This window comes from Tachysurus vachellii, chromosome 9 (genome assembly GCF_030014155.1).
Source record: "Tachysurus vachellii isolate PV-2020 chromosome 9, HZAU_Pvac_v1, whole genome shotgun sequence".
Classification (NCBI taxonomy): domain Eukaryota; kingdom Metazoa; phylum Chordata; class Actinopteri; order Siluriformes; family Bagridae; genus Tachysurus; species Tachysurus vachellii.
In genome coordinates, this window is record NC_083468.1 from 25054092 (window position 1) to 25125672 (window position 71581).

At 40.2% G+C, this 71581-nt stretch overlaps 6 protein-coding genes and 1 pseudogene across 6 annotated transcripts in view; all 7 read left to right on the forward strand.

Annotated features, from left to right (window-relative positions):
- Window positions 1-754, forward strand: part of LOC132851127 (extracellular calcium-sensing receptor-like) — a 6840-nt gene extending 6086 nt beyond the window's left edge. The window contains exon 7 of the mRNA XM_060877762.1: window positions 1-754. This exon is cut by the window's left edge and continues 160 nt beyond it. Within this exon, the coding sequence (XP_060733745.1) occupies window positions 1-754 (754 nt within the window).
- Window positions 755-8244: 7490 nt separating this feature from the next.
- LOC132851128 (extracellular calcium-sensing receptor-like) lies at window positions 8245-16944 on the forward strand. The gene is made up of 9 exons (XM_060877764.1): window positions 8245-8248; window positions 9329-9518; window positions 9836-9887; window positions 13246-13397; window positions 13515-13803; window positions 14470-15219; window positions 15307-15534; window positions 15745-15865; window positions 16031-16944. The coding sequence occupies exons 1-9, from the start codon at window positions 8245-8247 to the stop codon at window positions 16942-16944; spliced, it is 2700 nt and encodes an 899-aa protein (XP_060733747.1).
- A 3558-nt stretch (window positions 16945-20502) lies between these two features.
- On the forward strand, window positions 20503-24287 carry LOC132851129 (extracellular calcium-sensing receptor-like; annotated as a pseudogene).
- A 3390-nt stretch (window positions 24288-27677) lies between these two features.
- LOC132851130 (extracellular calcium-sensing receptor-like) lies at window positions 27678-31838 on the forward strand. The gene is made up of 7 exons (XM_060877765.1): window positions 27678-27698; window positions 28057-28208; window positions 28329-28617; window positions 29363-30112; window positions 30199-30426; window positions 30636-30759; window positions 30925-31838. The coding sequence occupies exons 1-7, from the start codon at window positions 27678-27680 to the stop codon at window positions 31836-31838; spliced, it is 2478 nt and encodes an 825-aa protein (XP_060733748.1).
- A 6467-nt stretch (window positions 31839-38305) lies between these two features.
- LOC132851131 (extracellular calcium-sensing receptor-like) lies at window positions 38306-42095 on the forward strand. The gene is made up of 6 exons (XM_060877766.1): window positions 38306-38493; window positions 38630-38918; window positions 39610-40359; window positions 40461-40688; window positions 40893-41016; window positions 41182-42095. The coding sequence occupies exons 1-6, from the start codon at window positions 38306-38308 to the stop codon at window positions 42093-42095; spliced, it is 2493 nt and encodes an 830-aa protein (XP_060733749.1).
- A 3052-nt stretch (window positions 42096-45147) lies between these two features.
- On the forward strand, window positions 45148-54521 carry LOC132851132 (extracellular calcium-sensing receptor-like). The gene is made up of 7 exons (XM_060877767.1): window positions 45148-45335; window positions 50932-51093; window positions 51248-51536; window positions 52036-52785; window positions 52879-53106; window positions 53328-53451; window positions 53617-54521. Exons 1-7 carry the CDS (start codon window positions 45148-45150, stop codon window positions 54519-54521), a joined length of 2646 nt encoding a protein of 881 aa, XP_060733750.1.
- A 4290-nt stretch (window positions 54522-58811) lies between these two features.
- Window positions 58812-67782, forward strand: LOC132851133 (extracellular calcium-sensing receptor-like). The gene is made up of 7 exons (XM_060877768.1): window positions 58812-58912; window positions 64128-64289; window positions 64421-64709; window positions 65274-66023; window positions 66111-66338; window positions 66580-66703; window positions 66869-67782. The coding sequence occupies exons 1-7, from the start codon at window positions 58812-58814 to the stop codon at window positions 67780-67782; spliced, it is 2568 nt and encodes an 855-aa protein (XP_060733751.1).
- Window positions 67783-71581: the final 3799 nt, after the last annotated feature.

The following is a 71581-nucleotide window of genomic DNA, read 5'->3' on the forward strand; positions in this document are numbered from 1 at the left end:
TATTTTATTTCTTATAGAAAAAGACACTCCCATTGTTAAAGCAAACAACTCTGAGCTGAGCTTCCTGCTGCTCTTCTCTCTGACTCTGTGCTTTCTCTGTTCACTTACTTTCATTGGTCAGCCCTCTGAGTGGTCCTGTATGCTGCGCCACACAGCATTTGGGATCACCTTTGTCCTCTGTATCTCCTGTGTTCTGGGGAAAACTGTAGTGGTGTTAATGGCCTTCAGGGCTACACTTCCAGGCAGTAATGTAATGAAATGGTTTGGGCCTCTACAGCAGAGACTCAGTGTACTTGCCTTCACTCTTGTACAGGTTCTTATCTGTGTGCTTTGGTTAACAGTTTCCCCTCCTTTCCCATACAAAAACATGAACTACTACAAGGAAAAGATTATATTAGAATGTAGTTTGGGCTCAGCTATAGGTTTCTGGGCTGTGTTGGGTTATATAGGAGTTCTTGCTTTCTTGTGCTTTGTTTTAGCTTTTCTAGCTAGGAAGCTGCCTGATAATTTTAATGAAGCTAAATTCATTACATTCAGCATACTGATATTCTGTGCAGTTTGGTTCACATTTATTCCAGCTTATGTGAGTTCACCTGGAAAATTCACTGTAGCTGTGGAGATATTTGCTATTCTGGCCTCCAGTTTTGCTCTACTATTCTGTATATTTACACCTAAATGTTATATTATTCTGTTTAAACCTGAACTGAACACAAAGAAAAATATGATGGGGAAACCGGCATCTAAATCACTATGAGAAACAAACTGTTCAGCTATATTCATTGTCATTTTGCAGAAGAATTTTGAACTTGAATACATAATTAACTAAATAATATTTAGACAATGTCTAAATGTCTTTAAAAAAATCTAATATATATATGCTTGGGACCTGATTAAACTAATCATGCAAAAATTTGAAATGTGTTTTATTTCTGTCATAGAATATTTTCTGTGTTCAGCAATATGCATTTTTGTAATCATAGGTCTAGTACAATTATCTCATTGGCACAAACAATTTGTGATGTGTCAATGTCCATGAAAAAGGAGAAGATTGGTTAGTAGCATACATCAACAATCCTGCAAATAAATGCAGATATAATGACAGAACTGAAAATAAACTTCACCAAACAAAATATGATTGTTCTGGGTGATGAATGGGAGAAGTAAATGGTAATCATTTACTTTTATAATGCATCCTCTGTGGTCTCTATCAGTACTAACATTTAGGTGGGCACTGTAGACTGGTAGTTAACACCAGAAGCTAAAGACTAGTCAAAAATCCTCATGCAATTTAGCCAATATGCTTATTTAGTCTGACTCAGATATTGGAGGCAGAACATGTGGAATGGTGGCTGAGGTGGTTTTGTGTTTGGAGGTTCAGTGAAGACTGACCCTACAGATTGAGGAAAGTCCAAAAAAGAAAGGATTCAGAGAAATCATATCTGGGTTTGCCAAAGTTGTCACATTAATACATGAAAAGCCTGGAAACTACCAGACCTGTCTGGGTCCAATTCATACATGACATGCAAATACATCCTTCATGATTTAGATCAAAAATGGATAGCCAACATATTGCTGTTCACACTTGTTATTAAAATCCACCTCCTATGCCCATTTGCATTCAGGTTTTATGTACCATTTCTACAGGGGAATGTAAGTCACACATATTTACTACATTAGCTTTCTGCTGCATTTATTTCCTATACGTATATGAAATGTTTTAATTGTTTTGCTTGCATAACTGCTAACAAAACTTATAAGTCGATGGGGGTTTGGACATATTTTGAGTGATTGAGAATGCAGGCATGAGCATATATTTACCCCACAAACCTGTTATTGCCCCCTGTAATCGCTGCCAATCCTTTCCTAGACTGCCTCTTCATCATATCCAATGGCCTCTTTGTGAAACCTAGCAGCATGTACCATGTCAAGGCCTACCTGAAGACCTTTGAGTGAGTTGCTTCTGCAGGGAGAACTGGGCCTGTGTATTTGATCCCTTCCAGTCTGGGTAGTACATATTCATAGGCTCCTAATTTGCATTCTTGCCAGTAGAGGCTACCATCTATGTTGTGCTCAAAAGAGAGATCCTAGTGCATTGTGGCCAGATTCCCAACACCCTGACAGACTCAGATGGTCACCTTGCCACATAGTGCTAAGAGGTGGCTTCAGTCTGAACAGGATACGGCTAAGGAAGTTGTTATGGAACTGGTGATTGACCACTTCATGACCAGAAGTCCATTGAGATATGAGGTCCCAACACCCCCAGAAAGAAGCTGGAGTCCATCAAGTATGCAATGGCCACCCTGGAGATGGCAAGAAAGCATGAAACGAGCCGGGAATTCTCACAAAACACCCAACTTTAGGTAAAGCAGGTACAACAATGGCCCAATGCAGAAAAAGCCCATTTTGACTGAGCCAGAGCCTCTAGGCCCACAATAAGCTGATAAGCCCTGGTAAACTGGCTGTGCCCCCAGACTTTGACCTCACCTAATTCCTAGAGCAAATTCTGATGCTTGAACCTGAACAGAGAGTGCAAACCCAGAACTCCCTGATTGATATACAAACCTGATTCCAAAAAAATTGGGACACTGTACAAATTGTGAATAAAAAAGGAACGCAATAATTTTTAAATCTTATAAACTTATTTTATTCACAATAGAATATTGTGATTGGTTTGTCTGGCAACCAGGATCGATCGCCGAATCCAGGAACAAAGAGAGGAGGGACACTCAACTTGTTCCTTCCCTCCCAGAACCCCATATGCCAAGCCTCGTTCAGAACCTGGCAGATCATACTTCCCTCCCAGAAACCCGTATGTCAAACCCTGCTCGAAACCTAGCAGGATATACTCTCCCCAGCCCATGGAGATAGGATGGCGTCTCCTGTCCTCAGCAGAGAAGGAGCAGCACCGGGCCCACAACCTCTGTCTTTACTGTGGTAAGGCAGGACACTTTGCCTTCACATCTCCAGCAAAAGACAGGGCTCGCCGTTGAAGGAGGATTTTGGATTGCCTTGGCTTCAGAAGCATAACGTTCATCTGGATTGGTCCAGCAGCTGGGTCCTTGGTTGGGGGATCTACTGCCAGGCTCACTGCCTGACCACCATGACACTCTGCCCATTATTAGTCAAGAAGGACCTGCCATCCGACCTCTCTCTGGTGCCTGCTGAATACCATGATATGGGCCAAGTGTGCCTGGTACTGCCCCCCCCAGGGCCGCCTGTACCACTTATCCAAGCCTGAAAGGGAGGCCATGACCCAGTGTATACAAGAGTCCGTGGGGTCAGGTATTATCCGCCCGTCGTCATCCCCAGCCGGTGCTGGATTTTTCTTTGTGGCGAAGAAGGTTGGTACACTACGGCCCTGTATTGACTATCAGGGTCTTAATGCCATCACCATTAAGAATTGCTACCCTCTGCCACTCATGGACTCCGCTTTTGAGCTTCTCCATGGGGCCACCATATTCACCAAGCTGGATCTTCGGAACGCCTATCACCTAGTCCATATCCGGAAGGGTGACAAATGGAAGATCACATTCAGCACTCCCACTGGTCATTATGAGTACCTGGTGATGCCATTCGGCCCCAGTAATGCTCCAGCAGTGTTCCAGGTGCTGGTAAATGACATTTTACGGGATGTGTTAAATCTGTTCGTGTTTGTTTACCTGGACAACATCCTTATCTTCTCCCGCACGCCCGAGGAACATGCCCGTCACGTCTGTGCAGTGCTCCAGATGGTTTTACAGAACCAATTATATGTGAAGGCTGAAAAATGTGAGTTCCATGTCACGAAGACCACCTTCTTGGGCATCATTCTGGCAGCAGAGAGTGTACAGATGGATCCTGACAGAATCAAGGCTGTTAGGGATTGGCCCCGCCCTGGGACACATAAGCAGCTCCAGCAGTTCTTGGGATTTGCCAATTTTTAATCGGTGATTCATCCGGGGCTACAGCTCTGTAGCTGCACCCTTGCACAAGCTAACTTCCCCCCTTCAACCCTACTCAAGTCAAGAAGTCAAGAGTCAAGAAGCTTTTTATTGTCATTTCAACCATATATAGCTGTTGCAGTACATAGTGAAATGAGACAACGTTTCTCCAGGATCAAGGTGCTACATAAAACAAAGACAGGGCTAAAGACTTGTAAGTAGTCTTAGCCACATAAAGTGCAACTGTGCAACCTGGTGCAAACAGTGCAGGACAAGACAAACAAGACAGACAAGACAGTGCAGGACAAAAGACAGTGCAGGACAAGACAGTGCAGGACAAGAGACAGTGCAGACACAAAGTTACAAGACAATACAAAAAGTACAAAAAATGCAGTACACAAAAGACAATAAATAGTAAACAGTAACAGAAACAGCGCCGACCGACCAGTGTTAATACTGTATGTGAATACTGAATGTTCAAACAATATTTCGTGCAGTAACATTAGAATGAACACAGTTTCTTAGCAGCAGGTCCTTGGGATAATATATAGAATTGTGCAAAAAAAACAGCAAATGTCTGAAATATTATATAGTATGTGCGAAATGGCTGAGATATTGTACAATATGTGCAAAAACGGCTGAAATGTTGGGACAGTTTGTGCAAAAACAGCAGAAAAGGTGTGCAAAACAGCATGTAAACAGTTTGCTGGATTGTAAGCAGCATGTAAACAGTATGTTGTGTCAGTGTGTGTGTTTTGTGAGGGTCTATGCAGTCCATACAGATGATGTGTGTGTATGTTGTGCTCAGTGCAGTACAGTTCAGTTGTTGAGAAGTCTGATGGCTTGTGGGAAGAAACTGTTACACAGTCTGGTTGTGAGGGCCCGAATGCTTCGGTACCTTTTTCCAGATGGCAGGAGGGTGAAGAGTGTGTGTGAGGGGTGTGTGGGGTCATCCACAATGCTGTTGGCTTTGCGGATGCAGCGTGTGGTGTAAGTGTCTGTGATAGAGGGAAGAGAGACCCCAATGATCTTCTCCGCTGTCCTCACAATCTGCTGCAGGGTCTTGCGATCTGAGATGGTGCAGTTCCCGAACCAGACAGTGATGCAGCTGCTCAGGATGCTCTCAATGGTCCCTCTGTAGAACATGGTCAGGATGGGGGGAGGGAGATGTGCCTTTCTCAGCCTTCGTAGGAAGTAGAGACGCTGCTGGGCTTTCCTGGTGATGGCGCTGGTGTTGAGTGACCAGGTGAGGTTCTCCGCTAGATGAACACCAAGAAATTTGGTGCTCTTGATGATCTCTACAGATGATCCGTCGATGTTCAGCGGAGAGTAGTCACTCTGTGCTCTCCTGAAGTCCACAACCATCTCTTTAGTTTTATCCACATTCAGAGAAAGGTTGTTGGCTCTACACCAGGCAGTTAGTTGTTGCACCTCCTCCCTGTATGCTGACTCGTCGTTCTTGTTGATGAGACCCACCACGGTCGTGTCATCGGCGAACTTGATAATATGATTCGATCTGTGCGTTGCTGCAGCAGAGTCAGCAGAGTGAACAGCAGTGAACTGAGCATGCAGCCTTGAGGAGCTCCAGTGTTCAGTGTGGTGGTGCTGGAGATGCTGTTCCCGATCCGGACTGACTGAGGTCTCCCAGTCAGGAAGTCCAGGATCCAGTTGCAGAGGGAGGTGTTTAGTCCCAGCAGGCTCAGCTTCCCAATCAGGTGCTGAGGGATGATTGTATTGAATGCTGAACTAAAGTCTATGAACAGCATTCGTACATAAGTGTCTTTATTGTCCAGGTGGGTGAGGGCTAAGTGGAGAGCTGTGGTAATGGCATCGTCTGTGGAGCGGTTTGGACGATACGCGAACTGTAGGGGGTCCAGTGAGGGTGGTAGCTGGGTCTTGATGTGCCTCATGACGAGCTTCTCGAAGCACTTCATAACTATGGGTGTGAGTGCAACGGGACGATAGTCATTGAGGCAGGACACTGTAGACTTCTTTGGGACAGGAACGATGGTGGTAGTTTTGAGGCACGTAGGAACAACGGCGCTGCTCAGGGAAATGTTGAAGATGTCCGTAAAGACATCCGCTAGCTGTTCTGCACATTCTCTGAGCACCCTGCCAGGAATGTTGTCTGGTCCAGCAGCCTTCCGTGGGTTAACTCTGCATAGAGATCTCCTCACGTCGGCCGTGGATAGACAGAGTACCTGGTCGTCGGGGGGAGGGATGGACTTCCTCGGCGTTACGTTGTTCTGTACCTCAAACCGAGCGTAGAAATCGTTCAACGCGTCTGGGAGGGAGGCGTCCCTATCACAAGCAGGTGAAGCTGTCTTGTAGTTTGTGATCGCCTGTATGCCCTGCCACATGCGCCGGGTGTCTCCGCTGTCCTGGAAGTGGCTGTGGATTGTCTGGGCGTGTGCGCGCTTTGCCTCTCTGATGGCTCGGGACAGTTTGGCCCTTGCTGTTCTTAGGGCCGCCCTGTCCCCTGTTCTGAAGGCTAGGTCTCTAGTCCTCAGCAGAGCACGCACATTAGCAGTCATCCACGGCTTCTGGCTGGAGCGTGTAGTGATGTTCTTGGAGATGTTCACGTCATCAATGCACTCGCCGATGTAACTGGTCACTGATGACGCGTACTCCTCCAAGTTGACAGACTCACCATTGGTTGCAGCCTCCCTGAAGATATTCCAGTCAGTGCACTCAAAGCAGTCCTGAAGAGCAGAGGTGGCTCCTACTGGCCAGGTTTTCACCTGCTTCATAACCGGTTTTGAGCGTCTGACGAGTGGTCTGTATGCTGGAATTAGCATAACAGTGATGTGGTCTGAGTAGCCGAGGTGGGGGCGGGGCTCCGCATGCGCCGGGAATGTTTGTGTAAACAAGATCCAGCGTGTTTTCACCTCTCGTAGCAAAGTCCACATGTACTCTTGGGTACCTCAAGCCAAACAAGCCTTCAAGAAGCTGAAGCAGCTTTTTACCTCTGCCCCCATCCTCACCTTGCCGGATTCCACTCGACAATTTGTGGTGGAGGTTGATGCGTCAGAAACCGGTGTTGGGGCAGTTTTGTCTCAAAGGGACACCAAGGACCATAAACTTCACCCGTGTAACTTCTTTTTCAGTCGTCTCTCCTCGTCTGAACGGAACTACACTTTTGGTGAACGAGTTACTGGCAGTCAAACTTGCTGGTTGGAGGGTGCGGAACAACCATTTGTGGTCTGGACGGACCATAAGAACCAAGAGGCTGAAACCCCGACAGGCTTGTTGGGCACTCTTCTTTGGAAGGTTCAACTTTGCGCTGTCCTATCGGCCGAGAACAAAGAATGGGAAGCCAGATGCTCTCTCTCGTTAGTTCTCCCCTGAGTCTACCGCTGAACACATTCTTCCTCACTTTGCTATTCGGGCACTTCGACTAGGGATCGAGAGAAGAGTTCAGCAAGCCATGTCTAACCTGCCGGTTCCTACTGACTGTCCGGATGGCAAACTCTATGTTCCTGATCACATCCGGTCCCAAGTTCTCCAGTGGTGTCACAATTCCTGGCTTTTCTGTTACCCAGGTTTCCCTCGGACCCTATTGGTTCTCCAGCGACGGTTCTGGTTGCCCTTGCTCAGACACGACGCTCGGGAATTTGTCGCGGCCTGTCCAGTATGTGCGCAACACAAGAGTTCCCGATCTCCTCCATCCGGCCTCCTTTGGCCTCTGCCGATCCCTTGCAGACCTTGGTCACATATTTCGTTAGATTTCGTCACCGGTCTCCCTCTTTCCGATGGCTACTCCACTATCCTCTCTGTGGTCGATCGCTTCTCTAAGCTCGTCCATATTGTCCCCCTGACCAAACTTCCTTCGGCCAAAGAAATGGCGTTGCTCCTCCTTCAACACGTTTTCCGGCTCCATGGCATTCCCCGGAACATAGTCTCCGACAGAGGACCCCAGTTTACCTCCAACTTTTGGAAGGAATTTTGCCAGCCCTGAGGTGTCTCCATTAGCCTCTCCTCGGGGTTTCACCCCCAGTCCAATGGGCAGACGGAACGACTCAACCAGGAGCTGGAAATGGGTCTCCGCCTCCCTGTGCCGAGGATCATTCGTCCTGGGACTCCAACTTGGTATGGGTCGAGTATGCCCATAACTCTCTGCCCTCCGCTGCCATGGGTATGATATGGCTATCAACCCCCATTGTTCTCTACTCAGGAGCTAGAAGCCTCGGTTCCTTTGGCCTTGGCCCTCGTGAGATGCTGTCGTCAAGTCTGGAGGAGAGCTTGCCTCGCCTTTCAGAAATCTTCCCAGAGCTACGCTCACTGGGCCAACCGCAGACGCTGCAGATTCCTCATTAACGTGATAATGGGTGTGGCTTTCCACCAAAGACCTCCCTTTGAAGCTGTCACACAAAAAGCTTGCTCCCCGTTTTGTTGGCTTTCCCCATATCTAAGGTGATAAACCCGGTTGCGGTCCGGCTCAAGCTCCCCAGAGTGTTGCGCATCCACCCGACTTTTCACGTTTCCGGGCTGAAACCTGTCAAGGCCTCTGCACTGGCTTTGAGTGAGTTACTCTCTCCTGTTACACTGGATTGTTTATTTTTTCCCTGTTTGGATTCTATTTTTTCCGTTTAAGGATTACTATTATTTTTTTCCCTGTGAGTGGATTACCATTGTTTCCTGTGTGTGGATTACTTTGGTTCCGTGTATGGATTTTTCCCGGTCAGAAACTGTAACACCAGCGAATTAATACCTGCTCCTGTTTATATGTGTCACCTTCTTTACAGTTGTTTCTGCATGAGGTTTGAGCGAACACTTTTTCCTGCTTATGTTACCTACATATATACTTTACTTATTAAAGCTCTCCTTTTGAACATTGGCCTGCGTTCGGGTTCCCCCCGAGTTTCTCTCTCATCGCTGATAATAATGAACAGCTGGAGGACCAAGCTGCAACTTATTAGGTCAATTGGCAACATGAATGGGTATAAAAAGAGTGGCAGTGTCTCTCAGAAGTCAAAATCGGCAGAGGATCATCAATTCCCCCAATGCTGTGGTGGAAAATAGTGGAGCAATATCAGAAAGGAGTTTCTCAGAGAAAAATTGCAAAGAGTTTGGTTATCATCATCTACAGTGCATAATATCATCCAAAGATTCAGAGAATCTTGAACAAACTCTGTGCATAAGGGTCAAGGCCGGAAAACCATACTGGATGCCCATGATCTTCGGGCCCATAGGCGGCACTGCATCACATACAAGAATGCTACTGTAATGAAAATCACAACATGGGCTCAGAAATACTTCCAGAAAACATTGTCATTGAACACAATCCACTGTGCTATTCGCCGTTGCTGGCTAAAACTTTATTTGTCAAAAAAGAAGCCATATCTAAACATGATCCAAAGCTCATTTAAAATGGACTGTGACAAAGTGGAAAACTCTTCTGTGGTCAGACGAATCAAAATTTGAAGTTCTTTTTGGCAAACTGGGACGCCATGTAATCCAGACTAAAGAGGACAAGGACAACCCAAGTTGTTATCAGCTCTCAGTTCAGAAGCCTGCATCTCTGATGGTATGGGATTGCATGAGTGCGTGTGGCATGGGCAGCGTACACATCTGGAAAGGCACCATCAATGCTGAAAGGTATATCTAAGTTCTAGAACAACATATGCTCCCATCCAGACGTCGTCTCTTTCAGGGAAGATCTTACATTTTACAACATGACAATGCCAGACCAAATATTGCATCAATTACAACATCATGGCTGCGTAGAAGAAGGATGCGGGTACTGAAATGGCCAGCCTGCAGTCCAGATCTTTCACCCATAGAAAACATTTGGTGCATCATAAAGAGGAAGATGTGACAAAGAAGACCTAAGACAGTTGAGCAACTAGAAGCCTGTATTAGACAAGACTGGGACAACATTCCTATTCCTAAACTTGAACAACTTGTCTCCACAGTCCCCAGACCTTTGCAGACTGTTATAAAAAGAAGAGGGGATGCCACACAGTTGTAAACATGGCCTTGTCCTAACTTTTTTGAGATGTGTTGATGCTATGAATTTTAAAATCAACTTATTTTTTTCCTTAAAATGATATATTTTCTCACTTTAAACATTTGATATGTCATCTATGTTGTATTCTGAATAAAATAATGAAATTTGAAACTTCCACATCATTGAATTCTGTTTTTATTCACAATTTGTACAGTGCCCCAACGTTTTTGAAATCGGGTTTGTAGGAAAATACAGTAGTACTGTCCGTGCACACTAACACATGGTAGTCCCTGAGGTGTGGGAGAAAGTGTTGCAATACTAGAAACATGGTCCTCTTTTCCAGGCAATTTATGTGCCATGTGAAAAAAATTCTGTCCCAGAGACCCTGGGCAGGGAGGCCATCCATGACCACTCACCAGCCAGAATAGAAGCCAAGCTATGTGCACAGTGAGAGATGTTCTTCAAAAACCACTAAAGCTGCACAGAATTGATGGCCTGTCTGCTGCTATGACTGCCATGTGCAGAAGGAAAGATCAGTAACCGGACCAGGTAATTTTAGCATGACCATGTTTCAAACCAAAGTTGATTTTATGTTATACATACTTATTTTATTATTTAGGATACAGTTTCTGGACATATAATTCATAAATCTAATTCTATATTAGTTTTTGTCTTATTATCTAACTATATTAGGCAAGAATAAAAATATTAAAGTAATCTTTACAATATTTAACATATACATTTAATGCCGAAAAACACTATATTCACTTTGTTAACAGTGTACATATATAAAGAAACAAGTGCAGAGTTTGTGCTTTGGGTGAGAACTTGAGGTGAGGTGGTGGATGAGCTTAGCTGAAGCAATTCAGATGGGACAAAGCAATAGGACCCAAAGATTGAACAAATAGTGAGGGTGTGAAGGGTGTGGCCCTTAAATGGCTTACAAACGTATTGACAACAAAGACAAGTGACCTTGATTTGTGCAACCAATCCTTCATGCACTCCACCCAGTTAATATCCATATAACGTCTCTGTCAAGGCAGTGCGTCAGCTTCAGTCATGAAGGTTGCAGGTTAAGTTATTGGAAAATGAATGAGAGATGGGTGAGCCCTTTTCTCGTCCCTTCCGCTGACTCTGATATCTTTACTTCGACCCTGGGAGCTCACATTGATTGGCTGTTCTCCAATGAATGATTGGTTTTTGCAATCTCTGCTCTCGCTGGCTGCATCCTGGCCGGAGTTCCACATCTAGTTGATTTCTCCTGAAACAAGTGTAGAATTATTATTATTATTTCTACATCGGACTCTGAGAAGCTTTATGTCAGCAATGAGGAGCAAGCAGCAGTCAGATTGCCACCGCATTCTCTGGTGTTTGACTAGCTCTTGGAGGTGATCACATGTGCTGTTAATAAGCTTAGCTTAGACTAGTCCTTTGAAAGGTTAGTGTTGGCCTTCTTATTCTCCGGAAGGCCTATAATCCTGTAGGGTAAGCTGGTGTGTTGCTGCACACAATCGCAGATTTGCAGGCATTCCATGCTGACCTGCTCGGGTTTCCAATGACGCCCTTTTAGGGCCATCTCTACTGCTGTCTACCCCGCCACCTCATGTGAGTCGGGTTTTAGCTATGAAAACCCATTCTTCTTATGTGGGACCATATCAGGACTCCGGTTTTTACAACCGGAATTAGGTGGCAGAACCATCAGGCAAGAGGAGACCTAAGGGACGTCATCTTCAGACACCACTTCCTCAAAGAAGAATTCCTATAGCATCAGCCCTGACACTTCTCAGGGAACTGGGTTACATAAGTAACCTGGTGTAGTATTTTCATAGCAAAGTTTAAATGCATAAATAATAAAGAAGCAAAATTCAGTTGAGGGCTTGTTCCAGTCTGGAAAGGATATGTTGTGCTGGATGTTATGCTATCCTTGTAAGGAAACTTTGTCTCCACCAAGATATAAAAACGTACCACCTGTTTTAGTATTAAAATGTGTATATTTTACAGGTACCGGCTGGCACCACATAAACAGCGTATATGCTCTCTCTGGAAACAGGAGAAATAAATAAGACAGGGCAAACCGTCTGCATCTGTTTTCTCATCTCGCTCAGCAGAAAGAGGAAGAGAGAGGATTTATTAAACATTCACAATTTAAATCCTCCTCTGTTACAAACACTCAATGTTCACTTTGACATAAACACAGCTTCAAAATAAAATACCATTTGTCCTTTTTTCTTCATCTTTCAGCAAATACTGAGTTATAAGTTTGGTGTGATTAAATAAATCAAAATGACAATAACCAGTGTTACTCTGTAAGTTGTATCTTTTTAACTCAAAATAAAACATAGCTTATGTTATCACTTAGATATGGTTCCTAAATGCATGTTGCATTTCCAGATAAAGTTATTTTACTCTTCCTAAAATGCATGAGCTGACAGATTTTTAACTTTTAACTCAACCATGACATAAACATTAACATTAACATTAGCTTTTAACATTTTACACAATATCAAATGTTACAAAAGTATTAAGACTTTACAAAAATTTTTGAGGAGCTAAAAATAAATCTGTCTGACGTGAACATTAAAACATTCAGAGACATTTTAACATATTACACTTCGGGTACTTAGCTTACTATACTATTCTACCAACCTGGAAACAGGAGAAATAAATAAGACAGGGCAAACTCTTCATCCGTTTTCTCACCTCGCTCAGCAGAAAGAGGAAAACCGCAAAGCGGACTGAACTGACGCAAAGCCCCCTGGAGCACAATAAGCACCATATTACCCTCCGCTGGCGAACTCCACAATTACTCCTGACATTTATATAAAATGTTTTGGTGCAAAGATGGTGGGACCAGGTTCATTACCCCTGAACAACTATTCACAAACATTAACTCCAATGAACAAATATTCACAAACATTCATTATAAAATTATAGAAACTACCACAAATGTGATAAAATCAGATTTTTCTGAAAGCAAATACTTATAGGCTTCTACTTAGGAGCAATATGACATGAATTCACCTAAAGGTTAGTGATCACCCAAATGATTAAATGAACACACAGAGTGGCCATAATGTTTGACAGCTCATGCAGCCCCAGCATATACAAAGCAACAATAGTGGCTAAAATATTTTTGAGGTCTTTGTTGAATTAATTGATTAATAAAAGAAATAACTGAGAGTGGCAGGCTGCATCCTGTATTTCAGTGACATCACAAATCTCACCACCTCTCTGATTTGTCCAACCCAAATTGTCATACCCAGAAGACCCAGAGCATGTCAATAAATATATCATGAAGATGTCATTTAAAGAGTGATGCAGCAAAAGCTTGTGATGTTATTCCTAATACTACTCTTTTCTCTTACCCTGACAAAGGGAGAATATTGCCATATTCTGGAAAACCCATCTATTCCTCTGCTATCTAAAGATGGAGATGTGATAATTGGAGCAATATTTACAATACATCGTGGTACAGAGATGCAGTCATTGACATACACTGAAAAACCTCAACCTTTAATCTGCAACAGGTTTGTTATATTGGACACTTTAACATGATTGTGATTAATGAAAATCTAGAATTTTGTTCTTTAAAAAATAATTTGCATTTCTGAATTTTATAATTTAACTTTTAATTTCATTTGTAGCTTTGACCTCCGTGAATTACGCCATACTCAGGCTATGATTTTTGCCATTGAAGAAATCAACAGAAGCAACAGCTTGCTCCCAAATATCACAGTTGGTTACAGGATTTATGACAGCTGTCGCTCAGGTTTGTTATCTATGAAAGCAGCCATGGCTTTGATGAATGGTCAGGACATGACAGCAGATGGAGCCTGTTCTGGACAAGCAGTAGTACAAGCCATCATAGGAGAGTCAGAGTCTACTCCTACTGTAGCACTCACAAAAACTACAGGACCATTTCAGATCCCAGTGGTAAGGATTAATGGTTTTAATTATTGTTTAATAACAATGAGATTATCTTTATTAACAAAGAAATTTTAAGTCATTATATATTTAATTTTGTTCTATTTGTTAAATATCAATCCCCAGATCTGAGGATTGTTAAATATCAATCCCCAGATCTGAGGCTATTTGAATTAGATTTGAAACAAATTTTAATAAGTAGGTAAATTATAATAATCATGTTTACTTTTCCTCAAACGTAAATGTTTACGTAAATGTATACCCCTGTGTAGATTTTTGCATGTTTCACCCTTGTATGCTGTGGTTTCTACATGGTGTAATAGGGTTGTGTGTTGTGTGTGCAAGTGTGTAACAGGGTGTTTGCATTATGGGCAGTGTTACCAGGATTAACTCAATACCCACAGGAAACCAGACCAGGACTGAGTCGTAAAGCTTAATGAATACATGTTATTTTTCCTATCATCATTATTTGCCTGAGAATACAAGAGGAAATATCATACATTATATACATCATATCATACATTATAAGCTTTTACTTTATAACACTTGATTTTGTGTTCTTCTGTTTGTCTATCTGTCTTGTGCATAATTATCTCTTGGTAGAGAACTTTTGGTGTAGGATGCACAGAGAAGCAAACAGGCATTAATTATTTTTACCTGTCTTTCTTTCTTCAGGTAAGCCATGCTGCCACATGTGATTGTCTAAGTAACATAAAAGAGTACCCATCTTTCTTCAGGACCATACGTAGTAACTACTACTTTGGTACAGCTCTGGCATATTTGGTCAAGCACTTTGGTTGGACTTGGGTGGGAGCTGTGAACAGTGATAATGATTATGGAAACAGTGGAATTGCTATTTTTCTGAAAGCAGCCAAAGAGGAGGGAATATGTGTTGAGTATTCTGAGAAGTTTGACCGGTCAGTTCCTTCTAAAATGAAAAAAATTGTTAATATTATTAAGAAAGGCACAGCCAAAGTAATCATTGTATTTCTCGCCACCTTTGATATAACCATTCTAGTAGAACAGCTCAATGTAAATAATCTCACTGGCTATCAAATCGTTGGTATGTCATGGATTCTTGCTGATGGCCTAGAAACACCAGCAAGTGTTAATATACTGGGTGGAGCTATTGGATTTGATCTGGGAAAACTGAAAATTGCTGGGTTTGCTGACTATGCTCTCAATAGATTTTGGCAAAAAGATTTCCCTTGCTTGGATAAAGATGGAAAGGTTTCTCAGACTGAAAGCTACTGCAGCAAATATGAAGAGATGATTCAATTTAAAAATTATAGTAAAGATTTATCAGAACTAAGATTTACAAATAATGTCTACAATGCAGTTTATGCTGTGGCACATTCTCTGCACAACCTGTTGAGATGCACAGAAAAGAGCTGTGAGAAAAACAAAACAATACAATCATGGCAGGTAACACAAAGAAGAGAAGCAAGGCAGGCAATATCCATGACTGACGTTACCCTGGAATTAATATTTGCTTTCTTTTCAAATCTTAAGGTTGTTGAGTCTCTAAAAAAGTTAAATTTTACCACTAAAATAGGAGACCATGTTTTAGCCGACAGCACTGGGGCAATTCCTGGAAAGTATGATGTGTTGAACTGGCAATGGGGGCTCAATGGAGAAGTGGTGTTTAAGGTTGTGGGCTATTATGATGCCTCTCTGCCAGCTGGACAGCAATTTGTACTAAATTCTGAAGATATAGTATGGGGAGGAGGGAAAAGAGAGGTGAATGCAGTATTTTAATAAAATACAATGTAAACTGAAATAAATAAATAAATAAAGAAATAGATCTCTTTCATTTTTTGTGAATCATCTCCCATTGATTCTACATGATTCAATAGTGCTTCATTCAACTGCAAAACATTTATTTATTGCATGAACAGATAAAACCTTATTATTCCAAGGTTGTAGCCAAAATATATTGTATTTTAGAAGCTGAGGTCTGTGTGCAGTGAGAGCTGTCCCCCAGGAACCAGGAAAGCTGCACAGAAAGGAAGGCCTGTCTGCTGCTATGACTGTATACCATGTGCAGAAGGAGAGATCAGTAACCAGACAGGTAATTTCAGCATAACCAAGTTACAAAGAATATTTGTTAATTGTACATTCTGTATACTCCTTTTAATATTTAAGATACAGTTCCTCTATAATAATATTAATAAATAAATCCTTCAGATAAAATATATTTTCCTTCCTAATGATGATAACCATAATTATTTTGCAGATTCAAATAACTGTGAGCAGTGTCCAGAAGAATTTTGGTCTAATGCTCTCAAAGATAAATGTGTTTTAAAGGTTGTAGAGTTTCTTTCATTTACAGAGGATATGGGGATAATACTGGTGTTTTTTTCCTTGCTTGGAGCTACATTATCTGTGTTAGTAGCTATTTTATTTCTTATAGAAAAAGACACTCCCATTGTTAAAGCCAACAACTCTGAGCTGAGTTTCCTGCTGCTCTTCTCTCTGACTCTGTGCTTTCTCTGTTCACTTACTTTCATTGGAAAGCCCTCTGAATGGTCCTGTATGCTGCGTCACACAGCATTTGGGATCACATTCGTCCTCTGTATCTCCTGTGTTCTGGGGAAAACTGTAGTGGTGTTAATGGCCTTCAGGGCTACAGTTCCAGGAAGTAATGTCATGAAATGGTTTGGGCCTCTACAGCAGAGACTTAGTGTACTTGCCTTCACTCTCATACAGGTTCTTATCTGTGTGGTTTGGCTAACTGTTTCTCCTCCTTTCCCTTATAAAAACATGAACTACTACAAGGAAAAGATCATATTAGAATGTAGCTTGGGCTCAGCTATAGGTTTCTGGGCTGTGTTGGGTTATATAGGAGTTCTTGCTTTCTTGTGCTTTGTTTTAGCTTTTCTAGCTAGGAAGCTGCCTGATAATTTTAATGAAGCTAAATTCATTACATTCAGCATACTGATATTCTGTGCAGTTTGGTTCACATTTATTCCTGCTTACGTGAGTTCACCTGGAAAATTCACTGTAGCTGTGGAGATATTTGCTATTCTGGCCTCCAGTTTTGCTCTACTATTCTGTATATTTACACCTAAATGTTATATTATTCTGTTTAAACCTGAACTGAACACAAAGAAAAATATGATGGGGAAACTGGCATCTAAATCACTATGAGAACGACACTGTCCACCTATATTCATTGTCATTTTGCTGAATAATGTTGAACTTGAATAAATAATTAACTAAATAATATTTAGAAAATGTCTAATATACTTAATTTAAAAAATCTAATATATATACTTGGGACCTGATTAAACTAATCATGCAAAAATTTGAATTGCATTTTATTTCTGTCTTAGAATATATTCTGTGTTCAGCAATATGCATGTTTGTAATCATAGGTCTAGTACAATTATCTCATTGGCACAAACAATTTGTGATGTGTCAATGTCCATGAAAAAAGAGAAGAGTGCTTAATAGCATACATCAACAATCCTGCAAATAAATGCAGATATAATGACAGAACTGAAAATAAACTTCACCAAACAAAATATGGTTGTACTAGGTGATGAATGTTAGGTAATCATTTACGTTTAAAATGCATCTTCTATGATCTCTATCAGATCACTTGTGGGCACTGTAGACTGGTAGTTAACCCCATAAGAGTAGACAAAAATTCTCATGCAATTTAGCCAATTTGCTTATTTAGTCTGACTCAGATATTGGAGGCAGATCATGTGGAATGGTGTCTAAGGTGGTTTTGTGTTTGGAGGTTCTGTGAAGACTGACCCTACAGATTGAGGAAAGTCCAAAAAAGAAAGGATTCCGAGAAATCATATCTGGGTTTGCCTAAGTTGTCACATTAATACATGAAAAGCCTGGAAACTACCAGACCTGTCTGGGTCCAATTCATACATGACATTCAAATACATCCTTAATGATTTAGATCAAAAATGGATAGCCAACATATTGCTGTTCACACTTGTTATTAAAATCCACCTCCTATGCCCATTTGCATTCAGGTTTTATGTACCATTTCTACAGGGGAATGTAAGTCACACATATTTACTACTTTAGCTTTCTGCTGCATTTATTTTCAGGCAGAACATCTCACAAATTCTATTTCCTATACCTATATGAAATGTTTTAAATGTTTTGCTTGCATAACTGCCTCTTCCCTTCCACTCTGGGTAGAACCAATTCATAGGCTCCTAATTTGCATTCTTGCCAGTAGAGGCTACCATCTATGTTGTGCAACAATGGCCCCATCAAGAAAAAGCCCATTGTGACTGAGCCAGACCCTCTAAGCCCACAATAAGCTGATAAGCCCTGGTAAACTGGCTCTGCCCCCCATACTTTGACCCCACCTAATGCCCAGAGCAAATTCTGATGCTTGAACCTGAACAGAGAGTGCAAACCCAGAAATCCCTGATTGATATACAAACCCAATTCCAAAAAAGTTGGGACTCTGTACAAATTGTGAATAAAAAAAGGAATGCAATAATTTTAAAATCTTATAAACTTATATTTTATTCACAATAGAATATAGATAACATATCAAATGTTGAAAGTGAGACATTTTGAAATGTCATGCCAAATATTGGCTCATTTTTGATTTCATGAGAGTTACACATTCCAAAAAAGTTGGGACAGGTAGCAATAAGAGGCCGGAAAAGTTAAATGTACATATAAGGAACAGCTGGAGGAGCACGTTGCAACTTATTAGGACAATTGGCAACATGATTGGGTATAAGTGTCTCTCAGAAGTCAAGATGGGCAGAAGATCACCAATTCCCCCAATGCTGTGGCAAAAAATAGTGGAGCAATGTCCAATAGGTCATAGACAATAGGTGAGGTGGTGGATGAGCTTAGCTGAAGCAATTCAGATGGGACAAAGCAATAGGACCCAAAGATTGAACAAATAGTGATCTATTCATATAGTGATCAGTTGTAAGTCACTCTGGATAAGGGTGTCTGCTAAATGCTGTAAATGTAATGTAATGTAGTGAGGGTGTGGCCCTTAAATGGCTGACAAACTTATTAACAACAAAGACAAGTGACCTTGATTTGTGCAACCCATCCTTCATGCACCCCACCCAGCTAAGATCCATATACATGAGGATTTCTGATGGAAATCTGGTCCTTACCACAAAACACAGATCAAACTGTCTAATCCAAGACAATATTTAAAGCATGCTTAAAGAACAGGGCAGGGACAAAATAACAGATATCACAAAATTTATTGAATATAATATAATAAAGATGGCTCAGAACTCACATGAATAGCTTACAAACTGTGATTCCATTTCAAGGGAACTCGACACTGCATCAGGGCTACATTATGGGACCACTTCTTTGAGGACGTGGTGTCTGAAGCTGTGTGCACACACGCCAATTTAATGGCTCGGGAAGGACACACGATGAAGTGATTATGTGCATGTGATTGAGTATCAAATTACTCCAGCTTCTTTGTCTTTAGGAAGCGCTCTGTCTATGTTGGTGTCTATTGTCTGTCTTATTGTCTAAGACTAGGGCAAAAGAATATAGTATATGAACTAGGGTCTTTTCTTCTTTATCAGGGAACAATCAATCATCTCTGGAGGAAGCCAATTGCATGAATTATGAGCGGTTGCTTTTCGCAATCTCTGTTCTTGCTGGCTGCATTCCAGGCTGGAGTTCCACGTCTAGTTGATTTCTCCTGAAACAAGGGTGGAATTATTATTATTATTTCTACATCGGATTTTGAGAAGCTTGATGTGGGCAATGAGGAGCAAGCAGCAGTCAGATTGCCATCGCATTCTCTGGTGTTTGACTAGCACCTGGAGGTGATAACTAGTCCTTTGAAAGGTTAGTGTTGGCCTTCTTATTCTCCTAAGACTTTTACGGAAGGCCTACAATCCTGTAGGTTAAGCTGGTGTGTTGCTGCACACAATCGCAGATTTGCAGGCATTGCAAGCTAACCTGGTCAGAAGGAATCCTATTGCCCGAGGGCTCGGGTTCCCAATGATGCCCTTTTAGGGCCGTCTCTACTGCTGTCTACCCCGCCACCTCATGTGAGTCTGGTTTTAGCTATGACCACCAATTCTTCTTATGTGGGACCATATCAGGACTCCGGTTTTTACAAAAGGAATTAGGTGGCAGAACCATCAGGCAAGAGGAGAACTAAGGGACGTCATCTTCAGTTTTTTCATAGCAAAGTTTAAATGCATAAATAGTAAAGAAGCAAAACTCAGTTGCGGGCTTGTTCCAGTAGTCTGGAAAGGATATGTTTATGTTGGATGTTATGCTATCCTTGTAAGGAAACTTTGTCTCCACCAAGATATAAAAACGTACCACCTGTTTTAGTATTAAAATGTGTATAGAAGTGATAAAATCAGATTTTTCTGAAAGCAAATACTTATAGCCTTCTACTTAGGAGCAATATGACAGGAATTCACCTAAAGGTTAGTGATCACCCAAATGATTAAATGAACACACAGACTGGCCACAATGTTTGACAGCTCATGCAACCCCAGCATATACAAAGCAACAATCGTGGCTAAAAATATTTTTGAGGTCTTTGTTGAATTAATTAATTAATAAAAGAAATAACTGAGAGTGGCAGGCTGCATCCTGTATTTCAGTGACATCACAAATCTCACCACCTCTCTGATTTGTCCAACCCAAATTGTCATACCCAAAAGACCCAGAGCATGTCAATAAATATATCATGAAGATATCCTTTAAAGAGTAATGCAGCAAAAGCAGTGGAAACACTTTGTGATGTTATTCCTGGTACTACTTTCACTTACCCTGACGAAGGGAGAATATTGCCATATTCTGGAAAACCCATCAAATCCTCTGCTATCTAAACATGGACATGTGATAATTGGAGCAATATTTACAATACACCGTGGTACAGAGATGCAGTCATTGACATACACTGAAAAACCTCAACCTTTAATCTGCAATAGGTTTGTTATATTGGACACTTTAACATGTTTGTGATTATCGGAAATCTAGAATTTTGTTCTTTGAAATAATTTGCATTTCTCAATTTTATAATTTTACTTTCCATTTCATTTGTACTGTAGCTTTGACCTCCGTGAATTACGCCATACTCAGGCTATGATTTTTGCCATTGAAGAAATCAACAGAAGCAACAGCTTGCTCCCAAATATCACAGTTGGTTACAGGATTTATGACAGCTGTCGCTCAGGTTTGTTATCTATGAAAGCAGCCATGGCTTTGATGAATGGTCAGGACATGACAGCAGATTTTGCCTGTTCTGGACAAGCGGTAGTACAAGCTATCATAGGAGAATCAGAGTCTACTCCTACTATAGCACTCACAAAGTCTACAGGACCATTTCAGATCCCAGTGGTAAGGATTAATGGTTTTAATTATTGTTTAATAACAATGAATTTTATAGACTTAAATATGCATATGAGATTATCTTTATTAACAAAGAAATGTAAAGTCATTATATATTTATTTTTGTTCTATTTGTTAAATATCAATCCCCAGATCTGAGGTTCTTTGAATTAGATTTGAAACAAATTTTAATAAGTAGGTAAATTATAATAATCATGTTTACTTTTCCTCAAATGTAAATGTTTATATATATATTCCATTTTGAACAGCAGATATTACAGCACTGTGGTTTCTTTAGGGTTCTCCATTTCCACCCACTGTCCATAAATATGCAAACAAGCAAAATGTCTACATTAAACTGTTCCTTTGTGTTAAAAAGTGTGTGCATGGTGTAGCAGGGTGTTTGCATTATGGACAGTGTTTCCAGGATTAACTCAGTACCCACAGGAAACCAGACCAGGATTGGGTCGTAAAGCTTAATAAATGAATGTTATTTTCCTATCATCATTATTTGCCTGAGAATACAAGAGGAAATATCATACATTACAGTATATACATCATAAGCTTTTACTTTATAACACTTGATTTTGTGTTCTGTTTGTCTATCTGTCTTGTGCATAATTATCTCTTGGTAGAGAACTTTTGGTGTAGGATGCACAGAGAAGCAAACAGGCATTAATTATTTTTACCTGTCTTTCTTCCTTCAGGTAAGCCATGCTGCTACATGTGAATGTCTAAGTAACATAAAAGAGTACCCATCTTTCTTCAGGACCATACGTAGTAACTACTACTACAGTAGAGCTCTGGCATATTTGGTCAAGCACTTTGGTTGGACTTGGGTGGGAGCTGTGAACAGTGATAATGATTATGGAAACAGTGGAATTGCTATTTTTTCTGAAAGCAGCCAAAGAGGAGGGAATATGTGTTGAGTACTCTGAGAAGTTTGACCGGTCAGTTCCTTCTAAAATGAAAAAAATTGTTGATATTATTAAGCAAGGCACAGCCAAAGTAATCATTGTATTTCTCGCCACCTTTGATATAACCATTCTTGTAGAACAGCTCAATGTAAATAATCTCACTGGCTACCAAATCGTTGGTATGTCATGGATTTTTGCTGATGGCCTAGAAACACCAGCAAGTGTTAATATACTGGGTGGAGCTATTGGATTTGATCTGGGAAAACTGAAAATTGCTGGGTTTGCTGACTATGCTCTCAATAGATTTTGGCAAAAAGATTTCCCTTGCTTGGATAAAGATGGAAAGGTTTCTCAGACTGAAAGCTACTGCAGCAAATATGAAGAGATGATTCAATTTAAAAATTATAGTAAAGATTTATCAGAACTAAGATTTACAAATAATGTCTACAATGCAGTTTATGCTGTGGCACATTCTCTGCACAACCTGTTGAGATGCACAGAAAAGAGCTGTGAGAAAAACAAAACAATACAATCATGGCAGGTAACACAAAGAAGAAAAGCAAAACAGGTAATATCCATGACTGGCATTATCCTGGATTTAATACCTGTTTTCTTTTCAATCTTAAGGTTGTTGAGTCTCTAAAAAAGGTAAATTTTACCAGTAAAATTGGGGACCATATTCTGTTCGACAACACTGTGGCAATGGTTCTAAAGTATGATGTGTTGAACTGGCAACGAGGGCTCAATGGAGAAGTGGTGTTTAAGGTTGTGGGCTATTATGATTCCTCTCTGCCAGCTGGACAGCAATTTGTACTAAATCATGAAGATATAATCTGGGCTGGAGAGAAAAGAGAGGTGAATGCAGTATTTTAAAAAAAATACAATGTTAAATAAATAAATAAATAAATAAATAAATAAATGCCTTTATCTTTTATTCTATATCCCACTGATTCTACAAGATTTCATTATTTAACATGCAATTATGGCATAAACAGATAAAATCTTATTATTCCAACATTGTAGCCAAATTATATTGTATTTTAGAAGCCGAGGTCTGTGTGCAGTGAGAGCTGTCCTCCAGGAACCAGGAAAGCTGCACAGAAAGGAAGGCCTGTCTGCTGCTATGACTGTATACCATGTGCAGAAGGAGAGATCAGTAACAAGACAGGTAATTTCAGCCTCAACAAGTTTCAAAGAATATTTGTTAATTGTACATTCTGTATACTTCTTTTATTATTTAAGATACAGTTCCTCTATAATGGTATTAATAAATAAATCCTTCAGATAAAATATATTTCCTTTCCTAATGATAATAACCATAATTATTTTGCAGATTCAAATAACTGTGAGCAGTGTCCTGAAGAATTTTGGTCTAATGCTCTGAAAGATAAATGTGTTTTAAAGGTTGTAGAGTTTCTTTCATTTACAGAGAATATGGGCATAATACTGGTGTTTTTTTCCTTGCTTGGAGCTGCATTATCTGTGTTAGTAGCTATTTTATTTCTTATAGAAAAAGACACTCCCATTGTTAAAGCCAACAACTCTGAGCTGAGTTTCCTGCTGCTCTTCTCTCTGACTCTGTGCTTTCTCTGTTCACTTACTTTCATTGGAAAGCCCTCTGAATGGTCCTGTATGCTGCGTCACACAGCATTTGGGATCACATTTGTCCTCTGTATCTCCTGTGTTCTGGGGAAAACTGTAGTGGTGTTAATGGCCTTCAGGGCTACACTTCCAGGAAGTAATGTCATGAAATGGTTTGGGCCTCTACAGCAGAGACTCAGTGTACTTGCCTTCACTCTCATACAGGTTCTTATCTGTGTGGTTTGGCTAACAGTTTCTCCTCCTTTCCCTTATAAAAACATGAACTACTACAAGGAAAAGATCATATTAGAATGTAGCTTGGGCTCAGCTATAGGTTTCTGGGCTGTGTTGGGTTATATAGGAATTCTTGCTTTGTTGTGCTTTGTTTTAGCTTTTCTAGCTAGGAAGCTGCCTGATAATTTTAATGAAGCTAAATTCATTACATTCAGCATACTGATATTCTGTGCAGTTTGGTTCACATTTATTCCTGCTTACGTGAGTTCACCTGGAAAATTCACTGTAGCTGTGGAGATATTTGCTATTCTGGCCTCCAGTTTTGCTCTGCTATTCTGTATATTTACACCTAAATGTTATATTATTCTGTTTAAACCTGAACTGAACACAAAGAAAAATATGATGGGGAAACTGGCATCTAAATCACTATGAGAAAGACACTGTCCACCTATATTCATTGTCATTTTGCTGAATGAATGTTGAACTTGAATACATAATTAACTAAATAATATTTAGAAAATGTCTAATATACTTAATTTAAAAAATCTAATATATATACTTGGGACCTGATTAAACTAATCATGCAAAAATTTGAATTGCATTTTATTTCTGTCTTAGAATATATTCTGTGTTCAGCAATATGCATGTTTGTAATCATAGGTCTAATACAATTATCTCATTGGCACAAACAATTTGTGATGTGCCAATGTCCATGAAAAAAGAGAAGAGTGCTTAATAGCATACATCAACAATCCTGCAAATAAATGCAGATATAATGACAGAACTGAAAATAAACTTCACCAAACAAAATATGATTGTACTAGGTGATGAATGTTAGGTAATCATTTACGTTTAAAATGCATCTTCTATGATCTCTATCAGATCACTTGTGGGCACTGTAGACTGGTAGTTAACCCCATAAGAGTAGACAAAAATTCTCATGCAATTTAGGAAATTTGCTTATTTTGTCTGACGCAGATATTGGAGGCAGATCATGTGGAATGGTGTCTAAGGTGGTTTTGTGTTAGGAGGTTCTGTGAAGACTGACCCTACAGATTGAGGAAAGTCCAAAAAAGAAAGGATTCAGAGAAATCATATCTGGGTTTGCCTAAGTTGTCACATTAATACATGAAAAGCCTGGAAACTACCAGATCTGTCTGGGTCCAATTCATACATGACATTCAAATACATCCTTCATGATTTAGATCAAAAATGGATAGCCAACATATTGCTGTTCACACTTGTTATTAAAATCCACCTCCTATGCCCATTTGCATTCAGGTTTTATGTACCATTTCTACAGGGTAAAAGTCTGTAAGTCACACATATTTACTACATTACTACATTAGCTTTCTGCTGCATTTATTTTCAGGCAGAACATCCCACAAATTCTATTTCCTATACCTATATGAAATGTTTTAAATGTTTTGCTTGCATAACTGCCTCTTCATCATGTCCAATGCTTCTTCATGAAACCTAGCAGCATGTACCATGTCAAGGCCTACCTGCAGACCTTTGAGTGAGTTGGTTCTGCAAAGAATAGAACACAGAGAACTGGGCCTGCATACCTGATCCCTTCCACTCTGGGTAGGACCAATTCATAGGCTCCTAACTTGCATTCTTGCCAGTAGAGGCTACCATCTATGTTGTGCAACAATGGCCCCATCAAGAAAAAGCCCATTGTGACTGAGCCAGACCCTCTAAGCCCACAATAAGCTGATAAGCCCTGGTAAACTGGCTGTGCCCCCCATACTTTGACCCCACCTAATGCCCAGAGCAAATTCTGATGCTTGAACCTGAACAGAGAGTGCAAACCCAGAAATCCCTGATTGATATACAAACCCAATTCCAAAAAAGTTGGGACTCTGTACAAATTGTGAATAAAAAAAGGAATGCAATAATTTTAAAATCTTATAAACTTATATTTTATTCACAATAGAATATAGATAACATATCAAATGTTGAAAGTGAGACATTTTGAAATGTCATGCCAAATATTGGCTCGTTTTTGATTTCATGAGAGTTACACATTCCAAAAAAAGTTGGGACAGGTAGCAATAAGAGGCCGGAAAAGTTAAATGTACATATAAGGAACAGCTGGAGGAGCAAGTTGCAACTTATTAGGTCAATTGGCAACATGATTGGGTATAAGTGTCTCTCAGAAGTCAAGATGGGCAGAAGATCACCAATTAACCCAATACTGTGGCAAAAAATAGTGGAGCAATATCCAATAGGTCATAGACAATAGGTGAGGTGGTGGATGAGCTTAGCTGAAGCAATTCAAATGGGACAAAGCAATAGGACCCAAAGATTGAACAAATAGTGATCTATTCATATAGTGATCAGTTGTAAGTCACTCTGGATAAGGGTGTCTGCTAAATGCTGTAAATGTAATGTAATGTAGTGAGGGTGTGGCCCTTAAATGGCTGACAAACCTATTAACAACAAAGACAAGTGACCTTGATTTGTGCAACCCATCCTTCATGCACCCCACCCAGTTAAGATCCATATACATGAGGATTTCTGATGGAAATCTGGTCCTTACCACAAAACACAGATCAAACTGTCTAATCCAAGACAATATTTAAAGCATGCTTAAAGAACAGGGCAGGGACAAAATAACAGATATCACAAAATTTATTGAATATAATATAATAAAGATGGCTCAGAACTCACATGAATAGCTTGCAAACTGTGATTCCATTTCAAGGGAACTCGACACTGCATCAGGGCTACAATATGGGACCACTTCTTTGAGGACGTGGTGTCTGAAGCTGTGTGCACACACGCCAATTTAATGGCTCGGGAAGGACACACGATGAAGTGATTATGTGCATGTGATTGAGTATCAAATTACTCCAGCTTCTTTGTCTTTAGGAAGCGCTCTGTCTATGTTGGTGTCTATTGTCTGTCTTATTGTCTAAGACTAGGGCAAAAGAATATAGTATATGAAGACTAGGGTCTTTTCTTCTTTATCAGGGAACGAACAATCATCTCTGGAGGAAGCCAATTGCATGAATTATGAGCGGTTGCTTTTCGCAATCTCTGCTCTTGCTGGCTGCATTCCAGGCTGGAGTTCCACGTCTAGTTGATTTCTCCTGAAACAAGGGTGGAATTATTATTATTATTTCTACATCGGATTTTGAGAAGCTTGATGTGGGCAATGAGGAGCAAGCAGCAGTCAGATTGCCACCGCATTCTCTGGTGTTTGACTAGCACCTGGAGGTGATCACTAGTCTTTTGAAAGGTTAGTGTTGGCCTTCTTATTCTCCTAAGACTTTTACGGAAGGCCTACAATCCTGTAGGTTAAGCTGGTGTGTTGCTGCACACAATCGCAGATTTGCAGGCATTGCAAGCTGACCTGGTCAGAAGGAATCCTATTGCCCGAGGGCTCGGGTTCCCAATGATGCCCTTTTAGGGCCGTCTCTACTGCTGTCTACCCCGCCACCTCATGTGAGTCGGGTTTTAGCTATGACCACCCATTCTTCTTATGTGGGACCATATCAGGACTCCGGCTTTTACAAAAGGAATTAGGTGGCAGAACCATCAGGCAAGAGGAGAACTAAGGGACGTCATCTTCAGTTTTTTCATAGCAAAGTTTAAATGCATAAATAGTAAAGAAGCAAAACTCAGTTGCGGGCTTGTTCCAGTAGTCTGGAAAGGATATGTTTATGTTGGATGTTATGCTATCCTTGTAAGGAAACTTTGTCTCCACCAAGATATAAAAACTTACCACCTGTTTTAGTATTAAAATGTGTATAGAAGTGATAAAATCAGATTTTTCTGAAAGCAAATACTTATAGCCTTCTACTTAGGAGCAATATGACAGGAATTCACCTAAAGGTTAGTGATCACCCAAATGATTAAATGAACACACAGACTGGCCACAATGTTTGACAGCTCATGCAACCCCAGCATATACAAAGCAACAATCGTGGCTAAAAATATTTTTGAGGTCTTTGTTGAATTAATTAATTAATAAAAGAAATAACTGAGAGTGGCAGGCTGCATCCTGTATTTCAGTGACATCACAAATCTCACCACCTCTCTGATTTGTCCAACCCAAATTGTCATACCCAAAAGACCCAGAGCATGTCAATAAATATATCATGAAGATATCCTTTAAAGAGTAATGCAGCAAAAGCAGTGGAAACACTTTGTGATGTTATTCCTTGTACTACTTTCTCTTACCCTGACAAAGGGAGAATATTGCCATATTCTGGAAAACCCATCAAATCCTCTGCTATCTAAACATGGACATGTGATAATTGGAGCAATATTTACAATACACCGTGGTACAGAGATGCAGTCATTGACATACACTGAAAAACCTCAACCTTTAATCTGCAATAGGTTTGTTATATTGGACACTTTAACATGTTTGTGATTATCGGAAATCTAGAATTTTGTTCTTTGAAATAATTTGCATTTCTCAATTTTATAATTTTACTTTCCATTTCATTTGTACTGTAGCTTTGACCTCCGTGAATTACGCCATACTCAGGCTATGATTTTTGCCATTGAAGAAATCAACAGAAGCAACAGCTTGCTCCCAAATATCACAGTTGGTTACAGGATTTATGACAGCTGTCGCTCAGGTTTGTTATCTATGAAAGCAGCCATGGCTTTGATGAATGGTCAGGACATGACAGCAGATGGTGCCTGTTCTGGACAAGCGGTAGTACAAGCTATCATAGGAGAATCAGAGTCTACTCCTACTATAGCACTCACAAAGTCTACAGGACCATTTCAGATCCCAGTGGTAAGGATTAATGGTTTTAATTATTGTTTAATAACAATGAATTTTATAGACTTAAATATGCATATGAGATTATCTTTATTAACAAAGAAATGTAAAGTCATTATATATTTATTTTTGTTCTATTTGTTAAATATCAATCCCCAGATCTGAGGCTCTTTGAATTAGATTTGAAACAAATTTTAATAAGTAGGTAAATTATAATAATAATGTTTACTTTTCCTCAAATGTAAATGTTTATATATATATATATATATATATATATATATATATATATATATATATATATTCCATTTTGAACAGCACATATTACAGCACTGTGGTTTCTTTAGGGTTCTCCATTTCCACCCACTGTCCATAAATATGCAAACAAGCAAAATGTCTACTTTAAATTGTTCCTTTGTGTTAAAAAGTGTGTGCATGGTGTAGCAGGGTGTTTGCATTATGGACATTGTTTCCAGGATTAACTCAGTACCCACAGGAAACCAGACCAGGATTGGGTCGTAAAGCTTAATAAATGAATGTTATTTTCCTATCATCATTATTTGCCTGAGAATACAAGAGGAAATATCATACATTATATACATCATATCATCCATTATAAGCTTTTACTTTATAACACTTGATTTTGTGTTCTGTTTGTCTATCTGTCTTGTGCATAATTATCTCTTGGTAGAGAACTTTTGGTGTAGGATGCACAGAGAAGCAAACAGGCATTAATTATTTTTACCTGTCTTTCTTCCTTCAGGTAAGCCATGCTGCCACATGTGATTGTCTAAGTAACATAAAAGAGTACCCATCTTTCTTCAGGACCATACTTAGTGACTATTACTACGGTAGAGCTCTGGCATATTTGGTCAAGCACTTTGGTTGGACTTGGGTGGGAGCTGTGAACAGTGATAATGATTATGGAAACAGTGGAATTGCTATTTTTCTGAAAGCAGCCAAAGAGGAGGGAATATGTGTTGAGTATTCTGAGAAGTTTGACCGGTCAGTTCCTTCTAAAATGAAAAAAATTGTTGATATTATTAAGAAAGGCACAGCCAAAGTAATCATTGTATTTCTCGCCACCTTTGATATAACCATTCTAGTAGAACAGCTCAATGTAAATAATCTCACTGGCTACCAAATAGTTGGTATGTCATGGATTTTTGCTGGTGGCCTAGAAACACCAGCAAGTGTTAATATACTGGGTGGAGCTATTGGATTTGATATGGGAAAACTGAAAATTGCTGGGTTTGCTGACTATGCTCTCAATAGATTTTGGCAAAAAGATTTCCCTTGCTTGGATAAAGATGGAAAGGTTTCTCAGACAGAAAGCTACTGCAGCAAATATGAAGAGATGATTCAATTTAAAAATTATAGTAAAGATTTATCAGAACTGAGATTTACAAATAATGTCTACAATGCAGTTTATGCTGTGGCACATTCACTTCACAGCCTGTTGAGATGCACAGAAAAGAGCTGTGAGAAAAACAAAACAATACAATCATGGCAGGTAACACAAAGAAGAAAAACAAGGCAGGCAACATCAATGACTGACATTATCCTGGAATTAATACTTGTTTTCTTTTCAAACTGAAGGTTGTTGAATCTCTAAAAAAGTTACATTTTACCACTAAAATAGGAGACCATATTTTGTTCAACAACACTGTGGCAATGGCTGCAAAGTTTGATGTGTTGAACTGGCAACGAGGCTTCAATGGAGAAGTGGTGTTTAAGGTTGTGGGCTATTATGATGCCTCTCGGCCAGCTGGACAGCAATTTGTACTAAATCCTGAAGATATAGTCTGGGCTGGAGAGAAAAGAGAGGTGAATACAGTATATTAGTAATATATACTCTTAACTGTAATAAATAAATAAATAAAGAAAGAAATAGATCTCTTTCATTTTTTGTTCTATCTCCCATTGATTCTACATGGTTCAATAGTGCTTCATTCAATTGCAAAACATTTAATTATTGCATGAACAGATAAAACTTTATTATTCCAAGGTTGTAGTCAAGATATATTGTATTTTAGAAGCCAAGGTCTGTGTGCAGTGAGAGCTGTCCCCCAGGAACCAGGAAAGCTGCACAGAAAGGAAGGCCTGTCTGCTGCTATGATTGTATACCATGTGCAGAGGGAGAGATCAGTAACCAGACAGGTAATTTCAGCCTCAACAAGTTACAAAGAATATTTGTCAATTGTACATTCTGTATACTCCTTTTATTATTTAAGATACAGTTCCTCTATAATAATATTAATAAATAAATCCTTCAGATAAAATATATTTTCCGTCCTAATGATGATAACCATAATTATTTTGCAGATTCAAATAACTGTGAGCAGTGTCCAGAAGAATTTTGGTCTAATGCTCTGAAAGATAAATGTGTTTTAAAGGTTGTAGAGTTTCTTTCATTTTCAGAGGATATGGGGATAATATTGGTGTTTTTTTCCTTGCTTGGAGCAGCATTATCTGTGTTAGTAGCTATTTTATTTCTTATAGAAAAAGACACTCCCATTGTTAAAGCCAACAACTCTGAGCTGAGCTTCCTGCTGCTCTTCTCTCTGACTCTGTGCTTCCTCTGTTCACTTACTTTCATTGGTCAGCCCTCTGATTGGTCCTGTATGTTGCGTCACACAGCGTTTGGGATCACATTTGTCCTCTGTATCTCCTGTGTTCTGGGGAAAACTGTAGTGGTGTTAATGGCCTTCAGGGCTACACTTCCAGGAAGTAATGTCATGAAATGGTTTGGGCCTCCTCAGCAGAGACTCAGTGTACTTGCCTTCACTCTTGTACAGGTTCTTATCTGTGTAGTTTGGCTAACAGTTTCTCCTCCTTTCCCCTATAAAAACATGAACTACTACAAGGAAAAGATCATATTAGAATGTAGCTTGGGATCAGCTATTGGATTCTGGGCTGTCTTGGGGTATATAGGAGTTCTTGCTTTCTTGTGCTTTGTTTTAGCTTTTCTAGCTAGGAAGCTGCCTGATAATTTTAATGAAGCTAAATTCATCACATTCAGCATACTGATATTCTGTGCAGTTTGGTTCACTTTTATTCCAGCTTATGTGAGTTCACCTGGAAAATTCACTGTAGCTGTGGAGATATTTGCTATTCTGGCCTCCAGTTTTGCTCTACTATTCTGTATATTTACACCAAAATGTTATATTATTTTGTTTAAACCTGAACTGAACACAAAGAAAAATATGATGGGAAAACCAACATCTAAATCACTCTAAGAAACAAACTTTTCAGCCATCTGTATTATCATTTTTGCTGAAGAATGTTGAACTTGGAGACATGATTACAAAAAATATATTTATAAAATGTCTACTATACTTATTTTAAATAAATCTTTATATATATATATATATATATATATATATATATATATATATATATATATATATATATATATATACACACATGCTTGGGAACTGATTAAACTATCACAAAAAAATCTGAATTGTGTCTTATTTCTGTGCATAGAACTATATTCTGTGTTCAGCATCATGCATGTTTGTAATCATGGATCTAATACAATTATCTCATAGGCACAAACAATTTGTGATCTGTCTATGTCCATGAATAAAAGGAAAGAGTGCTTGTTCCAGTGCACATTAGCACAATCCAACAATCCTGCAAATAATACAGATATAATGATGGAACTGAGAATAAACTTCACAAACAAAATATGGTTGTATTAGGTGATGAATGGTAAGTAATCATTTTCTTTTAAAATGAATCTTCTATGATCTCCATCAGATCACTAGGGCAGTGTAGACTGGTAGATAAAACCAGAAGCGAAAGACTAGGCAAAACTCAAAGCAATTTAGCCAATATGCTTATTCATGTGTAATTCAGATATTCACCCCACAAACCTCATATGGACCCTTACAATCACTGCCATTCCTCTCTTAGACTGCCTCTACTTCATCCCCAATACCTCTTCATGAAACTCAACAGCATGTACAATGTCAAAGCCTACCTGCAGACCTTTGAGAGAGTTGGATTCAGCGATGAATGGAACAAGGAGATCTGGGTCTGCATACTTGATTCCTTCCACTCTGGGTAGAACCAATTCATAGGGTCCAAATTTGGGTTCTTGCCAGTAGAGGCTGCCATATATGTGGTGCTTAAGAGATAGATCATAGTGCATTGTGGCCAGATTCCCAGCACTCTGACAGGCTCATATGAACACTCTGCTGCATAGTACTAAGAGGTGGCTTCAGCCTGAACAGCATATGGCTAAGGAACTTGTTAAGGAACTGATGATGCTCCATTTCATGAGCACTCTCTCACTGGATGACCAGGTGTCCAGGTTACTAAGCCAGACCTCTAGCCCCACAATAAGCTGACAAGCCTTGGTAAACCTGCTGTTCCCACACACTTTGAGATCACCCAATGCAACCACCACCTCTGTCAATGTGAAATGGAGACTTCTTAGAATCCGGGCACTCAGTGACCCTGGTCTGTCCAGCTATACTGAACTGATGTAGCTGTTTAAGCAGTTTGCTGACATTTTTCTTCTACCTCTTTCCTGCAACCTGAGCTTCTGCAATGGCTTTGGACAACCTGGTACAATGGCTGGGGAAATCTCACTTATTATACCCACTAGACCTCAAAATAGGATTTCAGCAAGTTTCCTGAGCTTCTGAGCCAAAGCCCAGCCTCAACCATCAGCAGCCACTGCCAGTACCAGGTTCCCCCCTTTGGCATACATGGAATCCCAGCAACAATTCAGTGTCTTATGGACTTCATCCTGAGACCCCATGGACAGTTTGTCATACTTTGACATAGTCATCATCCACTCCCCCACCTGGCCAGGCAAACAGAGCTCCAGAATGTTCAAATGGTGAGGAGGTAGCTAAAGTGACTAAGGCCCAGGGTTGTTGATTGTAAGGTTAGAGCCCAAGCTCAGAGTAAATAGCTTAACCCTCTCTGCTCCAGGGGTGCTGTATCATGTGCTCTGATATGCTCAGAACTTGGGATATGCAATGAAAGAATTTCACTGTGTAAATGTGAGAATAATAAAGGCTTTCTTTCTAATGGCCAAGCCACACAAGTCAGCTGGACCAAGGGGACTGAGAACCATCCTGCCACAACAATTTGAAGGGGAGGAACACACAATCCTGTACATAACCTGGAAGCAAACCCCACTAAATAAAGTTTGCACTGCATGAAAAAACGCCCTTGCAATAAAGTGGGCTATCAATGGCCACTATTACTACGACTGATCACTCATACTCCTATGCACTGGATGGTGCGGGGTAAGGATGCCAATATCTGGGTGACCAAATGGTTAATTTCAGGACCTTTCTTTCCTGGTGCAAAACAGTGCAGAGGTCTTCCAATGAAATGTCCTGTTGTGTAAATATGCCCTGTGGCCCATACATCCAGCAGCAGTAGGCTCAGAGCTAAGGGAGGAGTTCTCACAACACACAGCCAAAACATGCTTCTGACATAACTGCCACCTGGGTACTGAATGGACAGCACCATTTCAACAGACATCATAATGTAGCAAAGAAACACATGGTTCAAGGTGGGATGGCAAAAAAACTGACTGCTGGCAGCCAACGAGTGTGACAGCAAATAATCACCCTTGAGCAAAAGCAGGGACATTATATAAGGGCACAGCAGACATGTAGAATGAGCACTTTCCTAAGCTTTATATTACACAAAAGTCAGTGTTTACGTTCCCTATAGCAGCCCATTGCTCTACCTTGTAAAACACTACCTTAGACATCAGCCATCAGACACTTTCTGAATGTATATGTAATTCACCATTCTTCAAGTAGCTGTGTACATTGTATATTGTATATTGTTAACTAGTTACATTACACTTTAATTCACACCTTTGTTCATGTATATATACATATTTATCTGATATGTCTCCACAGCTTACTATAATTACCTATGCAATCCTTGACAATGAAGTCTAGGAGCAATATCTGTTCCTCTATTGATGAGTAAACACATGCAAAAAATACAACAATGCAAACAGATTTGGCACATAGTTTAGCAGCACATGCATGTAACACTGTTCCCTGAGAAGGGATTGAGATGCTGCATCATGGCTATGTGAATGCTTCATTGATAAAGTTGCATCTGAAGCTCTGTGTGCACAAACATCAATTTACTGGCTTGAAGCAGTCCTTATTGGGCACAGCAATTGCAACCTTTCCTGTTCTGAAAACTCATGGGGCAGAGGACAAAAGGCCTGCAAAATTAACAGAAAACTCTCCATCTTTTGCACCTTTGGAACATATCCCTCCCTGTGGTGTCGGATAGCCTTGAATATGCCAGGGTCAAATCCTAATCAGGTGGGGGTGACTACAGACTGCAGGTCTAAGAACTAAGAGTAGAGCCATCTTTATGGTCAGAAATTTCTCAATGAGAGGCTTAGGTCCCAGGAGGGGAGGCACAGTCTAGAGAATGGCCTCAGCCATCTGGCACTGTGCAAAAAATGAGAGACCAGAGGGTGCCTACCTGAGGAGGCCCTGAAGGAAGGTTAGTTGTTCGCAGCAATAGCAGCCACATAGACCTTGGACAGTCCTCTGAGATAGAAAAGACTGCAGAAACTCCAGCACTATACCAACAGGGCACTGCACTGGCTCCTGATGGTGTAAATCACACCAGAAGTGAAAAAGCCTCCACTTTACAGTGTACAGCATTCTAGTCAAGGGGGCCCTAGCATTCAGCAGAGTATATACTACCTCAAATGAGAGGCCTGCCAGTAGGAACTGGTCCCCCTCAGGGCCAAACCTAAAGCTTCCACATCTTGGGTGGAGGTTTAGGATTGCCCTCTGCACCTGAGAGAAGAGGTCCTTCCTGACAGGAATCTCTCAAGGAGTGCTGTCTAGGACAGAGATTGTTTAGGCAAACAAAATTTGAGTGGGTCACTGAGGAGCCACTAGATAAAGGTGTACTCAAACGTGGCACACTTTGACAGAGCAGAGCTACTGGGGGTAAGGTACAGATAGAGCCAAAGCCATGTCCCTAAAATGGGACCCAAGGTCAAGAACTGGGGTCTCTTCCTGGAGAGAGAAAGGTGAAATGGAATGAAGTTATAAGTTACTCATGCCCGAATCATTCACAAGATCTTTGCCAGTCATAATCAGAAGACTAAAAAAAGTATGAAATTCCAATAAGGAAGCAAAGTGAACTAAACCAAACTAAAAGAGAGAAACATAAAAGAAGGAGAGAAAGACAAAAGGAGAAAAAACAATTGCAAATGGATGAAAATATCCTTAAACTAGAAAAATTGGTTAGTGAATTGAAAGATTTAAACTTCTAAGATTTAAACTTCCGGGTACTTTGATTTCCTCCCCCGGTCCAAAGACATGCATGGTAGGTTGATTGGTATCTCTGGAAAATTGTCCCTAGTGTGTGATTGCGTGAGTGAATGAGAGTGTGTGTGTGCCCTGCGATGGGTTGGCACTCCGTCCAGGGTGTATCCTACCTTGATGCCCGATGACACCTGAGATAGGCACAGGCTCCCCGTGACCCGAGGTAGTTCGGATAAGCGGTAGAAAATGAATGAATGAATGAAACTTCTAAACAAGAAGATGAACAACTGCTGAAATTGACTGAGGATCAGTCACTATCAGTCACTAGGATCAGTCATATGCAATATGATCAGACACTGTACCTAGACAGTTGGAAGAAGACTTCATAAGACTGAAAAATATAATTTTGTTAAGAATGTTTTTTCTTTACTATTAAACATGTATTCTTTTATAATAGTATACTACTGTATTAAGCTTCACACACATACTGTACTGTATAGTGATGTTTGCTTTTGAGGCGAGGTTCTAGAATAAGAACACAGCGACCTGTTAGTGACCTTTACTGAAACTGCAAGTACAAGCAATATGTAACAACAACTTAGCAGATGCAGTAACTTAACTGCACATATATACCCATATATACCCAATGAAGTTATCAGTGAGAGCCGATGTGGGAAGAGAGGTTGATGTGACTAAAGACACTATGCCTAGTAGTCACAGTGAGAAAAGTGTATTAAAGCTTTTCTGGAAAATTATTGTGTGTGCATTCTATTGTAGGCAAGCTGTGTGTGTGTCATTGCTTATTTAGTGTGTATCAGAAAACATACGCAGGCATACACTTTGTTACTATCTTTGCATTTTTAATTACTTTTACCTATTCTAAAATTGTTTGACTATTTGAAGGAGATTTTATTTGTAATTTTCTTTTATTTTACTTTACATATATTACACACATTTATCTGTATTACATTGCGTTTAATAAAAATAAGGCCTCCCATTGTGAGAACCCCGAAAAGACAAGAAGGTCTAAGTCTGACTCCTTCATCTAAAGATTCAAACAATAGGTTGGGTAGAAGAACTTGAAGAGGATCGTTTGTGAGAAGACCGAGGGACTTTGAAGGACAACCCATGTCAAGGTAAGACCAACTTTGATAGTTGATCTTATGTTTTTAAAATAACCCGTGCAATCTAGGACACATTCTTAGTGGGATTGTGGAAGGGTTTCCTACACAATCCAAAAACAAGTGTCACTAAGGGACATGTACGTCAGTATAAATTACTTCATTCCACATAAGGGTATGAAGCCTGCGGCATGTAACCCTTATAACCCTGAGGTGATGCCTGAATGGAAGAAAGATCAAACCTCTGAGCCAGAGCTGGAACAGTCAAAAAGATTTTGACCTAGCCAAATAGCTTTCTCTGCTGACAGGATGGAAGCCACCAGGGCAGAAGACAGGATTTGACAATCATTGAAACACAAGGATCAGTTGTGCAGATGCAGGACTGGATAAAGGAAGGGCAGGGCTAACATGTGATATAAAAAAACAAATATAAAGGCACATGGCACAGATAAACAAAGCCTGCCAGAATATCCCCCTGGTGTTCAGGCAGGGAATAGGCCCAGCCATAGATGACAAGCAGAGTTTGTGCTATGGGTGAGGAGTTATCCTTCATGCAGCCCACCCAGAGTAAAGATCCATTTGCATGAGGATTACTGACAGGGTCAAAACAATAAAATCTAAGACAATATTTAAAGTGCTCAAAGGACAACGCAGGGACAAAATACCAGATATCACAAAATTCATTAAAGACAAAACATATAATAAAGATGTTTCAGAACTCACATAAATAGTTTGCGAACTGTGATTTTTCATAGCAAAATATAAATACATGTGCTTTAAATAGCAAAACTCCAGTAGTCTGGAAAGGATATGTCTGTGTTGGATGCTACAATAACCTTGTAAGGAAACTTTGTTTCCACCAAGATATAAATACTTACCACCTGTTTTAGTATTAAAATGTGTATAGAAGTGATAAAATGTGATTTTTCTGAAAGTGAATACTTATAGGCTTCTATATAGATGCAATATGACAGGAATTCACCTAAAGGTTAGTGATCGCACAAATAATTAAATGAACACACAGATTGGCCACACTGTTTGACATCTCATGCAGGCCCAGAATATACAAACAACAATAGTGGCTGAAATATATTTTGAGTTCTTTATTGAATTAATTACAACAGAAATAACTGAATTTGCAGGCAGCAACTTGTCTTTCAGTGACATCACAAATCTTACCTCTCTGATTGTCCAACCCAAACTGTCATACCCAGAAGACCCAGAGAATGTCAATAAATATATCATGAAGATATCCTTTTGAGAGTAATGCAGCAAAAGAAGTGCAAACACTTTGTAATGATATTCCTTGCACTACTCTTTTCTCTGGCAAAGGGAGAATATTGCCATATTCTGGAAAACCCATCAAATCCTCTGCTATCTAAACATGGAGATGTGATAATTGGAGCTATATTTACAATACATCGTGGTACAGAGATGCAGTCATTGACATACACTGAACAACCTCAACCTTTAATCTGCAATAGGTTTGTTTTATTGGACACTTTAACATGATTGTGACTGTGCGGAATCTAGAAATTTGTGCTTTGAAATAATTTGCATTTCTCAATTTTATAACTTCATTTTATTGAAATTTCATATGATTTTCATGTATATTTGTAGCTTTGACCTCCGTGAATTACGCCATACTCAGGCTATGATTTTTGCCATTGAAGAAATCAACAGAAGCAACAGCTTGCTCCCAAATATCACAGTTGGTTACAGGATTTATGACAGCTGTCGCTCAGGGTTGTTATCTATGAAAGCAGCCATGGCTTTGATGAATGGCCAGGACATGACAGCAGATGGTGCCTGTTCTGGACAAGCAGTAGCACAAGCCATCATAGGAGAATCAGAGTCTACTCCTACTATAGTACTCACAAAATCTACAGGACCATTTCAGATACCAGTGGTAAGGATTAATAATTTTAATTATTGTTTAATAACAATGTATTGTACAGACCTAAACATGTTTATAAGATTATCTTTATTAAGAAAGAAATTTCAAGTCATTATAGATTTTTATTTTGTCCTATTTGCCAAATATCAATCCCCAGATCTAAGGCTCTTTGAATTAGATTTGAAATTAATTTCTCATAAATAGTTAAATTATGATAATCATGTTCACTATTCCTCAAATGTAAATGTTTATGCAATATTTTCAATTCTGTACTTGGGTTAACATCAGTGTAAAGTTTTGCATGTTTTAACCTTGTTTGCTGGGGTTTCCTCAGCGATCTCCAATTCCACCCAATGTCCATTAACATGCAGACAAGCAAAATGTCAACATTAAGTTGTCTATTTGTATATTATGCACAATTTTTCCATGATTAGCTCTCTACCCACTGGAAATCAAACCAGGATTTGTGGGATTGAGTGGTAAAGCTCTGTGAATGAATGTTATTCTTCCTACCATCAGTATTTGCCTAAATATACAAGAGAAAATATTGTGCATCATAAACAAGATTTTAATTTCAAACACCTGCTTTTGAGTTGTTCCGTTTATCTGTCAGAACAGATTCTCTTGTTAGAGAACTTTTAATGTAAGATGCACAGAAACACAAATGAGGCTTAATTATTTTTACCTGTCTTTTTTTCTTCAGGTAAGCCATGCTGCCACATGTGAATGTCTGAGCAACATAAAAGAGTACCCATCTTTCTTCAGGACCATACGTAGTGACTACTACTACGGTAGAGCTCTGGCATATTTGGTCAAGCACTTTGGTTGGACTTGGGTGGGAGCATTGAACAGTGATAATGATTATGGAAACACTGGAATTGCTGTTTTTCTGAAAGCAGCCAAAGAGGAGGGAATATGTGTTGAGTACTCTGAGAAGTTTGACCGCTCAGTTCCTTCTAAAATCAAAAAAACTGCTGATATTATTAAGAAAGGCACAGCCAAAGTAATCATTGTATTTCTCTCCTCCTTTGATATGAACATTCTAATAGAACAGCTTATTGTATATAATCTCACTGGCTACCAAATCATTGGTGTTACATGGATTTTTGCTGGTGGACTAGCAACACCAGCAAGTTTTACTGTACTAGGTGGATCTATTGGTTTTGATGTGGGAAAACTGAAAATTGCTGGGTTTGCTGACTATGTTCTAAATGGATTTTGGCAAAAAGATTTCCCTTGCTTGGATAAAGATGGAAAGGTTTCTCAGACTGAAAGCTACTGCAGCAAATATGAAGAGATGATTCAATTTAAAAACTATAGTAAAGATTTATCTGAACTGAGATATTCAAATAATGTCTACAATGCAGTTTATGCTGTGGCACATTCTCTGCACAGCCTGTTGAGATGCACAGAAAAGAGCTGTGAGAAAAACAAAACAATACAATCATGGCAGGTAACACAAAGAAGAGAAGCAATGCAGGCAATATCCATGACTGGCATTATCCAGTATATAATATAATGGTATTAATACATGTTTTCTTTCTTAATCTGAAGGTTGTTGAGTCTCTAAGAAAGTTAAATTTTACCACTAAAATAGGAGACCATATTTTGTTCGACAGCACTGGGGCAATGGCTGCAAAGTATGATGTGCTGAACTGGCAACGAGGGCTCAATGGAGAAGTGGTGTTTAAGGTTGTGGGCTATTATGATTCCTCTCTGCCAGCTGGACAGCAATTTGTACTAAATCATAAAGATATAATCTGGGCTGGAGAGAAAAGTGAGGTGAATACAGTATTTAAAAAAAAATACAATGTTAACTGAAACAAACAAACAAAAACAAACAAACAAATAAATAAATAAAAGCCTTTATCTTTTGTTCTATATCCCAATGATTCTACAAGATTTCATTATTTAACATGCAATTATGGCATAAACAGATAAAATCTTATTATTCCAACATTGTAGCCAAATTATATTGCATTTTAGAAGCCAAGGTCTGTGTGCAGTGAGACCTGTCCTCCAGGAACCAGGAAAGCTGGACAGAAAGGAAGGCCTGTCTGCTGCTATGACTGTATACCATGTGCAGAAGGAGAGATCAGTAACAAGACAGGTAATTTCAGCCTCAACAAGTTTCAAAGAATATTTGTTAATTGTACATTCTGTATCCTTCTTTTATTATTTAAGATACAGTTCCTCTATAATGGTATTAATAAATAAATCCTTCAGATAAAATATATTTCCCTTCCTAATGATAATAACCATAATTATTTTGCAGATTCAAATAACTGTGAGCAGTGTCCAGGAGAATATTGGTCTAATGTTCTCAAAGATAAATGTGTTTTAAAGGTTGTAGAGTTTCTTTCATTTACAGAGGATATGGGGATAATACTGGTATTTTTTTCTTTGTTTGGAGCAGCAATAACTGTGTTAGTAGCTGTTTTGTTTCTGATGAAAAAAGACACTCCTATAGTTAAAGCCAACAACTCTGAGCTGAGCTTCCTGCTGCTCTTCTCTCTGACTCTTTGCTTCCTCTGTTCACTTACTTTCATTGGTCAGCCCTCTGAGTGGTCCTGTATGCTGCGCCACACAGCATTTGGGATCACCTTTGTCCTCTGTATCTCCTGTGTTCTAGGGAAAACTGTAGTGGTGTTAATGGCCTTCAGGGCTACACTTCCAGGAAGTAATTTAATGAAATGGTTTGGGCCTCTACAGCAGAGACTTAGTGTACTTGCCTTCACTCTCATACAGGTTCTTATCTGTATACTTTGGTTAACAGTTTCTCCTCCTTTCCCCTATAAAAACATGAACTACTACAAGGAAAAGATCATATTAGAATGTAGCTTGGGATCAGCTATAGGTTTCTGGGCTGTGTTGGGTTATATAGGAGTTCTTGCTTTGTTGTGCTTTGTTTTAGCTTTTCTAGCTAGGAAGCTGCCTGATAATTTTAATGAAGCTAAATTTATTACATTCAGCATACTGATATTCTGTGCAGTTTGGATCACTTTTATTCCAGCGTATGTGAGTTCACCTGGAAAATTCACTGTAGCTGTGGAGATATTTGCTATTCTGGCCTCCAGTTTTGCTCTACTATTCTGTATATTTACACCTAAATGTTATATTATTCTGTTTAAACCTGAACTGAACACAAAGAAAAATCTGATGGGGAAACCGACATCTAAATCACTCTAAGAAACAAACTGCTCAACCATATGCATTGTCATTTTTGCGGAAGAATGTTGAACTTGGAGACATAATTAACTAAATAATGTTCTAATATACATAATTTATTTAAATTATATACATATATACATATATATATATATATGCATGCTTGGGACCTGATTAAACTAATCATGCAAAAATCTGAATTGCGTTTTATTTCTGTCCATAGAAATATATTCTGTGTTCAGCAACAAGCATGTTTGTAATCATGGGTCTAGAACAATTATCTCATTGGCACAAATAATTTGTGATGTGTCAATGTCCATGAAAAAAGCTATGAGTGCTTGTTCCGGTGCACTTTAGCAGACACAATCCTGCAAATAAATACAGATAAAGACAGAACTGAGAATAAACTTCACAAACAAAATATGGTTGTACTAGGTGATGAATGGTAAGTAATCATTTTCTTTTAAAATGCATCTTCTATGGTCTCCATCAGATAACTAGTGGCCACTGTAGACTGGTAGTTAAGACCAGAAGCTAAAGACTCTGATTTAGTCTGATTTGGATATAGGTGTCAAAGCACGTGGAATGGTGGCTGAGGTGATTTTGTGTTTGGAGGTTTCGTGAAGATTGACCATACAGATTGAGGAACATCCACAAAAGAAAGGAATCAGCGAAATCACATCTGGGTTTGCCAAAGGGGTCACTTTAATTACAAGAAAAGCCTGGATAACTAACAGACCTGTCTGGGTCCATTTCATACATTACATTAACATGCGTCCTTCATGATGTGGATCAAAAATTGACAGACAAAATATTGCTCACATTTGGTATTAAAATCCATCTCTTATGACCATTTGCATTCATGTTTCATATATCATTTCTACAGGGTAATGTGAGTCACACATATTTACTACATTAGCTTTCTGCTGCATTAATTTTCATGCAAAACATCCCACAAATCCTATTTCTTTTACCTATATAAATGTTTAAATTATAAAATGTTTCAAATGTTTTGCTTGCATAACTGCTAGCAAAACTTATAAGTCAAAAGGGGTGCTCAAGAGAGAGATCCTGCTGCATTGTGGCCAGTTTCCCAAAACCCTGGTGGACTCAGGTGGACACCTTGCTGCACTGTCCTAAGAGGTGGCTTAAGCCTGAACAGCATATGTCTAGGAAATTGTTAAGGAACTGGTGATGAACCACTTCATGAGCACTCTGTCACTGGATGACCAGAAGCCATTGAGATATGAGGTCCCCCCTGAGAAAAGCTGGATTCCCTCGAGTATGCAATTGTCACCCTGGTGATGGCAAGGATGCATGACAGGAGCCAGCCATTCTCACATAACACCAAACCTTAGGTAGAGCAGGTATAACAATTACTCCACGCAGAAAAAGCCCATTGTGACTGAGCCAGACCCTCTATCCCCACAATAAGCTGACATGCCCTGGTAAACTGTCTGTGCCATGCAACCACCATCTCCATCGAGGTGAACGGCAGGCTTCCTAGAATCTGGAAGCTCATTGACCTTATCCTGTCCAGCTATCCGGAGCTGTTTGACCAATTTGCTGACATTTTCATATTCATATTTAGCTCCCAAACTTTGTAATTAGTCTTCCTGATAGTGTTCAGGGCTCAGACACACTTTCCCAGTATAAATGTAGATTAAAAACTTATCTCTTTAGTCAGGCGTACACATAATACATCCCATAATACTGTGCACTATTATATCAGACTTACAAATATTATGAACAGCAGATATGTTAATGTCACAACCCGGGAGGAAGGAGATGGACCCGTATGCAGGATAGCTTCAAATGAATGGGGTTTAATACATAATGAAGACAAATACAATAAATGACGAGAACTAAAGCAATACAGATGACAACAACGACTGCTTAACGTAACTAATGAATCCCCTCGCATTCAGCAACACAGCTCACTTAAATACAATAAGGACAATGAGACACGATTGGGGACAGGTGTGGAGACAGGGAGGAGCAGACGAAGGCGGGGCAGCCACGTGACAAAAACAACAACAATAGCACATGGCCAAAAGTCTGCGCTGATCCCTGACAGTACCCCCCCTTGAGGCATGGCTCCCGAAGTGCCAAACCCTGACAAGGTCAGCAGGGGGGGCGAGGCACACGGTGAAAGCAGATGGGGGGAGCAAGGACTATGGCGAAGGAAGATGGGGGAGCAAGGACCATGGTGAGGCCAGTGGGGGGGAGCAAGGACCACGGCGAGGTAGGCGAGGGGAGCAGGGCACACGGCGAGGCAGCCGGAGAGGGCCGAGCAACGTCCACAGCCGAGCTTAAGGGCCGAGGCGACGTCCGCATCTGAGCTGAAGGGCCGAGCGAAGTCCACAGCTGAGCTGTAGGGCCGAGCAAAGTCCACCGCCGAGCTGAAGGGACGAGCGACGTCCACCGCTGAGCTAACATGCCGAGCAGCATCCCCCGACGCACCGCGGCCAAACCCCTGCCTCAACGAACTGAGGAAAAGGGAGGGAGGGAGGGCGGGAAAAACCATCGGCCACGGGCCTGCAACACCCCCTGTGGATGAAGTGAGGCAACCCTCTCCTTGGCTGAACCGGAAATGGAGCAGCGTCCCTCACCGGATCAAAGTGCGGGGCAATGCCGCAGGGCACCGGAAAAAAAGTCCGAGAAGACTGACGGAACAGTCCGGATGACCTGAGTAGGAAGGAGGGTGGTAGGGCGGGAAAGATCCTCTGCCTCGGGCCTGATGTCAGCTAGACCAATGGGACTGAGCACTATCCTGCCACAACCATTTGAAAGGGAGGAACACTCAGACCTGTATATGACAGCAATGCTAACACCACTGAAAAAACTATGCTCTGCTTGAAAGAGAAGCTCCTGCAATAATTTGGGCTATCAACCGGTATCATTACTATCTGGGCTGACACCCAATCATGCTTCTTTGGTCAGGGCTAAGGATTTATATAAGGTTCAAGTTGGGATGGCATAAAATCAGACAGCTGGCAGCCAATGAGACTGTGTCAGCAAACTAAATTTGAGTGGGTCAATGAGGAGCCTCTAGATATAGGTGTACTTGATCATGGCACAGTCTGACAGGCCATGTCTGTACCAGAGCATCCAGTCCCAGAGGGGCCGGGTAAGAATTGAAAATCATAGTGGACAGTGGGTCGACTCTTCTGACAAATGCACTCAGACCACAGGCCTAAGCACCAGGAAGTGGAAAGTCTGCATCTATAATTACGTGCACCAGGATGAAAATTGTTCAAAGTGAGAGAAACCTGGTATCTGCCCAGAGCAAATTCTGATGATTTAACCTGAACAGAGGGCACAAACACAGAATGCACTGATAAACAATATAAGAAAAAACATGGTGTAGGAGAAAGTGGCCCTCTTCTCTAGGCAATTTAGGTGCCATTAGAAATATGGGCCCTCTCAGAGACCCTTGACAGGGTGGCCATCCAAGACTGCTCATCAACAATGCATAATGCATATAAAATCTTGATGTAATCAATGATCGGAGCAATGCCTCAGTCATGCCTCACGAGGAGTGTTGGGTCCTCTTGTGCAACAGCACACAATAAATTGTGAAACCTCTTTACTCTTGACGTGCCTACCAGTGTGATACTTTATTTTTTAAAAACGTCCATGTAGGGATGAAGGGCAAACACAAAGTTTAGCTAAAGATGATGCAAGGCATGGCAAAGTCCCAAACACAGCAAAGAAAAGGGCAATATCGAGGCAGAGGTAGAAGGGGATGAGTGAGGGAGAGTGCCCTAAAAGGAATGCCCTAAAAAAATTATGAAAAATGTGCATGACCATCAACACCTCATGTCGATGTCAAGGGGGTCAGCCCTGAAGTGATGGGTGAGTCAAACTCTTTGATGCTTTGCAATGAAGAAACGATTTAATTAACCACTAGATGCCTATAAGCACATACCAGTACATTACATGTAGAAGGGAAAGACATGGTGCTTTTACATCTGTTCCCCGCTCGGGTGGCTTTCATCTTTCCAGCAATGAAAGCTATACGGCATGGAGTATTTATAGGCATAGAGTGCTCGGCCTCATGGCAGCAGCAGCCAATGGGTCTGCTTCACATAAGGCCATTCCAGCTCTGGATTAGGGGTGTGAGCTTTCATCCTCGCAGACATCCCCTTACTGTATGTTCATAAGGGTTGCTCACCATTGGCTTCATACGCTTCTTATGTGGGGAAAGACCCCGGTCTTCTGGACCCCGGTCTTCTGGCCTCTGGTTTCCTATATAATCATCAATGTAGTCTACATCTGTCCATGAAACAGCTTTTGATTCAATTGTCCAATTACTTTTGGTCCCTTTGGGGGGCTACTCTCAAGAGCTAATTCCTCCAATTTGGATTTAAATACCCTAAAATTAAACCTGAGAGACTGCACTTTCAGCCCACTACCTATACCTATACAACTATAGCTTGAATATGTTTTGAATATGTTACCTTAGGAAAAAAAATTGTGCCTGTGTCCAAATATATATGGACCTAACTGTATACAGAAGGAAAGATTTCTCAGACTGAAATTGATGTTGGAAGGTAACACAAAGTAGGGAAGCAAGGCAAGCGATATTCATGACTGATATTATCCTGAAATTTATTCTTGCTTTCTTTCCAGTCTCGGGCAGTTGCTTATATAAAAGGGTAGATTGTACACAACAACACTGGGGCAACGGCCGCAAATTATGATGTGTTAAACTGGCAATGAGGGTTCAGTTGAGAAGTGGAGTTTAAGGCTGTGGGCTACTATGATGCCTCTCTGCCAGCTGGGCAAGAGTTTTTACTAAACCCTGAAGATATAGTCTGGACTGGAGAGAAAAGAGAGGTGCATACATTGTTTGCTAAACTATAATAATAAATAAACTTTATAAATTTTAAATAAGGCTCTTTATGGCTATAACTTTTTTATATAGACATTCTATATGTCATTCTAATGTCTTTATAGTCTATGACATTCTAATGTCTTTATTATAGACATTCTACTCCAATACACTGCCATAAAGTAAAAATTACAGATCTGTACAGCTGAATATTATGCATCATTAGTAAACAAACAATGTTGGCTCAACAGCTAGATGGAAGTTGTAGCTGTAATATTTTGTTTATAATAGAAGCCAAGGTCTGTGTGCAGTGAGAATTTTTTTTTCAGGAACCTGTCTGCTGCTATGACTGTATACCATGTGAAGAAGGACAGATCACTAAACAGACAGGTAATTTCAGCATGACCAATTTCAAATCAAAGTTGATTGTATGTTGTCTATACTTATTTCATTATTTAGGAGACAGTTTCTGGGCAATGCCATTAATAAAATCAAAAGTATATTAGGCAAGAATCTTCTTCTTCTTTCGGCTTTTCCCTTCAGGGGTCGCCACAGCGAATCATCTATCTCCACCTATCCTTATCTTCTGCATCCTCAACATTTGCGCCCACTAGCTTCATATCCTCATTAATTACATCCATATACCTCCTCTTTGGCCTTCCTCTTTGCCTCCTGACTGGCAGCTCCATGTCCAACATTCTCCTACCAATATACTCACTCTCCCTCCTCTGAACATGTCCAAACCATCTTAATCTGGCCTCCCTAACTTTGTCCCCCCAAACGTCCAACATGAGCTGTCCCGCTGATGTACTTGTTCCTAATCCTGTCCAATCTTGTCACTCCCAAAGAGAACTTCTAACATCTTCAGCTTGGCTACCTTTAGCTCTGACTCCTGTCTCTTCTTCAGTGACACTGTCTCTAAACCATACAGCATGGCCGGTCTCACCACTGTCCTGTACACCTTCCCCTTGATTCTCGCTGATATTTTCCTATCACACAGAACTCCTGACACCTTTCTCCACCCATTCCAACCTGCCTGCACTTGCTCAGAGCGGATCCCTGATGCAGTCCCACCTACACTTTGAACTCCTGTCTGACCTACTGTCCTGCTCCTCTTATACATGTCCTGCACCACTCTGACATACGTCTCTGCTACTCCTGACTTTCTAATACAGTACCACAGCTCTTCTCTTGGCACCCTGTCATACGCTTTCTCCAAGTCTACAAACACACAGTGCAACTCCCTCTGACCATCCCTATACTTCTCCATCAAAATTCTCAGAGCAAAAATTGCATCTGTTCTGCTCTTTCTGGGCATGAAGCCATACTGCTGCTCACAAATTTCCACTACATTCCTTAACCTAGCTTCCACTACTCTTTCCCACAGCTTCATTGTATGGCTCATCAACTTTATCCCCCTATAGTTGTTGCAACTCTGCACGTCACCCTTATTCTTAAAGATCGGCACTAACACACTTCTTCTCCATTCCTCAGGCATCCTCTCACTCTCTAAAACCCTGTTGAACAAACTAGTTAAAAATTCCACTACTGCCTCTCCTAGACACATCCAGACCTCTACCAGGATGTCGTCAGGACCAACTGCCTTTCCACTTTTCATCCTCTTCAAAGCCTTCCTGACTTCATCCTTTCTAATCTTATCTACTTTCTGGTCCACAGAGTTCACTCCTTGTACTCTTTTTTCCCTCTCATTTTCCTCATTCATCAGCTCCTCAAAGTATTCCTTCCATCTCCTCTGTACTCTCTCCTCACTTGTGAGCACCCTTCCATGTCTATCCTTAATAATTCTAACTTGCTGCACATCCTTCCCATCTCAATCCCTCTGCCTAGCTAACTTGAACAAGTCCTTCTCTCCTTCTCTAGTGTCTAACCTAGTGTACAACTCGTCATATTCTTTCTACTTGGCCTTCGACCTCCCTCTTCACTCTGCGCTGTAACTCCATGTATTCCTGTCTATTCTCTTCAGTCCTGTCCATGTCCCACTTTTTCTTGGCTAATCTCTTCCTCTGGATACTATCCTGAACTTCCTCATTCCACCACCGAGTCTCCTTATCTTCTTTAATCCTTCCAGCACCTTTCTCCCTGACTCCCTGATCACTTCTGCTGTAGTTTCCCAGTCATCTGGCAGCACTACCTGACCAACCAGAGCCTCCCTCAACTTCTGTCTAAATTCCTCACAACATTCCTCCTTTTTCAGCTTCCACCACTTGGTTTTCTTCTCTATCTTTGCCCTCTTCTTCTTACAGACCATTAGAGTCATCCTACACACCACCATCCTATGCTGTCTGGCTACACACTCTCCCACCACCACTTCACAGTCACTAATCTCTTACAGATTGCCTCTTCTGCATAGGATGTAGTCTGCCTGTGTTCTCCTACTTCCACTCCTGTAAGTCACATTATGTTCCTCCCTCTTCTGAAAATAAGTGTTAACCACAGCCATGTCCATCCTCTTAGCAAAGTCCACTACCATCTGTCCTTCAAGGTTCCTTTCCTTAACTCCAAACTTGCCCATCATCTCCTCATCACCTGTGTTCCCCTCACCAGCATGTCCATTAAAATCCGCTCCTATCACCACTGGGGAATACTCTCCATCACCTCATCTATTTCACTCCAGAATCTCTCTTTCTCCTCTATCTCACAACCTACCTGTGGGGCATAGCCACTAGCAACATTCAACATCACCCCTTCAATCTCTAACTTCAGACCCATCACCCTGTCTGACACTCTCTTCACCTCCAGAACATTCCCCACAGACTCCTCCTTCAGGACCACACCTACCCCATTTCTCTTACTATCCAAACCATAATCCTGCTCCTATACTACGAGCCTTGGTACCCTTCCACATGGTCTCCTGTACACACAGTATATCCACCTTCCTTCTCTCCATCATATCAGCCAGCTCTCTACCTTTCCCTGTCATAGTACCAACATTCAGAGTTCCTATTCTCAGTCCTACACTCTTACCTTTCCTCTTCTCTCTCTGTCTATGCACTCTCCTCCCTCCTCTACTTTTTTGACCAACAGTAGCCCAATTTCCACCGGCGCCCTGTAGGTCAACAGCGCTGACAGCGGTCGTTGTTAACTCGGGCCTCGACCGATCCAGTATGAAACTCATACTGTCGATTCGCATGGTTAAATTTGTCGATGTTTTACGCCGGATGCCCTTCCTGATGCAACCCTCTCTATTTATCCGTGCTTGGGACCGGCACAGAAGTCACTGGACTGTGACCCCCATGGCTAGATTATATTAGGCAAGAATATCTATATTAAAATATTTTTTACAGTATATAACATATTATACATTCACTTAATCAACAGTGTACATATTTAATTACGAAGGCTGGGAAAAGCACATCTCCCTCCCCCCAACCTGACTACGTTATACAGAGCATTCTGAGAAGCTGCATCACTGTCTGGTTTGGGAAATGCACCCTCTCTGATCGCAAGACCCTGCTGTGGATAGTGAGGACAGCTGAGAAGATCAATGGAGTCTATCCTCAAAGCCAACAGCATTGTGGATGACCCCGGACACCCCTCACATACACTCTTCACCCTCCTACCATCTGGAAAAAGGTACCAAAGCATTCGGGCCCTCACGTCCAGACTGTCTAACAGTTTCTTTCCACAAGCCATCAGACTCCTCAATAACTAAACTGAACTGTACCGAGCACAATACACACACACACAGAGTATCAACTGTATGGTCGGCACTGACCTACACCAAATACACACTCTTCCAATATACATCCATGTATTCAGCACCACCTATGTAAATTTAATTAATTACAACAGAAATAACAGAGTTGCAGGCAGCATCCTGTCCCTGAATGACATCACAAATCTCACAACCTCTCTGATTTGTCCAACCCAAACTGTCATACCCAGAATACCCAGAGCATGTCAATAAATATATCATGAAGACATCCTTTTGAGAGTGATGCAGCAAAAGAAGTGCAAACACTTTGTAATGATATTCTTTGCACTACTCATTTCTCTTAGTCTGGCAAAGGGAGAATATTGCCATATTCTGGAAAACCCATCAAATCCTCTGCTATCTAAACATGGAGATGTGATAATTGGAGCAATATTTACAATACATCGTGATACACAGATGCAGTCATTGACATACACTGAAAAACCTCAACCTTTAATCTGCACTAGGTTTGTTATAATGGACAATTTAACACGATTGTGATTGCAGGAAAACCAGAATTTTGTGTTTTAAAATAATTTGCATTTCTGAATTTTATAACAACTTTTCATTTTATGAACAAATAATTTTAAATTTCACATGATTTTTTTTGTAAATTTGTAGCTTTGACCTACGTGAATTACGCCATACTCAGGCTATGATTTTTGCCATTGAAGAAATCAACAGAAGCAACAGCTTGCTCCCAAATATCACAGTTGGTTACAGGATTTATGACAGCTGTCGCTCAGGTTTGTTATCTATGAAAGCAGGCATGGCTTTGATGAATGGTCAGGACATAACAGCAGATGGTACCTGTTCTGGACAAGCAGCAGTACAAGCTATCATAGGAGAGTCAGAGTCTACTCCTACTATAGCACTCACAAAATCTACAGGACCATTTCAGATCCCAGTGGTAAGGATTCATTTTTTTTAAATTTCAAATATCAATCCTCAGATTTGAGGCTTTTTGCATTAGAATTGAAACTTGTTTCTCATAAGTAGGTAAATTACGATAATAATTATCGTATTATTAATTATTATGATAATGAAAAACAGAATGTTTAATATTCCTCACATATAAATGTTTATTATATACAGTGTATATATATATATATATATATATATATATATATATATATATATATATATATATATATATATATATATATATATGAAAGAATTCTCAATTAATTAATCTTATTCTTCGTATCATCCTTACTTGCCTCAGTATACAAGAGAAAATATTGTATATCATATACAAGCTTTTACTTTATAACACTTGCTATCGTGTTCTTCTGTTTATTTGTCAGAACAGGCTTATACATAATTTTCTCTTGGAAGAAAGCATTTAGTGTACTTTTACAGAAATGCAAACAGACCTTAATTATTTTTACCTGTCTGTCTTTCTTCAGGTAAGCCATGCTGCTACATGTGAATGTCTAAGCAACATAAAAGAGTATCCATCTTTCTTCAGGACCATACGTAGTGACTACTACTACAGTAGAGCTCTGGCATATTTGGTCAAGCATTTTGGCTGGACTTGGGTGGGAGCTGTGAACAGTGATAATGATTATGGAAACACTGGAATTGCTATTTTTCTGAAAGCAGCCAAAGAGGAGGGAATATGCGTTGAGTACTCTGAGAAGTTTGACCGGTCAGTTCCTTCTAAAATGAAAAAAATTGCTGATATTATTAAGAAAGGCACAGCCAAAGTAATTATTGTATTTCTCGTCTCCTTTGATATGAATATTCTAATAGAACAGCTTATAGTAAATAATCTCACTGGCTACCAAATCATTGGTGTTACATGGATTTTTGCTGGTGGACTAGCAACACCAGCAAGTTTTACTGTACTGGGTGGATCTATTGGTTTTGATGTGGGAAAGCTGAAAATTGCTGGGTTTGCTGACTATGCTCTCAATGGATTTTGGCAAAAAGGTTTCCCTTGCTTGGATAAAGATGGAAAGGTTTCTCAGACTGAAAGCTACTGCAGCAAATATGAAGAGATGATTCAATTTAAAAATTATAGTAAAGATTTATCAGAACTGAGATATTCAAATAATGTCTACAATGCAGTTTATGCTGTGGCACATTCTCTACACAGCCTGTTGAGATGCACAGAAAAGAGTTGTGAGAAAAACAATACAATGCAGTCATGGCAGGTAACACAAAGAAAAGCAATGCAGGCAATATCCATGACTGACATTATCCAGTATATAATATAATGGTATTAATAACTTTTTTTCAATCTGAAGGTTGTTGAGTCTCTAAAAAAGTTAAATTTTACCACTAAAATTGGAGATCATATTTTGTTCGACAACACTGGGGCAATGGCTGCAAAGTATGATGTGTTGAACTGGCAACGAGGGCTCAATGGACAAGTGGAGTTTAAGGTTGTGGGCTATTATGATGCCTCTCTGCCAGCTGGACAGCAATTTGTACTAAATCCTGAAGATATAGTCTGGGCTGGAGAGAAAAGAGAGGTGAATAAAGTATTTTCATAAAATATAATCTTAACTGTAATAATAAACATATAAAAAAATAAATAAAGTGCTTTATTTTTTGTTCTATATCCCACTGATTCTACATGAATCAATATAACAAGTTTAAAGCAGTACGGTTGCGTAGATATTAAACATTAAATCACGGTATAAACAGATAAAACCTTAGTCCAATGTTGTAGCCAAAATATATTGTATTTTAGAAGCCAAGGTCTGTGTGCAGTGAGAGCTGTCCTCCAGGAACCAGGAAAGCTGCACAGAAAGGAAGACCTGTCTGCTGCTATGACTGTATACCATGTGCAGAAGGAGAGATCAGTAACCAGACAGGTAATTTCAGCATGATCAAGTTACAAAGAATATTTGTTAATTGTACATTCTGTATCCACTTTTTATTATTTAAGATACAGTTACTCTATAATGTTCTTAATAAATAAATCATTTAGATAAAATATATTTTCATTCCTAATGATAATAACCATAATTATTTTGCAGATTCAAATAACTGTGATCAGTGTCCAGAAGAATATTGGTCTAATGCTCTGAAAGATAAATGTGTTTTAAAGGTTGTAGAGTTTCTTTCATTTACAGAGGATATGGGGATAATACTGGTGTTTTTTTCCTTGCTTGGAGCTACATTAACTGTGTTAGTAGCTATTTTATTTTTAATTGAAAAAGACACTCCCATTGTTAAAGCCAACAACTCTGAGCTGAGCTTCCTGCTGCTCTTCTCTCTGACTCTTTGCTTCCTCTGTTCACTTACTTTCATTGGTCAGCCCAGTGATTGGACCTGTATGCTGCGTCACACAGCATTTGGGATCACCTTTGTGCTCTGTATCTCCTGTGTTCTGGGGAAAACAGTAGTGGTGTTAGTGGCTTTCAGGGCTACACTTCCAGGAAGTAATATCATGAAATGGTTTGGGCCTCCACAGCAGAGACTCAGTGTACTTGCCTTCACTCTCATACAGGTTCTTATCTGTGTACTTTGGTTAACAGTTTCTCCTCCTTTCCCCTATAAAAACATGAACTACTACAAGGAAAAGATCATATTAGAATGTAGCTTGGGCTCAGTTATAGGTTTCTGGGCTGTGTTGGGGTATATAGGAGTTCTTGCTTTCTTGTGCTTTGTTTTAGCTTTTCTAGCTAGGAAGCTGCCTGATAATTTTAATGAAGCTAAATTCATTACATTCAGCATACTGATATTCTGTGCAGTTTGGATTACTTTTATTCCAGCTTATGTCAGCTCTCCTGGAAAATTCACTGTAGCTGTGGAGATATTTGCTATTCTGGCCTCCAGTTTTGCTCTACTATTCTGTATATTTACACCTAAATGTTATATTATTCTGTTTAAACCTGAACTGAACACAAAGAAAAATATGATGGGGAAACCGACATCTTAATCATTTTAAGAAACAAACTTTTCAGATAATTGCATTGTCATTTTTGCTAAAGAATGTTAAACTTGGAGACAATGTCAAATATAATAAACTAAATAATATTGTCTAATATGTTTAATATAATTTATTTAATCTGTATATATATATATATATATATATATATATATATATATATATATATATATAATCTGATATGGATATGCTTCTGACCTGAATAAATCAATCATGCAAAAATGTGACGTATTGTGTCTTACTTCTGTCCATAGAAATATATTCAGCAACATGCATGTTTGTAATATGTATTTAATAAAAAAATTTTATCGGCACATATAATTTGTGATTTGTCAATGTCCATGAAAAAAGTGAAGACTGCTTGTCACAGTGCACATTATAATGAACCAAGAGTCCATACAACCAACCAATCAAACACGCAAACACAGATATAATGACAAAATTGAAAATAAACTTCACAAACAAAATATGGTTGTACTAGGTGATTGTCACAACCAGGGTAGGAAGGAGACAGACCCTTACACAGGATAGCTTCAAATGAAAGGGGTTTAATAAATAATAAAGACAACACAGTAAAAGACGATAATTAAAACAATACAAACGATGACACTTAACAATGACTAAGTTAACTAACGTAACTAATGATTCCGTGCTGCCATCGGCAACGTGGTTCACTTAAATACATAAGGTAATGAGACACAATTAGGAACAGGTGGAGACAGGGAGGAGTGAACGAAGGCGGGGCAGAAATGTGACAACAACAATAACAATAACACATGGCCAAAAGGCCGGGCTGATCCCTGACAGTATCCCCCCATTGAGCTCCCGAAGCGCCAAATCCCGACAAGGTCCAGGAGGGGGGGCGAGGCACACGGCGATGTAGATGGGGGTAGCAAGGACCATGGTGAAGGCAGATCGGGGGAGCAAGGCATACGGCGGAGGCAGGTGAGGGGAGCAAGACACACGGTGAGGCCGGTGGGGGGAGTAAGGCTCATGGCGAGGCCGGTGGGGGGAGTAAGGCACACAGTGAGGTAGGCGAGGGGAGCCAAGGCACACGGCGAGGCAAGTGGGGGAAGCAGGGCTCATGGCGGCACAGCTAGAGAGGGCCGAGTGATGTCCACAGCCGAGCTTAAAGGCCAAGGCGAGGACTTTGCCTAGGCAATTAGTATGCATAGTATGCTGTGGAGACAATAAACGGTCAGAAACAGACTCCATGAGGGTGGTATGAGGGCCCGACGTCCAGAGGTGGGCGTTGTGCTTACAGCCCACCACCAGGCAGGACGTTTGGCATTTGCCAGAGAACACCAAGATTGGCAAATTCACACAGCAGGTTCACACTGAGCGTCTCTCTTCTCATACAGGTTCTTATCTGTGTACTTTTGGTTAACAGTTTCTCCATCTGTGAAGAGCACAGGGTGCCAGTGGTGAATTTGCCAATGCCCGGTGTTGGGCTGTAAGCACAACCCCCACCTGTGGACGTCAGGCCCTCATACCACCCTCATGGAGTCTGTTTCTGACCGTTTATTGTCTCCACAGCATACTATGCATACTAATTACCTATGCAATCCTTGATAAAGAGGTCTAGGAGCAATATCTATTCCTCTACTGGTCAGTAAACACATGCAAAAAATATAACAATGCAAACAGATTTGACGCACAGTTCTCCTACCCTTTTTAGCCAAGGCTAAGAGCAGAGCTGGATTTAGGATCATAAACTTCTCAGAAGCTCACCACCCCTCTAGGACTACCGAGAGGTCCCAGGAGGAGAGGTTAGGATATTCCAGAGAGTATCTCCCCAAGGAGGGCCTTTGCGAAGGTTTGTGGTTCACAGCAATGGCAGCCACATACACTTTTATAGTAGAGGGGGACAGGCCCCTGAGAAAGGTGAGCCTGCAGAAACTCTAGAACTGTATCTTTCTGGGCACTAAGCTGGGTCCTGACCGTGCCAATCACAACAATGTTGAAAAAGACTCCACTACAGAGTGTACAGCCTTCTAGTGGCGGGAGTCATTCAACAGTCTCCACCACCTCACATAAGAGGCCTGCATCTAGGATCTGATCCCCCTCATGGGCCAGACCCAGGGCTTCAAGGTCATAGGATTGCCCTCTCCACCTCAGAGAGATCTTTCCTGACAGGAATTTTCCATGGAGTGCTGTCTAGGAGGGAGACTAGGTCCGCAAACCAAACTTGAGTGGCCAATGAGGAACACCTAGCTGAAGGTGAACATGAATGTGGCACACTCTGGCTAGTACTTCTGGTAGCAGTGATACTGGAGAGTACAGATCAGTATAAGAGCATCCAGGCCCAGAAAGGCCAGATGAGGAAGTTAATGGAAAACCATTAACAGTGGGTCAACGGGCCTCAGCTCTAGAAAGTGGAAAGACTATCCAGAATTACATGCCCTGGGATGATAATCACTCTAAGTGAGAGAAATCTGGTCTCTTCACAGAGCAAAATCTGCTGCTCTAACCTGTACAGATGGCACAAATAAAGACCACCCTGATGATCGATATAGTAAAACTCTGTAGTACTGTCTTTGTACACAAGGCCCCTGAGGTGTGGGAGAAAGTGTTTTAATGCTAGAAACATGGCCCTCTTCTTCTTCAGGCAATTTATGTGCCATGAGAAATAAGGGCCCTTGCAGAAAGGGCCTACCCTGGATTGAGCAGCCATCCAAAAGCGTTCCCCAGACTAAAAGTGAGGCAAAGATTCTTGCAACATTGACACTTCCCTAGAATGGCACCCAACAGGATTATTTCCACATAAGAAGGGTATGAAGCCCACGGCATGTAACTCTTATGACCCTAAGGAAATGTTTGCATGGATGAAAGCCAGAATGCCTGAGCCAGAGCTGAAATAGCCCAAAAAAATAATAACATTCCCTGCTGCCACCACGAGGCCACGCACACGCACAATCTTGGCAACAGAGAAATTTTGGCCTAGCTGAATAGCTTTTACTGCTGACAGAATTGAAGCCACAAGGGCAGGACACAAACTTGCCTACATTGTGGTGCATTTATTTTATATTTAGGCAAAAACCAACAATATTGAAAAATATTAGAAAAACAAGAAAACTAGAGAAAGAGGAAAGTATTCAAAATGGCATAAGAAAGAATGGTGGTTTGAACTTTTGGAAAATAAGGGGAAATCTGAGTACAGGAAACCAAACCACAGGTAAGTCGTGGCAGGCCTACTTAGGAGAATTCAGAGGAAAATTAGGGTAGGTGGGAAAAAAACGAATCTTAGAAATAAGGGTAACTTGCTCAGGATATGCAAAATAAAAATAAAAAAGTCATTTGCAGCACTGGGGAATAAATAGCTGGGATCTCCATATAAAACTTGATGCTTCATGTTATCTGATGTCTTATTGTTAAAGATACTCTCTGGGGATTTTGTCTGACTGCAACGTTCTGGAAGGGTGGTGGAAACATGGTGACAGTCTTGGGGGTCAGATGGAGGGCCAGGCCCATGAAGCAGGACTGGAGCTCGAACCATGTGCAATGGTGGGCCTGGGCTATGCAAAAATGGTAGTCTTGGATGAAGGAGCAGTGGTGGACCTGGGCCATGGAGCATTGGCAGACCTGGGCAGTGGAGCAAATGGTCCTGGCACAATTGTGGACCTAGACTTTGGAGCACTGGAGGACCTGGGCTATGAAGTAATTGCAGATCTGGGCAATGGGGTAGAAGGTCCTGGTGCGGTGGTGGTCCCAGGTTATGGGGCACTGGCTAAACAGGTGACCAAGGCAGAGCCAAAAGTTTATGAACAACCTCCATGGTCACAGTATGGCAAATGTGAGACTCAGGAGTGACATCCTTGGTCACACCATAGCAGAAGTGAGACTCTTGAATGACCTCCATGGTCATATCATGGCAGACAGGAAACTCAGGAATGACCACTGTGGTCGTGTCATGGCAGGCATGAAACTCAGGAACAACCTCTGTGGTCGCATCATGACAGGCACAGTACTCAGGATCAGATCCTTGTGTGGGAGTGGCCTTTGAAACAGACTCTTGAGCTGATGAAAAACATGCGGCCGAAACACACCAAATGGCCATAGCAGCAACATGAAATGTAGTCATCATTAAGACCACCTCTGAGACACCTTGGTTTGCGACAACTATAGGGAAACATGTACTGACACAAGAGGGGCATCCTCCAGACTGGACACCATATTCATATGGGAAACCTTGACGTCTTGCAGATGTCTTGCAGACGTCTTGCAGACGTCTTGAAACCTTCATGACGACCCTGAAAGGCTGAAGACTCTGAAACATTATCTATGACAGCTGAGGGCTCTGGCCTGGCAGCCATCTTCTCTAAGGGCTCTTGCCTGGTGGCCATCTTGGCTGAGGGCTCTGGTTATGAATGGGCACCGACATGGCAGGCATGACATGAGCATGCTTTGGCATGGCAAGCATAAAGTGAGCAGGCTTTGGCAAGACAGGCATGATCTGAGCAGGCTTTGGCATGACCTAAGCAGGCTTTGGCATGGTAGGCATGATGTGAGCAAAATTTAGATTAGCAGCGTGTTTCTCAGTGTGTTCAAAAGCAGATCCACTAAACCTTAAAGCAAAGTCTATGCATTGTTTTAGGGTCCAGTGTGGGGTAGGTGAAGGCATTAACAGTGAGATTTCACTCAATAAACCAAGCTGGAAAATGTCATAAAATTTTACCTCATAACTAAGTCCACAGAATTCCTCAACAAAGTCTTCTGTAGGCCGAATCCCCTGAAGAAGGCATAAAATCCTCACTGCTGGATCCATAGCGTGGTTGGTTTTTTGTAATGTGCGTTGAAAGATAAGGCAGAGTATCCAAGTGCAGGTAAAATATTTTATTTAAAAACAACACAAAGTAATTTGGGCAAGGGCAATGGCAATGACAATGACAAAACAGGATGAGCATCAAGAGGACATGAAACAGCCATTAGGGACAAAAACCCACAAAAAAACTGGCAAACACTTATGGTTAAATACAAACAGAACCAATGACAAATAGAAACAGGAACACATGACTAACAACAACCAATCACAACATGACATATACACTAGGACAGAGAACATGAGGGCAAGGGAAGCAACACAAAAGATACAAAACAGGTTAGAAAATAAAAGACATGAAAACCAGAACATGAAGCCAATGCCAATAACGTGACACGTAAAGCTGGAAATTTGCTCCTCCATATCCAAACGTAAAAAAGTTTGTATATATTTTGCTAATGTATTAACAAAAGTAAAAATTACTTCAATAGGTAATTGGCCAGGACTCTGGACCACCATGGGATTTGCCCACTCAGAGGTGGACTGAAAGGAAGAACACAATACTAGAATGCTTCACCCCAAAAGTGAAATTGAGGAACTTTCTGTGCTTTTGCATTGTGAAAAAATGTTAACGGTGTAGAAATTTAAAGAAAAAAAGCAGAGTTTGTGTTATGGGTAAGGACTAAAGCAATTCTGACGGATAGGTGCTTCCCATACAAAGCAATTCTGATGGATAAGTGCTTCCCATACATCAAGCAGCCCACACAGAGTAAAAATCCATGTGCATGAGTATTACTGACGGGGTCACAACAGTTCTGGGGTAAACTGTGCGTACGCACAAAATGGGGCTGGAAACGTGCGTACGCCAGTTTTCGCACAAAGGTGGCTCATTCATTCATTCATTTTCTACCGCTTATCCGAACTACCTCGGGTTACAGGGAGCCTGTGCCTATCTCAGGCGTCATTGGGCATCAAGGCAGGATACACCCTGGACGGAGTGCCAACCCATCTCAGGGCACACACACACACACTCTCATTCACGCACGCAATCACACACTAGGGACAATTTTCCAGAGATGCCAATCAACCTACCATGCATGTCTTTGGACCGGGGGAGGAAACTGGAGTACCCGGAGGAAACCCCCGAGGCACGGGGAGAACATGCAAACTCCACACACACAAGGTGGAGGCGGGTATCGAACCCCGACCCTGGAGGTGTGAGGCGAACGTGCTAACCACTAAGCCACCGTGCCCCCCTGCGCAAAGTGATCTATAAAAATCAAACTTGACGGGAGAATGTGCGCACCTTTAAGCAAACTTTGAGACGTGCGTACGCACATTCTGGAGACAAAGGGAATTGGCGACACAGATGGTGAGGTCGTGAACTGAAGTTAGATTGTAGAAAATACATGTAAGAAGAACGATTATAAGAATTAATTAAAGCTGCAAGCAGCATTTCCCGGGTTCAAGCGTTTAAGGCCTTTAGGGAGTTTAAGGCCTTAAAGGATTTTCACATACACAAAGTGACCCGCAAGTTACAGAGGGTGGCACCCGCTCCTAACCTAGTGTAGAGATGAGCCGGATACTCGGCTGAAACGAGTATCCGGTACAGATAAAGCACTTCTGCCGAGTACGAGTATTATACGAGTAATACGAGTCAATATCTGTGCTCGGATTGAATGAAAATCATCATTGGGTAGCTGATTGTGTCAGCGTTCTGTGATAGGCTAGTCACAGCGCCCCTCCCCTACACACATACAGATGTATTGTGTTGCACTCGGGTTCGCGGGTCTTTTCCGTTAACGTTTAGGGTTTCTTCAGCTTTTTACTTCGGGTTGTAACGTTAATAATACGTACTTACTAACCAGTAGAGTTCTGGTAAACGTGGGTTCGTTCAGACGTGGTGCTTGCTTGGTAGAATGCGACTCGCATTGCGTCTCTGCCTGTCGGAGATTTTTTTTCTTTTTTAAACCTTCAACTGTCTCTAACCAGTAACCAGACACTGAGTGTCTGACATGTTTTTGCTGTATTTCATAAAAACATAAAGGTAGTAAGCTAGTGTTATAAATATTACAAATTAATTATTACCGGTTAAAGCCCCGCCCGTTTCAAGATAAGCCCCACCTACTCCGAGTAGGGATAGATACAGATAATTCATATGGTTAACAGATACGGATACAGATACAGATAATGCTGTACTCCCTAAAACTTTTCCCTAAAACATACTAAATCATACTAAAAAAACATACTAAATCCCTCTGACATACTAAAACTGAATGAACAACAATAGAGCCCTCCAATTGAAGCTGAATGTGCTTGGAGGAGAGCACTAATTCTAGAACACTGAAAGCACTGATTCTAGAACTGTGTTTCGGACTGTGATGTCACACAGGATAATGAAGATTGACAGGAGATGTCCAATGGTAGGGATCTGAAAAGATAGATAGTGAAGCAAAGAGAGAGAGAACAAGAACAAACAATCGCCGCGGTTTTTGAACAGTGACCTCAGTTTGACCTCTTTCACATGTGTCCCAGTTTTGGTGTTGATAACTCATTTAGTTCTTGAGTTATTGACATTTTAGTAAAACTGGCTCCTCACAGTCCGAACATTTTGGGGCCCCTTAAGGACCCTGAATCAAAATTTTTTCGAAGATTATTGACATTGAGACTCCAGAGAATATTACTGCACTGGATTGGTCTCGATCAGGCAAAAAACCTAGGACTAGTTAGCAAAAGTAGGTTTCGGACAAAATGCGCTATAGCGAAAAAATTTAATGGCAGAAATGAATTCGGAGATATATAGGGTTCATGATGGCACTGCTGGCACTGTTGGAGGATTACGCCAATGGCAGAATAAGGAGAGAACGAGTTTTCAGGGACCATGATGATATCCTGGCCCATTATGATTCCCTAGAGCTGTGCTCTTAGATCCATGTGCTGAATTGGGTCCAGTATTAGAGAGGGCAACACGCCAGAACCATGCCATCCCAGTCCAAATACAAGTCCTCACCACACTGGGGTTCTTGGCAACCGGCTGTTTCCAGCGGGAATTGGCAGACAGGTAAATTATTTATATAAAAAAACTATAAGTAATCCTCAACTTTGTCTCTAAGACCTTTTTGTATATGAAATAATTCTATTGGAATCTATCATCTCACCCTATAGGTCTGGTATATCACAGCCGTCCCTGAGTGCCATAATATCTGTCGTTTTGAATGGTATACTTACGGTGGTATACTTAAATCATATGTGACTCCAACATGACTCTCACAAACATTGTGGCACGCTGGCCTGGTTCAACACATGATTCCTTTATCTTGACACATAGCAGTGTAGGGAACAGACTAAATGCAGGCGCAGTATGTGATGGCTTGGTGAGTTTAACAATATTAAAAAGTAGAAACTGTAACAATTTTGTTTTTAATATAATTATAACCAGGGCCAGCCCTGGCCAATTTGCTGCCCTAGGCAAGATTTCACCTGGTGCCCCTGGAATCACAGACAATTGTGTTCCGATCATTTTGTTCATAAACTTACACAGAAACAAACTGCACAGCTTTGTCCTGTTTTTCTTTATTTTGAAAATATTTTGGAAACACACACAAACTATATAAAAAAACTATATTACGGAGACCTTGCTTTCCTTGCCTTTCTTACAGCAATAAAATATATATAATAAATATATAAATAAAATACTTCTCAGGTAATAATATATATATACATATATATATACACACATATAATAATTTGGGCGCACGGGCGCCCCTAGTGGTGGGCGGCGCCCTTAGCATTTGCCTATTCTGCCTATGCGCAGGGCCGGCCCTGATTATAACAATGTTGCTTTTAATATAATTATAACCTGCAGGTGACAGTGGCTACCCCTGAGATGCTGGCTCCTCGCCCCATTTTTAAACCCGCAGAGCGCAGAGGAAACTCATTATAACGAGGTCCACTCAGTTATTTGCATTGACTATTTATGGTTAAAAATGGGCGTGTACAGGGCGGGATTTCACGTACGCACATCTGTGGGTGATCTGTGATTTATAAAGGGAACATTGCTTAGAGGAGTGCGTACGCACGGTTTTATAAATCGGAATTTTTTTTGGCGTACGCCATTTTTGGCTTTTGGGCGTACGTAAACTTTTAGTAGGGATCCTACGCACAGTTTTATAAATGAGACCCCTGGTCCTTACCACAAAACACATTCAAACTGTTAAATCAGACAATATTCAAAATTTGCTCAGAGAACAGGGCACGGACAAAATACCAGATCTCACAAAATTCATTGAAGCCATAAAGTTATAATAATCATGGCTCAGAACTCACACGAACAGCTTGCAAACTGTGATGTTTCATACCAAAGTTTAATTGCATTTGCTTTAAATAGCAAAGAAGCAACATTTTTCTTAAAGTGAATGAATATATACTAATATACAATATATAGGCTTCTAGCTTCTAGTGGTCTAGGAGCAATATAATAGGAACACACCCACAGGTCAATGATCACACAAATGATTGAATAAACAGACATTTTGGCCATATTGTTTGACAGTTCGTGCGGGCCCAGCATATACAAACCAACATAGTGGCTAAAATAAATTTTTGGGTCATCATTGAATTAATTACAACAGAAATAACAGAGTTGCATGCAGCATCCTGTCTTTTAGTGACATCACAAATCTCACCACCTCTTTGATTTGTCCAACACAAACTGTCATACCCAGAAGACCCAGAGCATGTCAATAAATATATGATGAAGATATCCTTTTGAGAGTAATGCAGCAAAAGCAGTGGAAACACTTTGTGATGTTATTCCTTGTACTACTCTTTTCTCTTAGCCTGGCAAAGGGAGAGTATTGCCATATTCTGGAAAACCCATCAAATCCTCTGCTGTCTAAACATGGAGATGTGATAATTGGAGCTTTATTTACTATACATCGTGGTACAGATTTGCAGTCACTGACATACACTGAAAAACCTCAACCTTTAATCTGCAATAGGTTTGTTATAGTGGACACTTTAAAATAATTGTGATTGGGGGAAACTAGAATTTTGTGCCTTGTAATAATTTGAATAACTGTACTTTATCATTTTATAAAAATAATTACAAATCTTATGTATATTTTTGTAGCTTTGACCTACGTGAATTACGCCTTGCTCAGACTATGACTTTTGCAATTGATGAAATCAACAGAAACAACAGCTTGCTCCCAAATATCACAGTTGGTTTCAGGATTTATGACAGTTGTCGCTCAGGTTTGTTATCTATGAAAGCAGCCATGGCTTTGATGAACGGTCAGGAAATGACAGCAGATGGTGCCTGTTCTGGACAAGCAGTAGTACAAGCCATCATAGGAGAATCAGAGTCTACTCCTACTATAGCACTCACAAAATCTACAGGACCATTTCAGATGCCAGTGGTAAGTAATTTAATTATTTTTAATAACAATGAATTTTATATATTTTAAATATGCATGTGAGATGATTTTTATTAACAAATAAATTTCACAAATTATGTCATTATATATTTATTTTTAGTTATTTTATTAATTATCAACCCTTGAATCTGAGGCTTTTTGAATTAGAATTGAAGCTCAATTGACATAAGTAATATGTAATGGTATACACTCAAAATATGCATATGAGATCATCTTTATTCACAGTGAAATTTCAATAATTAAGTATTTATATATTTCTATTTCAATATATTTGCTAATTATAAATATTCTGACCTGATGCTCTTCTAATTAGAATTGAAACACAATTCTCACAAGTGCCCAGTGTTTCCAGTATTATCTAGTGCCCACAGGAAACAAGAACAGGATTGAGTGGTATAACTCAATTGATGAAAGTATTATTACTGTCATTATTTACCCGAGTACACAATCATATGTATGGTATAAGCAAAAGCTTTTGCATGATATAACACTTAATTTTGTGTTCAAATAGGCCTTAATTAGTTTTTCCTGTCTTTCTTTCTTCAGGTAAGCCATGCTGCTACATGTGAATGTCTGAGCAACAGAAAAGAGTACACATCTTTCTTCAGGACAATACCGAGTGACTACTACCAGGGTAGAGCTCTGGCATATTTGGTGAAGCACTTTGGCTGGTCTTGGGTGGGAGCTGTGAACAGTGATAATGATTATGGAAACAGTGGAATGGCTATTTTTCTGAAAGCAGCCAAAGAGGAGGGAATATGTGTTGAGTATTCTGAGAAGTTTGACCGGTCAGTTCCTTCTAAAATGAAAATAATCGCTGATATTATAAAGAAAGGCACAGCCAAAGTAATCATTGTATTTCTCGCCTACTTTGATATGAACATTCTAATAGAACAGCTTATTTTAAATAATCTCACTGGCTACCAGATGATTGGTGTTGCATGGATTTCTGCTGGTGGCCTTGCAACACCGGCAAGTTTTACTGTACTTTCTGGATCTATTGGTTTTGATGTGGGAAAACTGAAAATTGCTGGGTTTGCTGACTATGCTCTCAACGGATTTTGGCAAAAAGATTTCCCTTGCTTGGATAAAGATGGAAAGGTTTCTCAGACTGAAAGCTACTGCAGCAAATATGAAGAGATGATTCAATTTAAAAATTATAGTAAAGATTTATCAGAACTGAGATATGCAAATAATGTCTACAATGGGGTTTATGCTGTGGCATATTCTCTACACAGCCTGTTGAGATGCACAGAAAAGAGTTGTGAGAAAAACAAAACAATACAATCATGGCAGGTAACACAAAGAAGAGAAGCAAAGCATGCAGTATTCATGATTGACAGTTTCCTGGAATTAATACCTGTTTTCTTTTCAAATCTTAAGGTTGTTGAGGCTCTAAAAAAGTTAAATTTTACCACCAAAATAGGAGACCATATTTTGTTCGACAGCACTGGGGCAACGGCTGCAAAGTATGATGTGGTAAACTGGCATAGAGGGCTCAATGGTGAAGTGGAGTTTAAGGTTGTGGGCTATTATGATGCCTCTCTACCAGCTGGGCAACAATTTGTACTGAATTCTAAAGATATAATCTGGGCTGGGGAGAAAAGAGAGGTGAATACATTTTATGCAATTTTTTTAATGAAATCTAATTTGAACTAAAATTAAAAAAATAAACAAACAAATTAATCAATGAAGCCATTCATTTTTTTTGTCCAATATCCCACTAAATTCTACACAAAACTTTAGTATAGTGCTTCAAATAAGAAATGTAAACTGCAGAGATTTTAAACCTGCAGTTATGGCATGAACAGATAAAACCTTATATATAATTATAAATTATATTGTATTTTAGAAGCCGAGGTCTGTGTGCAGTGAGAGCTGTCTTCCAGGAACCAGGAAAGCTGCACAGAAAGGAAGGCCTGTCTGCTGCTATGATTGTATACCATGTGCAGAAGGAGAGATCAGTAACCAGACAGGTAATTTCAGCATGATCAAGTTCCAAAGAATATTTGTTAATTGTACATTCTGTATCCTCCTTTTTGTATTTAGGATACAGTTCCTCTATAATGGTATTAATAAATAAATCCTTCAGATAAAATATATTTTCCTTCCTAATGATAATAACCATAATTATTTTGCAGATTCAAATAACTGTGAGCAGTGTCCAGGAGAATATTGGTCTAATGCTCTGAAAGATAAATGTGTTTTAAAGGTTGTAGAGTTTCTTTCATTTACAGAGGATATGGGGATAATACTGGTATTTTTTTCCTTGCTTGGAGCTTCATTAACTGTTTTAGTAGCTATTTTATTTCTAATAGAAAGAGATACTCCCATTGTTAAAGCCAACAATTCTGAGCTGAGCTTCCTGCTGCTCTTCTCTCTGACTCTGTGCTTTCTCTGTTCACTTACTTTCATTGGAAAGCCCTCTGACTGGTCCTGTATGTTGCGCCACACAGCATTTGGGATCACCTTTGTGCTCTGTATCTCCTGTGTTCTGGGGAAAACAGTAGTGGTGTTAGTGGCCTTCAGAGCTACACTTCCAGGAAGTAATGTCATGAAATGGTTTGGGCCTCTACAGCAGAGACTCAGTGTACTCGCCTTCACTCTCATACAGGTTCTTATCTGTGTACTTTGGTTAACAGTTTCTCCTCCTTTCCCATACAAAAACATGAACTACTACAAGGACAAGATTATATTAGAATGTAGTTTGGGCTCAGTTATAGGTTTCTGGGCTGTGTTGGGGTATATAGGAGTTCTAGCTTTCCTGTGCTTTGTTTTAGCTTTTCTAGCTAGGAAGCTGCCTGATAATTTTAATGAAGCTAAATTCATTACATTCAGCATACTGATATTCTGTGCAGTTTGGATCACTTTTATTCCAGCGTATGCCAGCTCTCCTGGAAAATTCACTGTAGCTGTGGAGATATTTGCTATTCTGGCCTCCAGTTTTGCTCTACTATTCTGTATATTTACACCTAAATGTTATATTATTCTGTTTAAACCTGAACTGAACACAAAGAAAAATATGATGGGGAAAATGGCATCTAAATCACTTTAAGAAACAAATACTTCAAACATATTCATTCTTGCTGAAGAATGTTGAACTCAGGAAAAATATGGATATGCTTGCAACCTGATTAAACCAATAATGCAAAAATCTGAATTGTGTCTTATTTCTGTTCATAGAAATATATTCTGTATTCAGCAGCATGCATGTTTGTAATCAAGAATCTAATACAATTATGTCATTAGCACAAATAATTTGTGATATGTCCATGAAAAAAAGGGAAGAGCGCTACCTTCACATTATCTTCGCAAGAAAATATATATGATAACAGAAGAAAGAATAAACTTCACAAACAAAACATAGTTGTACTAGGTGATGAATGGTAAGTTATTATCTACTTTAAAATGCATCTGCAATGGTCTCCATCAAATTACTAGAGGGCACAGTAGAATGATAGTTATGACCACAATCTCAAGACTAGGCAAATTTCCTTACAAAATTAACACAATTTGCTTATTTAATCTGGTTCAGATATAGGAGCTGGAGCATGTGGAATGGTGGCTGAGGTGGTTTGGAGGTTCTGTGATGATTGACCACACAATTTGTGGAAAGTGCAAAACGGAAAGGAATCTCAAATCACATCTGGGTTCGCAGAAGGGGTTACTTTAATTACAAAAAAAGCCTGGATAAATAACAGACCTGTCTTGGGATCATACATGGCATTAACATGCATCCTGCTTGATTTAAATCAGAAATGGACAGCCTACACGTAGTTGTTCCCACCTGGTATTAAAATCCATCTCCTATGACCATTTTCATTCAGCTTTTATAGATCATTTTTACAGAGAAATGTAGGTCACATATTTACTACATTAGAATTCTGCTGCATTTATTTTCAGGCCGAAGATCAATAGGATCAAACAAATCCTATTTTTCTAGCGTTATGGACTATCTCAAATGTTTTGTTTGCATTGCTGCTAACAAAGCTGGGGGTCAGTGGATATTTTGCTACCTCAATGGGGTGGTGGAAAATGCAGACATGCAGCACAGACCCAGCCCACAAACCTGTCATGGATCACCCACAACTGCCACCATTTCCTTTCTTGACTGCCATGATGGCCAGTGCCTCCTCATGAAACTGAGCAGCATATATGATGTCAAGGCCTACCTGCAGACCTTTGAGCATGTCCACTTCTGCAAAGAATGGTACAGGGAGAACTAGGACCGCATACTCTATCCCTTCCACTCTGGGCAGGCCCAACTCTTTGAATCCTACTTTGCACTCTTGGGGCATCTGAGGATGCCAAATATGTGGTGTTCAAGAGAGAGATGCTGGTGCTCTGTTACCATTCAACTTATCTCCCTGACAGACTCGAATGGACACCTTGCTACAATTACATTTACAGTATGTTATTTGGCAGACCCTCTATCTATTAAATCTCTATCATTGGATACATTAACTCTAGTTCATTAGGTTACATATTTAAGATACCATGAGTCTAAAATACTGTTTTTTTATAATATACATACAACAAACAGGGAATTAAGTGCTAGTTGAAGGGTTTCATAAATAAGTAGGTCTTCAACCTACTCAGCTGTCTGGGCCCCTAAAGGAAGTTCATTGAACAAAGTAGTCCAGTCTTGAAATGACAAGAGATTGAATAAGTACCTGAGCAGCCTGTATTGGCAAAAATGGCTGAATTGAGGAGATCAGGCAAATGCTCCAGGTTGGAATCATTGAGGAGTCTGTCAGCTTCTATTTCAACATCATTGTGTGGCACTGAAGCCTGACAGCATCCTGAGGGTCTGCAACAACTTCTAGATGATGTGGAACAGTGTCTGGCAAAATCCCACTTATTATGCACATTAAACTTCAGCAAAGGATTTTAGCAAATGGCCCTAGCCTCTCAGGCAACTGTCGGAACTTAGAGCCCGTCTCCAAGTCGGCACATATCAGGGTGAATTATACTGATATACTTTATAATGCTTTTATGCTATATAATTGTTACTTAAACTTAATTTACTGATAGCACTAACATTAATACGAATTAAAACAATGGGAAAACTCCTCAGACCTGGATGAGAATGAGCAAACTTCTTTATTGTGGTCAATCAGCTAACAATTCTCTAAGAGAAATTGCCAATTTGAAAGTAACAAAAGAAATCCCAAAAAACCCAAAAAGAAAAAGCATCTTCATGAAGAGCATCGGCATACAAAAAACAAAAACCCTCCGGACGGACCTGCAGAGTTACAGGATTTTTTACGCATACACATTTGGCCCCAAAAATTCTCCTCTATATATACACGTTTCCACGCGCCTCCTTATCGGTCCCCCCCCTCACAGACCGGTTTTCATATCACCTTTTCATTATGTCATTTTATTTACCGGAATCATCTCATATGTTTTTGTAACGTCCTGTTCCTTGCAGTCCCCTTGTTTTTCCTTCACCTTTTGCCCATATGCCCATTTATGGATTTTCCTCCTCTTAGTTCCCCGGGACCCAGGTCCGGGAGCCCAGGCCTGTGACCCTGGGTCTTCTTCATTCGCCATAACAATTATGTCTAAACAACAATTTTTGTTATTAAAAAGTGTGCTCAAAAAAGAGCTTCACTCCCTGGTCAAAGTTACATTTGCCTCTCAGTTTTTCCGTGCCAGACGTCCTGAAGATTTAATCCTTCATTCAACTACAATGGGTAAGTTTCTCCTTTGCTATTTTCTTCTATACATGATTTTTAATAATTATAAGTCACTCTATGAGTCTGATTTATGTCAAAAGTTATGTTAAAAGAAAGCTCTTATCTAAATTATTTCTCATATAAGAAAGCTCTTTGTCATCTTTGTGATCTATTTGTCATCTTATATTGTCACTATTGCTAAACTCCTGCTAAACTCTTACTGCTATACTGTTGTCATTATTATTAAGCTATTGCTACTATAATGTTACTTGTGTACAAAAACAATGGAGTTCTTTGCTGACTCCTCTAATCTGTTAACTGCTTGAATTTTGATATGATCTCATACTATGATCTCATGCTATGATCTCAGCCTGTCCTTGCTCAGGCTGGGCTTGTTTACACTTATCTCAAGCTTCCGTTCCTCTATCTCCTCTAACTCCTCTTATCTCCCTTCAGACCCTTCGCATCAGCCAGCTCATCCTGGTTGCCCCATCATGTCCTCACCTCACCATCCTCGTCCGTCTCTCTCCCCAAGGCCAATGGCCGCTGATGTCATGGAAAGCTATCGCCGCTTCCAGCTACTTCATATTACCCATGAGCCCATTACGTGTCTGGAACAGCTCTATTCTATGGCCCTGAGTCCCCTGTTAACACTCTTTCTTCTCCTGTCTGCTGAGTTACTAGAATAAAAGAGTGCCTCTTTTATTCACCCTCTGACTTCTGGTTAATAATATATAATATAATAATAATATAATATAATAATATAAATATATTCTCTTAAGGCTCCAGGATTTTTCACAACACAACTCCAGCCTCAACCACCAGCAGTTACTGGCAGAACCAGGTTCTCCCCTTTGGCCTGCATGGAACTCCAGCAACATTTCAGTGCCTGATGGACATTATGCTGAGACCCCGTTAACAGATTGCAGCGTTGAACCTGGACACCCCAAAAGAGTTCTGCAAGGTTTGGCTGATGATCTGGCAGTGGTAGCTATTAATAATAATAAGGGAAGTGAAATGCTTGTGATGACTGGGAATGCCCAAAACCAGGTTCGATCTGCAGAGGCTAAGCTCCCTGAATCATGTGACTAAAGCTCTACTGCTACACCAGGCAGGCACTGAAAAGCCAGTCGAGGAAGAGCACAGAAGTGTTAACTTCTGTATGAGAAATAA

What these genes read in the sequence shown, in the direction of transcription:
- LOC132851128 (XM_060877764.1), top strand. An exon ending in AGAGGGGATGCCACACAGTT is followed by an intron (nt 9,888 to 13,245) that starts GTAAACATGGCC and finishes ACCCTGACAAAG; the next exon opens with GGAGAATATTGCCATATTCT. An exon ending in AAACAATACAATCATGGCAG is followed by an intron (nt 15,220 to 15,306) that starts GTAACACAAAGA and finishes TCAAATCTTAAG; the next exon opens with GTTGTTGAGTCTCTAAAAAA.
- LOC132851130 (XM_060877765.1), top strand. Translation starts at nt 27,678, where the DNA reads ATGACAGGAATTCACCTAAAG. An exon ending in GACCATTTCAGATCCCAGTG is followed by an intron (nt 28,618 to 29,362) that starts GTAAGGATTAAT and finishes TTCTTCCTTCAG; the next exon opens with GTAAGCCATGCTGCCACATG. An exon ending in AGAGATCAGTAACCAGACAG is followed by an intron (nt 30,760 to 30,924) that starts GTAATTTCAGCC and finishes ATTATTTTGCAG; the next exon opens with ATTCAAATAACTGTGAGCAG.
- LOC132851131 (XM_060877766.1), top strand. Translation starts at nt 38,306, where the DNA reads ATGATATTCCTTGCACTACTCTTTTCTCTGGCAAAGGGAGAATATTGC. An exon ending in CAACCTTTAATCTGCAATAG is followed by an intron (nt 38,494 to 38,629) that starts GTTTGTTTTATT and finishes GTATATTTGTAG; the next exon opens with CTTTGACCTCCGTGAATTAC. An exon ending in AGAGATCAGTAACAAGACAG is followed by an intron (nt 41,017 to 41,181) that starts GTAATTTCAGCC and finishes ATTATTTTGCAG; the next exon opens with ATTCAAATAACTGTGAGCAG.
- LOC132851132 (XM_060877767.1), top strand. Translation starts at nt 45,148, where the DNA reads ATGGCACAGTCTGACAGGCCATGTCTGTACCAGAGCATCCAGTCCCAG. An exon ending in CAACCTTTAATCTGCACTAG is followed by an intron (nt 51,094 to 51,247) that starts GTTTGTTATAAT and finishes GTAAATTTGTAG; the next exon opens with CTTTGACCTACGTGAATTAC. An exon ending in GACCATTTCAGATCCCAGTG is followed by an intron (nt 51,537 to 52,035) that starts GTAAGGATTCAT and finishes GTCTTTCTTCAG; the next exon opens with GTAAGCCATGCTGCTACATG.
- LOC132851133 (XM_060877768.1), top strand. Translation starts at nt 58,812, where the DNA reads ATGACAGCTGAGGGCTCTGGCCTGGCAGCCATCTTCTCTAAGGGCTCT. An exon ending in GGGCTGGGGAGAAAAGAGAG is followed by an intron (nt 66,339 to 66,579) that starts GTGAATACATTT and finishes ATTGTATTTTAG; the next exon opens with AAGCCGAGGTCTGTGTGCAG. An exon ending in AGAGATCAGTAACCAGACAG is followed by an intron (nt 66,704 to 66,868) that starts GTAATTTCAGCA and finishes ATTATTTTGCAG; the next exon opens with ATTCAAATAACTGTGAGCAG.